The 72,089-nt window shown below is 48.3% G+C and overlaps 1 protein-coding gene across 1 annotated transcript; it reads right to left on the minus strand.

The window, feature by feature from the left end:
* Nucleotides 1-12,026: 12,026 nt before the first annotated feature.
* LOC149437405 (protein GOLM2-like) lies at nucleotides 12,027-53,092 on the minus strand (the record flags this gene model as incomplete). Its single annotated transcript, XM_089660951.1, has 9 exons — nucleotides 12,027-18,163; nucleotides 25,834-26,001; nucleotides 35,581-35,715; nucleotides 42,503-42,598; nucleotides 42,672-42,767; nucleotides 45,505-45,628; nucleotides 48,038-48,122; nucleotides 48,207-48,309; nucleotides 53,038-53,092. Coding segments are annotated over 9 exons (930 nt in total), but the record flags the coding sequence as incomplete, so codon positions are not given.
* Nucleotides 53,093-72,089: the final 18,997 nt, after the last annotated feature.

Consider the following 72,089-nt stretch of genomic DNA (forward strand, 5'->3'; position numbering starts at 1 on the left):
CTCTTTCCATTTCAGATGGTGAATTGAACAGTGCTGCATGAGATGGTCAAAGCTTGGGATAGTTTTTAATAACCTAACCCTACTTTAAACTTCTCCACAACTTTATCCCTGACCTGTCTGGTGTGTTCCTTGGCCTTCATGATGCGGTTTGTTCACGAATGTTCTCTAACAAACCTCTGAGGGTTTCACAAAACAGCTGTATTTATACTGAGATCACATGACACACAGGGGGACTCTACTAATTAGGTGACTTCTGAAGGCAATTGGTTCCACTCGATTTTAGTTAGGGGTATCAGAGTAAAGGGGGCTGAATACAAACACTGCCACACTTTTCACAGATTTATTTGTCACAAATGTTGAAAACCATTTATCATTTTCCTTCCACTTCACAATTATGTGCCACTTTGTGTTGGTCTATCACATAAAATCCCAATAAAATATATTGACGGTTTTGGTTGTAACGTGACAAAATTCAGAAACTTTCAAGGGGTATGAATACTTTTTCAAGGCACTGTACATTGACACATACCACCTACCTAAACATTGTTACTTACCAAGTACACCCCTTCATGGGAACTTATTTCCTGAAGACAGGGGCCTGTTTCAGCAGGATAATGGCCCCTGCCATATTGCAAAAATTATTCAGCAACGGGTTGAGGAAGAGAATGAGTTCAAGATGTTAACTTTGCCACCAAAGTATCTAGCTACTAGTTCAATCGAGATGTGCTGGAAAACCAGGTCCCATTCATGGAGGCCCCAACTCCCAGGACTTAAAAGGATCTGCTACTGCTGGCTTGTTGCCAGATACCACAGCGTACCTTCTGAAGTCCAGCGGAGTCCATACCATGATGAGTCAAGGCGCTTTTGGCGGCAAAAGAAGGACCTACTCAATATTAGGTGGATGGTCAACATTAATGCTGATCGGTGTATAGCAGCCCCCCATCCCATTAAGGCAAGCAGGCTACCAGTACTGGTGTCCATGTGATGTGCAGATGGCATCAGGTAGAGATGTAGTCAGAAAAACATATGGTCCAGGCAGCAAGCAGAGACAATCTCTGTGAACAGCCAAAGAACTGGTCCAGGCAGCAGGTAGAGACATGGTCAGCAAACACGCAAAACACTGGTCTAGGCAACAGGCAAAGACAGGGTCAGCAAACAGGCAAAGAATCAGCCCAGGAGACAGGCAGAGGTGAAGTCAGCAAATAGGCAAGGCATTGGTCCAGTTAGATAACAGAGCTGTGTTCTAACAGGCAAGGGATTGGGGTCCAATCGGCTGGCAAAGACATGGTCAGCAAACAGGCAAAGGAACCATCTAGGTGTCAGGCAGAGAGGTGGATAACAAAGAAAGGTAGCAGGCAGAGACATGGTCAGCAAACAGGCAAAGGATGGGTCCAGGCAGCGGGGAGAGACATGGTCAGGAGACGGGCAAAGGACTGGTCTAGGTATCAGGCAGAGAGGTGGTTAACAAAGAAAGGCAGCAGGCAGAGACATGGTGCAGAAACAGGCAAAGGATGGGTCCAGGCAGCAGGCAGAGACATGGTGCAGAAACAGGCAAAATGATTGGTCCAGGTGGCAAGCAGCGATGTTTTCAAACAGGCAAAGGATCGGTCCAGTTGTCAGCTGGCAAAGACATGGTCAAACAGGCAAAGGCCCATTCTAGGAGGCAGGCAGAGAGGTGGTCAGCAAAGAAAGGTGGCAGGAAGAGACATGGCCAGTAAACAAGCAAAGGATCAGTCCTGGCAGACATGGTCAGCAAACAGGCAAAGGAACCATCTAGGTGTCAGGCAGAGAGGTGGATAACAAAGAAAGGTAGCAGGCAGAGACATGGTCAGCAAACAGGCAAAGGATGGGTCCAGGCAGCGGGGAGAGACATGGTCAGGAGACGGGCAAAGGACTGGTCTAGGTATCAGGCAGAGAGGTGGTTAACAAAGAAAGGCAGCAGGCAGAGACATGGTCAGCAAACAGGCAAAGGATGGGTCCAGGCAGCGGGGAGAGACATGGTCAGGAGACAGGCAAAGGACTGGTCTAGGTATCAGGCAGAGAGGTGGTTAACAAAGAAAGGCAGCAGGCAGAGACATGGTCAGCAAACAGGCAAAGGATGGGTCCAGGCAGCAGGCAGAGACATGGTGCAGAAACAGGCAAAATGATTGGTCCAGGTGGCAAGCAGCGATGTTTTCAAACAGGCAAAGGATCGGTCCAGTTGTCAGGCAGAGACATGGTCTGTAAACCTGAAAAGGATCGTCCAGGTGGCAGGCAGAAACAGTCAGCAATAGGCAAGGGATTGGTCCAGTTGCCTGACAGAGACGTGGTCAAACAGGCAAGGGATTGCGGTCCAGTCAGCTGGCAAAGACATGGTCAAACAGGCAAAGGCCCATTCTAGGAGGCAGGCAGAGAGGTGGTCAGCAAAGAAAGGTGGCAGGAAGAGACATGGCCAGTAAACAAGCAAAGGATCAGTCCTGGCAGACATGGTCAGCAAACAGGCAAAGGAACCATCTAGGTGTCAGGCAGAGAGGTGGATAACAAAGAAAGGTAGCAGGCAGAGACATGGTCAGCAAACAGGCAAAGGATTGGTACAGTTGTCAGGCAGAGGTGGATAACAAAGAAAGGTAGCAGGCAGAGACATGGTCAGCAAACAGGCAAAGGATTGGTACAGGTGTCAGGCAGAGGTGGATAACAAAGAAAGGTGGCAGGCAGAGACATGGTCAGGAGACGGACAAAGGATGGGTCCAGGCAGCAGGCAGAGACATGGTCAGCAAACAGGCAAAGGATGGGTCCAGGCAGCAGGCAGAGCCATGGTCAGGAAACAGGCAAATGATTGGTCCAGGTGGCAAGCAGCGATGTTTTCAAACAGGCAAAGGATCGGTCCAGTTGTCAGGCAGAGACATGGTCTGTAAACCTGAAAAGAATCGTCCAGGTGGCAGGCAGAAACAGTCATCAATAGGCAAGGGATTGGTCCAGTTGCCTGACAGAGACGTGATCAAACAGGCAAGGGATTGGGGTCCAGTCAGCTGGCAAAGACATGGTCAAACAGGCAAAGGCCCATTCTAGGAGGCAGGCAGAGAGGTGGTCAACAAAGAAAGGTGGCAGGAAGAGACATGGCCAGTAAACAAGCAAAGGATCAGTCCTGGCAGACATGGTCAGCAAACCTGCAAAGGATCATCGAGGTGGCAGGCAGAAACCTGGGCAAACAGGCAAGGGATTAATCCAGATGGCGAGCAGAGACATAGGTAGGAAACTAGCCAAAGATCAGTCCAGGCAGCATGCAGAGATATGGACAAACCAGCAAGTGTCAGTTTTAGAGGCAAGCAGAAACATGGTCAGTATGCAAGCAAAGGGTCGGTCCAGGCAGCAGACAGAAACATGGTAAAAAAAAAAAAAAAAAAAAAGATATAAAAAGTTGGATACAGGAGATCAGATAAAAGGTAAGTGTCAAGTAGACACGTGAAACACCTTTACCACACTGTGCCATCTAATACCTTACGCTACCTGTAGAAAGGTGTGGGGACAGAAGCCATCCTTTATAGAAGACCAGGTCATGAGGGATAATATTTATTCCACTCTACGCCATGAAACCTTTCAGATGCAGGACCTTCCTGCAAACGAGGCCTGTGATGATGTTCTGCTATTATAAAAGGAGCCAGGTCCTCCTGCAGATTTCACTCCTCTGTCAGAAATCTTACGAGGAGCACCTGGTCGTGGCCAGTTGATGGTCAAATGATGTTCTTTTCACTTCCAGATTATGGCCCCAACAGTGCTCACTAAAGCATTCAGAAGTTTAGAAATCCTTCTGTAACCAATGCCATCAGTATGTTTTGCAGCAATAAGGTTGTGAAAGCCTTGAGAGAGCTCTTAGCTTTTACCCATCATGAGTGTGACACCTTGGTAATGACACCTTTTTATAGGCCATCAGTTGAGACTGAACCAGCCGATATTAATTTGCACTGACAGGGCGGCAGGATTGCTTTCTATATACCAAGATTGCAGCTAGTGTCTGGCTTTCCATGCCTTTTTGCTCCTCCCTTTCTTCATGGGTTCAATACTTTTTCCCCGTGTCATTCCATTTTTAGTACATATAACTTAAATTTCTGAACTTATTTGTTTTGGTTTCTATGTATGTATGGATTGCACGGGTTGTTAGCCATGTGTGGTGAAAATGTCATGTCAATAGTGCCTTCAGAAATATATTTACCGAGAAAAATGGTGACATGTTCAATACTTATGTTACGGAATGTATCTTGGCAGACGGCAGAAAGGACATACAGTGAAGGAAATGCGTATTTGCTCCCCGGCTGATGTTGAATGTTCGCCCCTCACACAGAAATGATCGGTCTAACAATGGAATGTTCGTCCCTCACACAGAAATGATCGGTCTAACAATGGAATATTCGATGTAACACTGAGAGACAGAATACAACAACAAATTCAGCAGAAATGCGTCTAACAAATGATGACGGATCTGCATGTTCATGAGGGAAAGAAGGATTTGATCCCCTATCATTCAGCAGGATTTCTGGCTCCCAGGTGTCTTTCATACAGGTAACAAGCTGAGATTAGAAGCAGTCTCTTAAAGGGAGTGCTGCTAATCCCATTGTGTTACCTGTATAACAGACACCTGTCCACAGGAGCCATCAAACCATCAGATTCCAAACTCTCCACCATGGCAAAGACCAAAGAGCTGTCCAAGGATGTCAGGGACAAGATGGTAGACCTACACAAGGCTGGACTGGGCTACCAAACTATGGCCAAGCAGCTTGGTGAGAAGGTGACAACAGTTGGTGCAATCATTCACAAATGGAAGAAACACAAAACAAGTGTCAGTCTCCCTAGGTCTGGTGCACCATGCAAGATCTCACCTCGTGGCGTGTCAATGATCATGAGAACAGTGAGGAATCATCCCAGAACTACACGTGAGGATCTTGTCAATGATCTCCAGGCAGCTGGGACCACAGTCACCAAGAAAACAATTGGTAACACACTACGCCGACAAGGACTGAAATCCTGCAGTGCCGCAAGGTCCCTCTGCTCAAGAAAGCACATGTCCAGGCCCGTCTGAAGTCTGCCACTGAACATCTGAATGATGCAGAGGAGGACTGGTGGAAAGTGTTGTGGTCAGATGAGACCAAAATCCAGCTGTTTGGCATCAAATCAACTCACCGTGTTTGGAGGAGGAGGAATGCTGCCTATGACCCCAAGAACACCATCCCAACTGTGAAACATGGTGGTGGAAACATTCTGCTTTGAGGGTGTTTTTCTGCTAAGGGGACAGGACAACTGCACCGCATCAAAGGGACGATGGACGGGGCAATGTACCATCAAATCTTGGGTGAGAACCTTCTTCCCTCAGCCAGGGCATTGAAAATGGGTGGTGGATGGGTGTTCCAGCATGACAATGACCCAAAACACAAGGCCAAGGCAACAAAGGAGCGGCTCAAGAAGAAGCACATTAAGGTCCTGGAGTGGCCTAGCCAGTCTCCAGACCTTCATCCGATTGAAAATCTGTGGAGGGAGCTGAAAGTTCGAGTTGCCAAACGTCAGCCACCAAACCTTCATGACTTGGAGAGGATCTGCCAAGAGGAGTGGGCCAAAATCCCTCCTGAGATGTGTGCGAACCTGGGGGCCAACTCCAGGAAACGTCTGACCTCTGTGATTGCCAACAAGGGATTGGCCACCAAGTACTAAGTCATGTTTTGTGAAGGGGATCAAATCCTTCTTTCCCTCATGAACATGCAGATCAGTCATCATTTGTTAGACGCATTTCTGCTGAATTTGTTGTTGTATTCTGTCTCTCAGTGTTACACCGAACATTCCATTGTTAGACCGATCATTTGTGTGAGGGGCGAACATTCCATTGTTAGACCGATCATTTCTGTGTGAGGGGCGAACATTCCATTGTTAGACCGATCATTTCTGTGTGAGGGGCGAACATTCACCATCAGCCGGGGAGCAAATACACATTTCCTGCACTGTAAACATCTTCCATTTAAAGTGGAACTTCTCTCTCTCTATCAAGGTTGGCTATTTGTACTCATTATGCATCTCTCATTAATGAATACACGTGTAGTATCAGTCCAGACATCAGGCGCTTCTCTCTCCCCATGTATGTTCAGCCTCAGACCTTTTAACCGCCTGATAGAAATACTACTACAGGGCAACACAAGTGTGTAAAATTATATTATATATATACACACGATTTTGTATTTCCGGGTTGGCCCTGCACGCCATTCGTGGCCGCGGCTGTCAATCACCGGATCCCGGCCGTTAATTACTCGCTCGCACCTGGTGATTTCTGAGGATCGGATTTGTTTACTAACAGTCCTCCTCCCTGTTGGCTCAGTACACTGCACAGCACAGCCATCCACAGCAGTGTGAGTACAGTGAAGCACACAGACCCTGCCCCCTAGTAAAGCACTCCCTGCACACAGTTAAAGCAGCGCTCCACCCAAAATGGTACTTTAAGGACTGCTCCTGAATTTGACAGGTACCCGCTCCCACTTATGGTCCAATCACCCAGGCGATCTGAAATGGAAGGTGTCTCTCCCTCCCTCCCTGTAGTCTTTTGGGACACGCGACAGGTCCCAGAAGACTACAGGACCATTCATGAAGCGCAGCGCTACTCGCACATGCTCAGTGGGTACCCGGCTGTGAAGCCGCAAGCTGTCACAGCCGGGTGCCCACACTGAAGATGCCGGCCTCCTGGAATACAGGACGGCCGGTGAAACGGGCTGCGGGGGACACACCACGGGACCGAGGGACAGGTAAGTGGCTGGTTCTTAAAAGTCAGCAGCTACAGTTTTTGTAGCTGCTGGCTTTTATTTTTTGACAGGTGAGTGGAAGTCCGCTTTAACTCTTTGATTCCCCCAGATGTTAACCCCTTCCTGCCCAGTGTCATTAGTAGTGTCCGTGCTGTTTTTTTTTTTTCTTTTAGCACCGATCACCGTCTTGGTGTCACATAGGACTTCATTGACACCAAATCAGTTCCCCCCCCCCCCCCAGTGTCAGAATGTCCGCCGCAGTCCAACTATAAGGCTGGCCATACAAAGGTCTGATTTTCGAACTAAAATTCGACCCAAGAATAATCGTCCGATTTTCGTTCTGTTAGTGGCGCAATGGCACTGGTCAATTTGCATGATTCCTCCCCATTTCGTTTATCAAGCATACTGGAAAATTTGTGAAAAAATTACTGATTTTCAAAATCATTGGTGGCACCATCGGATTACAGAACGAATGATGTTTAACCATTTCAATAGCGGGCAATTTTACACCTTTCTGCCCAGGACAGTTTTCAGGTCTCAGCGCTCTCACACTTTGAATGACAATTGCGCGGTCATACAACATTGTACCCAAAATAAAATTTTATAGTTTTCTTCACACAACTAGAGCTTTCTTTTGGTGGTATTTAATCACCGCCGGGGTTTTTATTTTTTGCTAAATTAACAAAAAAAGACCAAAACTTTTGAAAAAAAAACACATTTTTCTGTTTCTGTTATAAAAGTTTACAAATAAATAATTGTTGTTCATAAATTTAGGCCGAGATGTATTCTGCTACATGTCTTTGGGGAAAATAACCCAAATTAGGATGTATTATTTAGTTTGTAGGAAAGTTATAGAGTTCACAAACTATGGTATAGATCTGATTATTGATCAATCCTGAAGTACTGACGGCCAATCTAATTTCTTGAGGTCCAAGAATGTCAGAACAGTACAGATATCCCCCAAATGTCAGGACGGTACAGATATCCCCCAAATGTCAGCACGGTACAGATATCCCCCAAATGTCAGGACGGTACAGATATCCCCCAAATGTCAGGACGGTACAGATATCCCCCAAATGTCAGGAGGGCACAGATATCCCCCAAATGTCAGGAGGGCACAGATATCCCCCAAATGTCAGGACGGCACAGACATCCCCCCCAAATGTCAGGACGGCACAGACATCCCGCCCAAATGTCAGGACGGCACAGACATCCCCCCCAAATGTCAGGACGGCACAGACATCTCCCCCAAATGTCAGGACGGTACAGATATCCCCCAAATGTCAGGACGGTACAGATATCCCCCAAATGTCAGAACAGTACAGATATCCCCCAAATGTCAGGACAGTACAGATATCCCCCAAATGTCAGAACAGTACAGATATCCCCCAAAATGTCAGGACAGTACAGATATCCCCCAAAATGTCAGGACAGTACAGATATCCCCCAAATGACCCCTTTTTGCGGAGTAGACAGTCCAACGTACTTCATAAGAGGAATGGCGAGTTTTTTGAAGTTGTATTTTTTTTGTCATAATTTTTCGGAAAATTAAAAAATTATTTTCACAATTTTTTTTTTTACATACTGTCACCAGTGCAGTACAGCGTCATCATATAACTGGCATGGCAGTGAACAGGGACACTGGTGACAGTATGAAATGACAAGTAGATCGGCCGAATGAGATCATGAAACCCGAATTCTGCAGATTATATTGTATGTATCACTATTTATGTATAGAGGTCATGAAATAAACAATATTATACTCATCGCTGGTAATTGTTGTGTATCTGGCTCGTTCTGGCCGAAAGGGCGTGGCTACAAGGTCACATGCACACTGCATCACTTCCACTGGTGCGGAAGATGTCAACACTACGTATTGCGTGAACGATTTTTTTTTAGATTGGTTAAATTGGCCAATCAGGGTTCACATGAAGAGTAGTAAGCAAGATGTCACTTCTGACATCATTGCTTACTACGAGTGAAATCTGTGAATGATCACAGAGATCTCATGGTACAGGGCTATTCACAACAGCCTTGTACCATGTAACAAGCTGTGACCAATCACAGCTCACACAGTATTTCTCAATGGCTGCAAGAATGCAGCCAGAGAGAAGGAGAAATAATTGCTTTTACAGCCTTCAATGTAAAAAGCAATCAGTGTAAAAAAAAAAAAAATAATCACCCCCCCAAGTAGTACAGCGTCATGGCGAATGTACTGCTAGGGTGATAGTATGTAAAAAAAATATATATATATATATAAAAAAAATAATTTTAAAATAATTTTGGTTATAAACTAATTTGGGTTTTTTTTTGTTTTTTTTTTTAACTAAAAAGAACTGAATACATTTTGGCCAAGATTTATGAAGAAAGATTATTTATTTGCAAAATTTTATAAGAAAAACACTTTTCAAAATTTTTGGACTTTCATTTATATAGCAAAAAAATAAAAATCCCAGCGGTGAATAAATACCACCAAAATAAAAGTTTTACCGGTCTCAACAAAAAATGCTAAAAATTTGCATGGGTACAGTGTTGCATGACCGCGCAACTGTCAAAGTGTGATAGTGCTGAAAGCTGGAAATTGGCCTGGGCAGGAAGGGGGTGAAAGTGTCCAGACTGGAAGGGGGTGAAAGTGTCCGGACTGGAAGGGGGTGAAAGTGTCCGGACTGGAAGGGGGGGAAGTGTCCGGACTGGAAGGGGGTGAAAGTGTCCGGACTGGAAGGGGGTGAAAGTGTCCGGACTGGAAGGGGGGGAAAGTGTCCGGACTGGAAGGGGGGGAAAGTGTCCGGACAGGAAGGGGGTGAAAGTGTCCGGACTGGAAGGGGTTAATATTCAAAAGAAACCCCTCCTCCCATCGGTGTCTCCATGCTGTATTTTGCAGAACACCTCATTGCATTTCTGGCGGTGTCCAGCTTGACGAAAGGCAGATGATTCATGTAGCAGTTACTTCCTGGAATCCATCTGTCTTTAGCTCAGGCAGTGGCTGAGCTGGGAACCCCCTCCTGGGATGAAGGACATCATTTGCCTAGGCATGGAAACTAGGAAGTAAACTAAAGGAATAAGGAGATAAAACAAGTAAATGACAAACCTTCCCATCTAGTTACCAATGCCGGCAGCATAAGGATCACATACAGTCCATGGAGATGAGAGTGAATTCCGCTGTAAGCTGACAGAACATGTAACCAATAGTAGGTGTCATCCCAATTCAGTTGCAAAAGTAGAAATACATTTCAAAGTGTAACTGAACCCCCAACAGTACAATCAGTCTGTAGATGCAGTAAAGCATGCTGGTTATACTCACTGTGGAACCTAAGGGGTTAATCCTCTGCATTGTGTGTAAAAAAGCTGTTTGATCCTGTTTTTTCTGATCCTCCTCTTCTTCCAGTGTCCCCCTCTTATCTCCCGATAAGACATATGTGTGGATTCACACAGCACATGCTGTTTGGTGTGTATTGCTAGAGAGGTTTTTTTTTTTGTCCCCTCTTGGGAGAGTGCATGTGATCAGCACAGGGCCAATCAGCACTGTCCAGACAGAGGTCAGGGGTTCTGCATCCTCCTACAGCAGAAAGAAAACTCCAAGCTTTAATTTAGTGCTCTGCAGGACACTGATAGAAGTCACAAGACTGCTCTATACTGCTGATGGGAAAAGGGATTTAGCAGTCTATATTTATGAAAATAATTGCATTTCCATGTTGTGTGTACTACGGGAGAGCTTGAACGTGGGGTCCGGTGGAGAGCGGATACAGCGAACGCGGGGTCCGGGCAGAGCGGATACGGCGAACGCGGGGTCCGGGCAGAGCGGATACGGCGAACGCGGGGTCCGGGCAGAGCGGATACGGCGAACGCGGGGTCCGGGCAGAGCGGATACGGCGAACGCGGGGTCCGGGGAGAGCGGATACGGCGAACGCGGGGTCCGGGGAGAGCGGATACGGCGAACGCGGGGTCCGGGGAGAGCGGATACGGCGAACGCGGGGTCCGGGGAGAGCGGATACGGCGAACGCGGGGTCCGGGGAGAGCGGATACGGCGAACGCGGGTTCCGGGGAGAGCGGATACGGCGAACGCGGGTTCCGGGGAGAGCGGATACGGCGAACGCGGGTTCCGGGGAGAGCGGATACGGCGAACGCGGGGTCCGGGGAGAGCGGATACGGCGAACGCGGGGTCCGGGGAGAGCGGATACGGCGAACGCGGGGTCCGGGGAGAGCGGATACGGCGAACGCGGGGTCCGGGGAGAGCGGATACGGCGAACGCGGGGTCCGGGGAGAGCGGATACGGCGAACGCGGGGTCCGGGGAGAGCGGATACGGCGAACGCGGGTTCCGGGGAGAGCGGATACGGCGAACGCGGGTTCCGGGGAGAGCGGATACGGCGAACGCGGGGTCCGGGGAGAGCGGATACGGCGAACGCGGGGTCCGGGGAGAGCGGATACGGCGAACGCGGGGTCCGGGGAGAGCGGATACGGCGAACGCGGGGTCCGGGCAGAGCGGATACAGCGAACGCGGGGTCCGGGCAGAGCGGATACAGCGAACGCGGGGTCCGGGCAGAGCGGATACAGCGAACGCGGGGTCCGGGCAGAGCGGATACAGCGAACGCGGGGTCCGGGCAGAGCGGATACAGCGAACGCGGGGTCCGGGCAGAGCGGATACAGCGAACGCGGGGTCCGGGGAGAGCGGATACAGCGAACGCGGGGTCCGGGGAGAGCGGATACAGCGAACGCGGGGTCCGGGGAGAGCGGATACAGCGAACGCGGGGTCCGGGGAGAGCGGATACAGCGAACGCGGGGTCCGGGGAGAGCGGATACAGCGAACGCGGGGTCCGGGGAGAGCGGATATAGTGAACGCGGGGGCCGGGGTTTAGTAACACTTTTAGGACAGTACAAGTACATTCCAGAATAATCCACACACAGAATTTACCATTTTTTAGCTTTATTTATTATTAAGGATCATCAGTGTCCCCTCCCCCCCACCCCCTTTCCTCCCAACACTGCAGGACTAGCTCAGATTTGTGGGGTACGGCTGCGCAGTACCAATGTCGTCTCAGCCCCACAGGCACACACACTCACAAAAAAAAAAAAGTTAAAACCGTTAATCAGATTTCCAAAGTTAACAAAAAAACAAAAATATACAATTAAAACCGCTCTCAGGTTTAAATAATCCGAAGCAATAAAAACGTGACTTCCAAGAGCTGATTAGTTGTGATTATCAATGTTTTCCTAGACAGATATCGGCGAGGATTGTGACGTAACATTCGGGGATCCCAACCTGACTTGGAAAGGTATTTGGATCGATATTTTATTTTTCTTCAGTCACTTTTGTAAAGAAAGTTGCTTATAAAAAAAAAAAAGCAGGAAAAGCCATACACCAAAAACAGCAGATAAAGAGGTACCACTTACTAGTATAAAAGAAAATGGAATTGCTAAAAAACACCTGTGTGAAAAGCTAGACGGAAGCTGCCATTCTTTCCGACAACTGAGCTGCATACCAGCTCCAGGGCAGCAATGTAACTTGTAAGGAACAGATATTGAAGCCTGGCTCCATGTTTAATGTCCTTTTAAAAATAGTTTGTTTGGGCCAAGCTGGCCATTTACTGCCAAGCTGGCCATTTACTGCCAAGCTGGCCATTTACTGCCAAGCTGGCCATTTACTGCACTGACAGGTACGCTGTATCAAAAGTGTTACTAAAGACAAATTTTTTTTTATTAAATGTAATTGCAAAAATGTCATACGTACCTGTTCTATCCAGTGGTATTGCACAGAGTGGCCCCGATCCTCCTTCTCAGGTCTCCGGCCAGCAATCCTGGCTCCTCCTCCTCCTGTGTCCCCATAGCAAGCCGTTTGCTATGGGGACAAATGCTGCATGCGCTCTCCAGACGTGTGTACAGAGCCGCATTCCATAGACACACAGTGGGATGTAGCCGCCCCCCCCCCACTTGATTGACAGCAGCAAGAGCCAATGGCTCCTGTTGCTGGTCAGGTCTCTGTGAGAGGAAGAGAGAGGAGGAAGAGAGAGGAGGAAGAGAGAGGAGGAAGAGAGAGGAGGAAGAGAGAGGAGGAAGAGAGAGGAGGAAGAGAGAGGAGGAAGAGAGAGGAGGAAGAGAGAGGAGGAAGAGAGAGGAGGAAGAGAGAGGAGGAAGAGAGGCAGCCGTGCACAGCGCTGATCTCTTCCCCTTCATAAAAGGGATGAGGGGGGAGATGGAAGGACAGAGAACTTAAAGCGGAGTTCCGGTGAAAATTAAAAAAAATGACAACTTCCAATCGCCTAGGCAATTGCAGCGGAAGTGGGTACCTGTCCATCGGGTACCTGCCCCCCAAAAGGTGCCAATCCTTATTGGGGAGCGGGGGACCATTCCTTAAAGCGGAACTTCCCCTTTTAGGTGGAGCTCCGCTTTAAAAAAATGTTTTTACCTTAATGCAAGCAATGCAGTAAGGCAAAAAAAAAAAAAAACCCAAAAAACGAATTTTTAGGTTTAGTATCAGTGTATGCAGCCGGGATATCCAACCTTTTGTCCTTCCTGGGCCACATTGGAAGGTGAATAATGTATAAAATACACTAATAATGAGAGCCGATTAAAAAAAAAAAAAAAAAAAAAAAAGGAAGAAAAAAAAAAAGGAAAAGAAAAAAAAGTTGGCCGGATGAGAAGTTAACGATCTCTCTTACAGATAATGTACCTTTCTGAGGAACAATTTTCCTTGAAAAATCTTCTTTCATTCACAACTAATTTTTTTTGTGTGTTGGGTCTTCTTTTGCAATGTGGAAGCCATGCTGGAATGAAATCTATAGAGAAGAGGACTGAACTTCCATTATATGTGGCGGGATTGCCAACAGTCAGTAAATTCACAGACTGTTTGTAAAAACCGTATTCCATCTCTCCATACATGGCTGTTATGGACATCATGGATAAAAAAAAAAAAAAAGTCTGAGTTTCATGAGGGTTGGCAATCCTGGTGTGTGCTGTGTGGGGAGATAGGGGGAGGTTGCAGGCAGGAGGTAGTAACCCAGCACCTCACTAGAAACAGCAGTTGCTTGCTTGGAGCCGTCAGGAGTCCCTGTTTTGCTGCTGCCCGTTGCTTGCACAGCCTCCCCAGCGCCCCTCCATACATGCATGTGCCTAGCATGTCCCCATCTACCGCCGTGGCTTCTATGATTGCACGGCCTCCCAAGTGCCCCTCCATACATGCATGTTCTTAGCTTGTCGCCCCCCCCCCCCGTTTACTACCGTGGCTTCTATGCCTGTACAGCCTCCCCAGCGCCCCTCCATACATGCATGTGCCTAGCTTGTCCCCATCTACCGCCGTGTCTTCTAGGATTGCACGGCCTCCCCAGTGCCCCTCCATACATGCATGTGCCTAGCTTGTCCCCATCTACCGCTGTGTCTTCTAGGATTGCACGGCCTCCCCAGCGCCCCTCCATACATGCATGTGCCTAGCTTGTCCCCATCTACTGCCGTGTCTTCTAGGATTGCACGGCCTCCCCAGCGCCCCTCCATACATGCATGTGCCTAGCTTGTCCCCATCTACCGCCGTGGGTTCTATGATTGATCGGCCTCCCCAGTGCCCCTCCATACATGCATGTGCCTAGCTTGTCCCCATCTACCGCCGTGGGTTCTATGATTGATCGGCCTCCCCAGTGCCCCTCCATACATGCATGTGCCTAGCTTGTCCCCATCTACCGCCGTGTCTTCTAGGATTGCACGGCCTCCCCAGCGCCCCTCCATACATGCATGTGCCTAGCTTGTCCCCATCTACCGCCGTGGGTTCTATGATTGATCGGCCTCCCCAGTGCCCCTCCATACATGCATGTGCCTAGCTTGTCCCCATCTACCGCCGTGGGTTCTATGATTGATCGGCCTCCCCAGTGCCCCTCCATACATGCATGTGCCTAGCTTGTCCCCATCTACAGCCGTGTCTTCCATGAATACACGGCCTCCCCAGCGCCCCTCCATACATGCATGTGCCTAGCTTGTCCCCATCTACAGCCGTGTCTTCCATGATTACACGGTCTCCCCAGTGCCCCTCCATACATGCATGCGCCTAGCTTGTCCCCATCTACCGCCGTGTCTTCTAGGATTGCACGGCCTCCCCAGTGCCCCTCCATACATGCATGTGCCTAGCTTGTCCCCATCTACCGCTGTGTCTTCTAGGATTGCACGGCCTCCCCAGCGCCCCTCCATACATGCATGTGCCTAGCTTGTCCCCATCTACCGCCGTGGGTTCTATGATTGATCGGCCTCCCCAGTGCCCCTCCATACATGCATGTGCCTAGCTTGTCCCCATCTACCGCCGTGTCTTCTAGGATTGCACGGCCTCCCCAGCGCCCCTCCATACATGCATGTGCCTAGCTTGTCCCCATCTACCGCCGTGGGTTCTATGATTGATCGGCCTCCCCAGTGCCCCTCCATACATGCATGTGCCTAGCTTGTCCCCATCTACCGCCGTGTCTTCTAGGATTGCACGGCCTCCCCAGCGCCCCTCCATACATGCATGTGCCTAGCTTGTCCCCATCTACAGCCGTGTCTTCCATGATTACACGGTCTCCCCAGTGCCCCTCCATACATGCATGCGCCTAGCTTGTCCCCATCTACCGCTGTGTCTTCTAGAATTGCACGGCCTCCCCAGCGCCCCTCCATGCATGCATGTGCCTAGCTTGTCCCCATCTACCGCCGTGTCTTCTATGCCTGCACCTCCCTCCAGACACACCCGAGCCGTATGCCGCCTTTGTTCTGGCCGTGAGACAAGAACTTACCAGTCAACGACAGGAACAAAACCACGTCAGGCTGAGTGCTGCTCAGCCATTCACAGGGAGCTTTATACTCTATGAATACAAAGCTTCTGTTGATTGGCAGAGGTGGCGATCCTTACATCATCCGCCCGCCTCTCTGCTTCAGCCAATCAGAGGAAGATTTGTTTTCATCCATATAACACAAAGGTTCCATGAATGACTGAGCAGCACCCAACCTGATGCCATTTTGTTCCGGCAGTTGAATGGAAAGTTCTCATCCCGCTGCCGGGACAAAGTTTTATCATTTATATCAGGGGGTGTCCAACCTGCCCGACTATTGTGTTGCGGGAGTCGGGCGGAAAGTTCTCACCCGGGACCCAGCGCCGTACACTGTATGTTTCAGAGGTCAGTCTGCCCCTTGTTATGGCAGACAGGCAGGAAGGAAGGAAGAGTGTGACGGGAGTGACTTTGGGTGGGCATCCCATGGAAAACAGCCCCCTTTGGAGGGTTGGGGAGACCCCTGTCTCAGCTCCCCATATCCCTATTATGTGTAAGTCACCCTGTGCCTGTTAGGGGTACAGGGTGTAATGCCCTAATATTGTGTAGACCTCTATAGGTGGGGTGTGGGGGGGGGGGGGTGTTCATTGTGTACTGCCATGTGGTTGTCCCATTGTTCTTTGTGTCTTGCTTGGGAGCAAGCTATTATGGGATGTATGTGTTTGTGTATTGGCTTGGTGGGGGGTGTCTGCTGATGTCTCTTGTTGCTAGATTTGGTTTGCTCCGCCCTGTGTCCTTATGCAGGGAGGTGGGTTGTCCCCTTGAATGTTTATATCTTATGTCTGTTAAAATAAAGCGGTCTAGTTCCAGGTTTCCTCCAAGTCTGGTGGTCTCTAGTCTTGTATGGTCAGCGGTGATGTCCGTGGATCTGTGTTCAGACAGGGAAGCGGGAGTATAACGGAAATACCCTAGTGCAGTCGGGGTCCGGTTCCGTTACAAAGGGGGTCATAATTTTTTAACGGCAGCTAAATAGGTGGGCAGATACACAACCCTGGACAGCACGGCTCACCCCTCACACGTCTGCTCCAGCCGCCATCTTGGCCACGCCCCCTGTATAGCAGACACTATACACAGTTAGAACCGCGCACCCAGCAATCGCACCTGTAAGTGCAGTAAATAGTTTGGTCCAAAGTATTTAAAAGGGACATTAGAGAGTTAGTCTTATGGTTTCACCCCCCATAAAAGAAAGAGAAAAAAATCCAAAGTATTTAAAGGGACATTACAGAGAGTTGGTCTTCTGGTTTCACCCCCCACAAAAGGAAAAAAAAAAAAAAACCAAAATATTTAAAGGGACATTACACAGTCTTATGGTTTCACCCCACATAAAAGAAAAAAAAAAGCGCTAAAGTATTTAAAGGGACATTACAGAGAGTTGGTCTTCTGGTTTCACCCCCCATAAAAGAAAAAAAAAAAGGGGGGGCTTCAATTTCTAGAAATCAATGCATAATATAACAAAGTAAGCTGCGCATAGCTCCTGTGTGCTGGGATAAGAAACCTCTGAAAAAGCAGATTAGAATCACACAATCGACAATTTTCTCTCTTTTTAAATCGAACAATTAGTTGTCTAAGTCAATTGCTATTCATGCATTGGAGCGACTACCTATGGCTGTAACCAATCCCATCCTCCGAGAGAAGCATCACCAGACTCTTGTGGTAAAAACACCTAACGCCCCCCCCCATCTAGCAGAAAATATACATACAGTATGTACACGCATCTCACAAGGAGAGAGAAGCAAAATGCCACGGGAGTGCTTTAAAAAAACCGGATGCGGCACGAGCCTCGGATCCATCTGCAGTGGGATCTCAATGTCTCGGATATGTGTTCTTCATGGCTAACCTCTGCCGTGGAACGGACGCAATCTCTGCTTTACAAACAAATGGAGGTTACGGCGTCTATTTACACAAATTACATACAAAATAATATAAATATCCGCAGAGGAAATCGGTACTTGGCCATACTGCTTACACAAGGAAGAACGGACCCTGCTTGAGGGGAAAAAACAAAAACGTACTAGGACCCATCCCAAAGAATGGGTCACAAATCACATGGGTCGGTCGGGTCTACAGCAGGTGGTCTAGATCCAGTTGGCCACGTCTGCCACATATACTGCGCCCTCGCATCCCGAGCCTGCGTGGCATGGTTTCAAAAACAAGAAAAGTATTCACATTTCAGTTCAGAAAGTCCAGATGGTTTCGGGGGCGTCGTGATTATGGACGTTATAAAGAGAAGATCGAGAAGAAACTGAACCAAATTTCCAGCAAAAGGTTCATATTCACAGACCCAAGGGGGGGGGAAAAAAAAAAAGGAAGGATTTAGGAGTCCGTCAGTCAGGAAGCTCAACTTCTACAGCCACGTGTGGCCTGGAACCTGGTGCTTTCACACGGTTTTGGAGCACTGTTATTGGGCCTCTCCGTCAATCGTAAGGGGAAGCAAGCAGCCGATTGGTAGTTCTGAAGCTCCCCCTGCACCAGTGTATAGAAGACCCGTGATTGGTCTTTAGGCCCTTCGCTTACAGTACAAGAAAGCCCTGGCGCTTGGCACGTTTGATCCGTTTCCGTTCAGGTCACAAGTTACAGGGTCTCACCGAAATGGTCTTTTCTATATTCCACGGCGTCCCCTTGTCCGTCATTTTCATCATCTGGGGAAGGGAAAAAAAAAAATAGAATAAATAATACGTTACAGGTTAGCATTACAATGTTATAAATGTTTCACCTCGTGAGGCCCCTTTCACACGGGCATCAATTACAGATGGAAAAAAATGGAGACCCATGTATTTCTATGGACTACAGCAGCCTTTCCCAACCAGTGTGTCCAGGCACTCCGGGGTGCCTTGAGGTGTCTTCAGGGGTGCCTTGGCAAATCGGAAAATCAGAAAGTCTCCCTGGCTAAAGGAGATGACAGATTTGATAGACTCCATAAGGAATTTTTGTACCTGAAGACATTTAGAGCTTGGAGATCCTGAATGGGTTAAATGCTCCTTTTGGGCTTGAGAATGGTTCTCAGGGTTTTACTCCAACCTGTTCACCATTCTGGATCAGGAATCGGGGCAACAATTCCTTGATCCAGAAGCACCCAAAGGAGAACTGGATGGAGATCTACTAATCAGTGAGGAGACACAGGAAGGTTGCAGGTGAAAAGCCAAGCAGTGAGAAGGAGCAAAAAAAAAGGTCTTGTTTGTAGCCCTAGGAACTCACTTCACATACCAAAGCATATGAGTTGCAAGCGGTCTACATTTTTACAAAAAGGTTAAAGTGTCATTAAACCTAAAGTATTATAAGCCGTCAATACAAGCTATATTCCATGGTCTTCATAAATCACTTTTCCAATAGAGCAGAGATCTCCAAACTTTTCAAGGGGCCAGTTAACTGTCCTTCAGACTTTAGGTGTCCGTGGAAGGAATAGTGCCCCGTCATTGGTGTCATTGGTAGGAATAGTGCCCCGTCATTGGTGTCCGTGGGAGGAATAGTGCCCCGTCATTGGTGTCATTGGTAGGAATAGTGCCCCGTCATTGGTGTCCGTGGGAGGAATAGTGCCCCGTCATTGGTGTCCGTGGGAGGAATAGTGCCCCGTCATTGGTGTCCGTGGGAGGAATAGTGCCCCGTCATTGGTGTCCGTGGGAGGAATAGTGCCCCGTCATTGGTAGGAATAGTGCCCCGTCATTGGTGTCAGTGGGAGGAATAGTGCCCCGTCATTGGTGTCCGTGGGAGGAATAGCGCCCCGCCACTGGTGTCCGTGGGAGGAATAGCGCCCCGCCACTGGTGTCCGTGGGAGGAATAGCGCCCCGTCATTGGTGTCAGTGGGAGGAATAGCGCCCCATCATTGGTATCAGTGGGAGGAATAGTGCCCCATCACTGGTGTCAGTGGGAGGAATAGTGTCCGTGGGAGGAATAGTGCCCCGCCATTGGTGTCAGTGGGAGGAATAGTGCCCCATCCTTTGTGTCAGTGGGAGGAATAGTGCCCCGTCCTTGGTGTCAGTGGGAGGAATAGTGCCCCGTCCTTGGTGTCAGTGGGAGGAATAGTGCCCCGTCCTTGGTGTCAGTGGGAGGAATAGTGCCCCGTCCTTGGTGTCAGTGGGAGGAATAGTGCCCCGTCCTTGGTGTCAGTGGGAGGAATAGTGCCCCGTCATTGGTGTCAGTGGGAGGAATAGTGCCCCGTCATTGGTGTCAGTGGGAGGAATAGTGCCCCGTCATTGGTGTCAGTGGGAGGAATAGTGCCCCGTCATTGGTGTCAGTGGGAGGAATAGTGCCCCGTCATTGGTGTCAGTGGGAGGAATAGTGCCCCGTCATTGGTGTCAGTGGGAGGAATAGTGCCCCGTCATTGGTGTCAGTGGGAGGAATAGTGCCCCGTCATTGGTGTCAGTGGGAGGAATAGTGCCCCATCATTGGTGTCAGTGGGGGGAATAGTGCCCCAAGAGCCAGATAAAGACTAGCAAAGGGCCACATCTGGCCCTCCAGCCACAATTTGGAGACCTCTGCCTTATTCTCTTTAGCTTAAAGAAAGAAAAAAAAAAAAGGCTTCTCTGATTGGGCAGGAGGAGGGGGAGGGGTGGGCATAGCAGCTGCCCCGACTCTAATGTTGAATATGCTTAGACCTGAAGCAGTCTGGCTCTAGCGCGTCTTCTGGGAGTGCAATAATAAAACTGTCAGATGTATATAATAGAGATTAGCCCATGAGGGGTCATGCAGCTCCTTGGACTTGACCCGTAGTGTGCGATTACTTTTTACAAAGTGGCTGAATTCCTAGAATTCAGCTTTAAATGAAAGGCGCATGCTCTACCAGAATAGTAAGCACTGTGCTAAAGCGGACATTTCTGTACTAAATGGATACAAGGCTAATAAAGCGTATAGGGGGAGCAAACCGCTTGTCAGGATGTTTCCGATACCAACAGAGACAGTAGGAAAAGCCGGTGTAAAAAAGGGAAATTTTTTAGGCAACCCAAGACTTGGAAACAGCCCTAGCAGAAGCAACAGGCTGATCCTCTAGTGTCAGTGGGGGTGCACACTAAATCAACTATGAGCTGAAAATGGGGTCCATTATTTGGAAGTAATGGCATTAGACTGCGGTAACCTCATCAGTCAAGGACTGAGCCAATACCAAAAGTTCTGGACTTTCTCAGCAAAAAACTTTCAGCAGAAAGCCCTCTGGAAAGCACGCTATGGGTCACATCCAAGCTATCGCCGCACATCTGGAAAGCTGCAGAGACAAAGCTCCCACAGAGATGTAGAGGAGGAGTCTGGATTGAAGAGACAGAGTTGGTGTCCTCCCAAGACACTGGCAAAAAAAAAAAAAATGGAGCATGCCGATAATGGGGAGGTGTGATCCTGGGTTGGCCTATTTGTTTGCAACTCTCCTGTAGGTGACAGCATATTCCAAAGGTTTAAAACTTCTTGTGTCCCTCAACAGACAAGAAAGAAAAGGTTTCGCCATATATACAGTATCTCACAGAAGAGTCCACCCCTCACATTTTTGTAAATATTTCATTCACCATGCTTGACTGTAGGCAAGACACATTCATGGTTCCTTCAATGAACTGTAGCCCCCCCAGTGCCGGCAGCACTCATGCAGCCCCAGACCATGACACTCCCACCACCATGGGGCCCCAGACCATGACACTCCCACCACCATGCTTGACTGTAGGCAAGACACACTTGTCTTTGTACTCCTCACCTGGTTGCCGCCACACACGCCTGACACCATCTGAACCAAATCAGTTGATGTCGGTGTCATCAGACCACAGGAGACGGTTCCAGTAATCCATGTCCTTAATCTGCTTGTCTTCAGCAAACTGTTTGTGGCTTTCTTGGTCATCATCTTTAGAAGAGGCTTCCTTCTGGGACAACAGCCATGCAGACCAATTTGATGCAGTGTGCGGCGTATGGCCTGAGCTCTGACAGGCTGACCCCCCACCCCTTCACCCTCTGCAGCAATGCTGGCCCCACTGACAGGCTGACCCCTTCACCCTCTGCAGCAATGCTGGCAGCACTTGTACATCTATTTCCCAAAGGCAACCTCTGGATGTGACGCTGAGCACGTGCACTCAACTTCTGTGGTGGACCATGGCGAGGCCTGTTCTGAGTGGAACCTGTCCTGTTACACCGCTGTATGGTCTTGTCCACCGTGCTGCAGCTCAGTTTCAGGGTCTTGGCAATCTTCTCACAGCCTCGGCCATCTTTATGTAGAGCAGTGTTTCTCAACTCCAGTCCTCATGGACCCCCAACAGGTCATGTTTTCAGGATTTCCCTCAGATGAAACAGCTGTGCTAATTACTAAGGCAGTGAAACTGATCAAATCACCTGTGCAAAATAATGGAAATCCTGAAAACATGACCTGTTGGGGGTCCATGAGGACTGGAGTTGAGAAACACTGATGTAGAGCAACAATTCTTTTTTTTTTTTCAGATCCTCAGAGTTCTTTGCCATGAGGTGCCATGTTGAACTTCCAGTGACCAGAGAGAGTGATAACACCAAATGTAACACACCCGCTCCCCATTCACACCTGAGACCTTGTAATATGAACGAGGCACATGCCACCAGGGAGGGAAAATGGCTGATTGGTCCCAACACTGACTATGTCACATTGTAGCAAAGTGTAATTTCTTCAGTGTTGTCACATGGAAAGAGAGAATCATATTTACACAAAATGTGAGGGGGGGGGGGACTCACTTCTGGGAGATACTGTACACTTTGACCATTTAATATTTCACACTATTTATTGAATGGAAAGGATTGTGATGTCATTTTGTAATGCTTCTGGCTTGATGTAGTGACCCCGGTTGTTCCATAAGGCTACATAAGTACATAGGTGGTGCTGCCAATCAGCAGAAATCACAGTTTACATGCAAGGGGGAGGAACGGGTACAGCGCCCAGACCCTCTTCCAGCAGACAAAATATTGGACGAGCTGTAATGTGCAATGGTTAGATGCTGTACCAAACAGTACTCGGATTTAGGGCTGTAGGCCCAGAATGCAGAATCTCTGCGTTTGGTACCTATGTCCCTGAATGCATACAAACCTCAAAACAAAAAAACAAAAAAGTACAGCTCGCTGCAGCTTTTATCGCTGCAAACTGCTGGAAGTGGGGCTGAATGATGGACCTGGGCAAGGATTTGATGCCGATGGGCCAGAGCTCCCATGTGCAGGAGGCCTATGGCCTAGGATTACAATACAAAAAGAAAATAAAAGCACAAGATTTATTTAAAAAAAAAAAAAAAAAAAAAAAGCCACAACACAAAAAATAATTTAAACAAAATTGTAAAAATAACAGTATAAAAAAAAAAAAAAGATACTAAAAAAGGCACCATTAACCCACATTGCTCTTATGAAAGCAGCAAGTGAAACATTTTATACTGGAACATGCAGAAACGTTCTGTATCGCCAACAAGAAGCCTGAAATGTGTTGAATAATATAACATGCACAGGAATGACATACTAAGCAGAGTGGAATACTATCCATTCCACTTTTAAAAAAGGTACTGCAGAAGCATGCAAATGTATGGATAGAATACAGTCAGGTCCATAAATATTGGGACATCAACACAATTCTAACATTTTTGGCTCTATACACCACCACAATGGATTTGAAATGAAACGAACAAGATCTGCTTTAACTGCAGACTGTCAGCTTTAATTTGAGGGTATTTACATCCAAATCAGGTGAATGGTGTAGGAATTACAACAGTTTGCATATGTGCCTCCCACTTGTTAAGGGACCAAAAGTAATGGGACAATTGGCTTCTCAGCTGTTCCATGGCCAGGTGTGTGTTATTCCCTCATTATCCCAATTACAATGAGCAGATAAAAGGTCCAGAGTTCATTTCAAGTGTGCTATTTGCATTTGGAATCTGTTGCTGTCAACTCTCAAGATGAGATCCAAAGAGCTGTCACTATCAGTGAAGCCATCATTAGGCTGAAAAAACAAAACAAACCCATCAGAGAGATAGCAAAAACATTAGGCGTGGCCAAAACAACTGTTTGGAACATTCTTAAAAAGAAGGAACGCACCGGTGAGCTCAGCAACACCAAAAGACCCGGAAGACCACAGAAAACAACTGTGGTGGATGACCGAAGAATTCTTTCCCTGGTGAAGAAAACACCCTTCACAACAGTTGGCCAGATCAAGAACACTCTCCAGGAGGTAGGTGTATGTGTGTCAAAGTCACCAATCAAGAGAAGACTTCACCAGAGTGAATACAGAGGGTTCACCACAAGATGGAAACCATTGGTGAGCCTCAAAAACAGGAAGGCCAGATTAGAGTTTGCCAAACGACATGTAAAAAAGCCTTCACAGTTCTGGAACAACATCCTATGGACAGATGAGACCGACATCAACTTGTACCAGAGTGATGGGAAGAGAAGAGTATGGAGAAGGAACTGCTCATGGTCCTCAGCATACCACCTCATCAGTGATCATGGTGGTGGTAGTGTCATGGCGTGGGCATGTATGGCTGCCAATGGAACTGCTTCTCTTGTATGTATTGATGATGTGACGGCTGACAGAAGCAGCCGGATGAATTGTGAAGTGTTTCGGGAATATTATCGGCTCATATTCAGCCAAATGCTTCACAACTCATTGGACGCTTCACAGTGCAGATGGACAATGACCCAAAGCAGACTGCAAAAGCAACCAAAGAAGTGGAATGTTCTGCAATGGCCAAGTCCATCACCTGACCTGAATCCGATTGAGCATTTCACTTGCTGAAGACAAAACTGAAGGGAAAATGCCCCAAGAACAAGCAGGAACTGAAGACATTTGCAGTAGAGGCCTGGCAGAGCATCACCAGGGATGAAACCCAGCGTCTGGTGATGTCTATGCGTTCCACACTTCAGGCTGTAATGACTGCAAAGGATTTGCAACCAAGTATTAAAAAGTGATAGTTTGATTTATGATTATTATTCTGTCCCATTACTTTTGGTCCCTTAACAAGTGGGAGGCACATATGCAAACTGTTGTAATTCCTACACCGTTCACCTGATTTGGATGTAAATACCCTCAAATTAAAGCCGACAGTCTGCAGTTAAAGCACATCTTGTTCGTTTCATTTCAAATCCATTGTGGTGGTGTATAGAGCCAAAAATGTTAGAATTGTGTCCATGTCCCAATATTTATGGACCTGACTGTATACAGTACGCGATCGAGGGAGAAATGCAGCAGTAGCATTGATGAGCTTCTAGAAATGCTAGTTTCCCGGCTGCCGTGATAATAAATAGCTTCAGTCTGAGTCATTAAAGCCCAACGCCATGTTTAATGTACCTTCAACCCCTCACCTACTGGGCACATTCACCCCCTTCCTGTCCAGGCCAATTGTCAGCTTTTAGCGCTGTCACACTTTGAATGACAATTGCGCGGTCATGCAACACTGTACCCATATGAATTTAAAAAATTTTTTGAGGCAGAAAACTTTATTTTGGTGGCATTCACCACTGGGATTTTTATTTTTTTGCTATATAGATGAAAATCCAAAGATTTAGAAAAAAAGTGTTTTTCTTATAAAATTTTTGCAAATAATCATCTTTCTTCATAAATCTTGGCCAAAACTTATTCAGTTCTTTTTAGTTAAAAAAAAAAAAAAAAATATTAGTTTATAGTTAAAAATAATTTTTCTAATTTTTTTTTTTTTTTTTTTTACAGTTCAGTTCATCAGCCATTGAGAAATAATGTGAGAGCTGTGATTGGTCACAGCTTGTCACATGGTACAAGGCTGTTGTGAATAGCCCTGTACCATGTGATCTCGGTGATCATTCACAGATTTCACACGTAGTAAGCAATGTCGTCAGAAGTGACATTTTGCTTACTACTCTGCATGTGATCACCGATTGGCCAATCAGTGATCGCATTTATTTCAGGTACTTATATAGCGCCATCAATTTTTATGCAGAGAGATATATATATATATATATATAAAAAAATAACATTCCCATCAGTGCCTAACCCTCAAGGGGTGTACAATATAAGGTACCTCACACAGAGGTCCCGTACAGAGATCGGTGTTCGGACACAGCGGGCACCGGATCGTGGTGCTGTGCGTCCCAGGGAGCGTGCACAAGCAGGGGGCGGGGAGGCTGTTTATAAACGGCCACCTGACCCTGCACTGCCACCGTCCGGCCGTTTATATACATGGGCCGGACGGGAGGTGGTTAAAAAAAAAAAAAAAAAAAAAAAAAAAAAAAAGGGACATTAAACATGGAGTTAGACTGGAAAGCTAAAGACAAGCGAAAAACCAACATTTTAAAAGACTCCCAGTAATGGCCACTCTTGGGGGGGGGGGGGGGGGGGTAGCTTAGAGAACATTCGGATAGCGGCCGCGCTCACCTTGTACATCTTCTTCTCCCCCATCACCATCCTCTTCCTCATTGTAAGCCAGCTCTGCCTGCTTGTCTGCCTCGTACTCACCCACGTTCCCATCATCCCCGTTATAATCTGCCACTTTAGAACCATGTTGAGGATCTACAGGGGACTCATTCTCGTCAAAAAACCGACCTGGGAAGTCGGGAGCGAAAGGAACAGAAGAGGATAGAAAAAGAAAAAGCAGAAAAGGAAGCAAAAATTGGAGAAAATTTAGGAACATCAGAACAGACAGGACAGGACCTTCAAGCCAAACAAGACTGAGCCATCTGAAGACTGCGGCACTTAAAATCAGAGTCCATTTAAAACAGCAAAAAAACAAAACAAAACAAAAAACACCAGGCCAAGAACATGGTGCCCAGTGTATGTTGAAGTCCTTGCATGGGCAGGCATGGTGCCACAAGGCTGGGTCTACAAGAGGTTACACAAATGAAAGTGTAATGAACAATGCACATGGTTGGGCAACAAGACCACGGACATTTGTGGAAAAAGATAAAAATGAACACAACATACTGATGTGGTATACAATGGACCAGTCATTCTCAACAAAGGTTCCATGGAACCCCATAGTTCCTTCAGAGGTTTGCCGGGGGTTTCCTTGCATTGTAGCTCACTGACCCCCCTATTTGATGCCGCCATAGTTCCAAGACCATCCCCACTTGGCAGAGCCGGCAGCAGGACACCAACGATCTTTTCACAAGGTCTTCAGCAGGTATAAGAGCAGTACTCTCTCCCCCCCCCCCCCCCGCACGGGTGGACGTCATAAATGTCATCCAGGGGTTTGAGTGGAGATATCTGGATGGTGGCTGCAGCCATTGGTGTATTTAGGTTTTGTGCTTCTCCTAGGCAACACAAACATCGTCTGACCCCACAGACACTGACCAACACAACCCCCCCTTCCCCATCCCACAGGGAGAGCCTGACATTGACAACACCACCCCTGCCCCCCCCCCCCCCCCCGGAAGAGGCTTGGAACAAAAGTCAGGCTTTACATACACCATCAAGCAGTCTCTCACGGGTCCCACTTGGTTCACACAGTGCGCGTGTCTGTCTTTTCTTTCATCCCTTCTTCTGGGGGGAGGTGCTGCTCCCTTGAAAAATGCCGCCCTAGGCAAGTGCCTTGTGGTAAATACGCCCCTGGCTGCAGCTACATGCATCATCCAGATCATTTTTTTTTCAGCTTGCGATTGCCTACAATGTAAAAGCCATTCTAGCGGCGGCTCAGCCACTGGATTGCTTCTACAGGCATCAGTAAGGGACGTCGTGCCTCCTACCCGCCGCCTCTCCGTACAATCAGGGAGCTGGAGAGCCGATCCAGCGGTGGCGGTTTACCATGGAACTGGCTGTGAACCATATGGTCCCCGGCTGCCTCTATGATCCTGGGAGGTCGGAAGTGATATCATGACTTCACCTCCAACTCTGGCAGATGTAAAACATGGACTTTTTGTTTGGCTGGAAAGCCTAAGAATTTTTTTTTGATCTTATGCTTTCCAGCATAGAGGAGATGAGGGGTCTCGGGTAGCCCCCAGATCTCTCCACAAAAGGAAGAGATCTGTTATGCCTTTTGCCGATTACAAGGGATGTTTAAATGGTTTGTAATAAATTAAAAATATTTTTATTATATTTTTTTTTCCCAGAGACCCAAGAGAATAAAAATGACGGTTGTGGCAATTGTTTATGTGATATGGTATTTGCACAGCAATTTATCAAGCACAATTTAAAAAAAAAAAAAAAAAAAAAAACCCCTTTAATGAATTTTAATACAAAAAAAAAAAAAAAAAAAAAAAACACTATAGAACCCAATTTTTTGGTAACATATGTTATGCCAAGTAAATGGATCCCAAACACACGGTCATGTGTTCGGCATCCACCTTACTTGGGATAACATCTTTTACCAAAAAATTGGGTTCTATAGTGTTTTTTGTATTACAATTCATTAAAGTTTTCTCTTAATTGCGCTTCAAAAATTGCTGTGCAAATAGCATATGACAAAATTGCCACAACCATCATTTTATTCTCTTGGGTCTCTGCTTGGGGGGGGGGGGGAAATTATATTATAATTATATATATATATATATATATATATATATATATATATATAAATTTTTTTATTTTTTTGGGGGGGGGGTAATTTTCTAGCCAAAAAAAAAATTATTTTTACATGTAGGGAAGAATTGGCCTGGAAGTGGTTAAAGTATCATTCAGCTTGTTGATGTTGACCACAGATGCTAATGGTATTGATTGCCACTTTAACCCCTCGCCTGCCGGGCACTTATACCCCCTTCCTGCCCAGGCCAATTTCCAGCTTTCAGCACTGTCACACTTTGAATGACAATTGCGCGGTCAAACACTGTACCCGTATGAAATTATCATTTTTTTTTGACACAGAGCTTTATTTTGGTGGTATTTAATCACCTCGGGGTTTATTTTTTCTTAAACAAACCAAAAACCACTGAAAATTTTGAAAAAAAATGTTTTAGTTTTTGTTATAAAATTTTGTAAATAAGTGATTTTTCTCCTTCATTGATTTGCACTAATGAGGCTGCAGTGATAGGTGGCACTGATGAACATTGACAGGCATCACTGAGGGGCACTGAAAGGCAGCTTAGATGGGCACTGATGTGGCATTGATGTGCACTGGTAGGCACTGATATGTGGCACTGCTGGGGCTACACTGATGATCAGGTCACATGTCCCCTCCGCGGAATGCCGATTACCGGCTCTCCTCTGTCAGCGTGACAGCTCGAGAGGAGAGAAATGCTGATAACCGGCATTTCCCTGTTTACATGTGATCAGCTGTGATTGGACACAGCTAATCACATGACCGAGCCGACATCTTCGGCTGTTTCCGTGATCGGTGATCCTCTGTGTCCGAGGGAAACAGCGCACCGCCGATCGCCGCGCTCTCCCTGAGCCGCGCATGCGCAGTGAGAATGGGAGGATGTCATATGACATCCTCCCAGAACGAGAGAACCACCTTGCACCCGTCATATTACTATATGGTGGGAGGTGGTTAAACAAGCTGCTAGCAGGCTTCAACACTTCTTGAAAGCCTGCTATCAGCTTGCTTAAAGTGGCAATCAGCACTACCATTAGCATCTGTGGTCAAAAACTGGAGCTGAATGGTACTACAAAGCTCACGGTTCACACTGCTCTTGTACAAGCCGAAGCCCATGTGAAACAGACCTTTGTTTTCTCTAAGGGTGGCGTTCTGACCCACTACTGCAAACGGCATTTTCCGTTTGACCCCGGATGATTATTAAAGGGTTCCCGACATCTTTTTTTGGGGGGTTCCTCTGGGGGAAAAATTGTTGAGAAAGGCTGCAACTGATGAGTGGCAAGAGTGGGACATGGACAAACCAAAAAAAAGTCAGCACATGCATGTAAAGGCATGGTTAATAAGGGGGGGGGGGGCTCATGCATTGGGGGACAAACTGCCAAAAAGATGCTTTTATAAAAATAAACCAATGCAGGCCATCTGGGGTATGCTGTAGGTAAAAAAAAACTGCCACAAGAGAAAATTCTGTTACAAAAAATACATGCAAAAAACAAAAAGAAAAGTAGAAAACAAAAAGGGGAAAAAAAATAAAAAAATAAAAATGGGCAGAAGACGCAAAACAATGTTCAAGCAGAGAATTTAGAAGGAATGCAGATGGTGACATGCAGGAGAGAAGCAGAGCGGCTCAGGGGGATGAACATTGTAGGAGAAAGGTGAGTGAAAGAAGAAGATGGTGGGAATGGGGAGCCATATGAAGGAAATGACACGACACACAGAAGAGTCAGGATACCCAACTTGTTACATTCTATATAAGAGCGGGGAACTGTTCATCCCAGAATTCAGCACTGAAGAGGTTCTTGTCCTCGGATAATATATTCGTATACATATGACAAGTCTGCTGTCCGAATTCCCAAAATATTTACACAACAGGCGGTCTCTGGAAGGTCCTACATGCGTTCTTTGAATTTCACATATTTAATGTACAAAATCAATCACTTTGTAAGATGTGCAGGCACACTATGAGTCAAGTCCAACGAGGTGCATGCCACCCCCTGGACTTCTCTTTATTTACACCTGACAGTTTTATGGTGCTCTGGGAGGATAGCTATAGCTAAACTTTGGGGCTCCGAGAGGAGAGACATTGGGTTCATTTACTATAACTGGAGAGTGCAAAATCTGGTGCAGCAGTGCATGGTAGCAAATCAGCTTGCAGCTTGTTCAATAAAAGTTTGACCAAAAAAAAAAAAAAAAAAACCCACACACCTGTAGTCGATTGGCTACCTTACACAGCTGCAACAAATTGTGCACTCCCCAGTTTTTGTGAATCAACCCCTTTGTACACACCCCCCCTTTGTACACACACACACACACACACACCCCCTTTGTTCACACCCCCACACCTCTGCCCATTCACAGAAGCCTTTGTATTTTGTGGATCAGTTCACATATTACACAAGGCTTTGCAATAGGGCAGGAAAAGGGAGGGTGTGGGCACAGCAGCTGCATGCAACTCTGAAACTGAGACCAAAGGGTTCAGGGTCAAGAGTGCTGAAGTATAGCAATAACTATTCTCCCACAGCTCCATAAAACTATCAAATGTAAATTAAAGAGAAGTCCATGAGGGGACATGTACCTTGTTGGATTTACCTCCTAGTATGGTTGCAAGTGGCTGAATTCCTAGAGATCAGCTTTAATAACAATGTAATGATCACCAATAAGACTTCCATTTACAAATTTTACATGTTACATAACAAATGTGCAGGCACACTATGAGTTGAGTCCAACGAGGTGCATGCCACCTCCTGGACTTCTCTTATTTACACCTGACAGTTTTATGGTGCTCTGGGAGGAAAGATATTTCTACACTTTGGGGCTCTGAGAGGAGAGAAAAACTGTATATATTTATATATATATATATATACACACACACACACACACACACACACACACACACAGGCCACCTTTCCCCTTTGCTGCCCATTCACAGAAGCCTTTGTATTTTGTGGATGAGTTCACATATTACAAAAAGCGCTGTAATAATGGAGGAGGGAGGGGCGGGTACAGCAGCTGCAAGTAACTCTGCAGCCGAAGTAGGGGAGACCAAGAGGGTTTAACGTCGGAGCACTTAAGTATAGCAATAACTATCCTACCACAGCTCCTAGACAAGTCCATGAGGTGACATGCACCTTGCTGGATTTAACTTCTAGTATGCCTGCAAGGGGCTGAATTCCAGGAATTTAGTTTTAAAACAATGTCATGACCAGGGGCGGACTGACCATTTGGAAACTCGGGCACTGACCGAGGGCCCAGGGTCAGAAGGGGGCCCCATGAGATGCCCCTGGTACCTTTTTCATAGGCTTTTTTGAGTTTGGGCAAGGACACAGGGGCCCCATGATCCCCTATTGCCCGGGGGCCCCACGAGTTGTCAGTCCGCCCCTGATCATGAGCACCAATAGGATATCCATTTACAATACACACAAGTCGCATAACAAATGTACTGCAGTACAGCCAGTGACTCTCAGACCTCCAAAATGGCTTCCAGCAGCTACTCTATGGGTCCAGTTTCTCTAAATCTGATCACCTGCCGCAATATACACAACATGTACGCAAGAATATGATCGAGTGTTTCACGCCAGTGCAACTTGTCATGTGATTTGAGTTTCAAATCACATGACAAGTCGCACCTTATGGTTGGCAATGGAACCGTTCAAAAATCGGTGAGACTCGGACTTTTTGCAATTTCAGGGGCAACTTGCATGGACATCTGTTCATGAAGTCGCACAGATGTCAGCCAAGCGGAGCCGACATGCAGCTTTGAAATCGTGCGACAGTTAATCTAAAATTTGTACAATTTTGTTGACGTCCGCATTTTGTCGAGGGGGAAAAAAATTAAAAAAAATAAAATTAAAAAATACATTATACATAAAAGAAACATAAAATATAAAAAGAGAAAGTATATATAAATTAAATATAAAAAAAGAAAAATTATACACAAATTAAATACAAAGAGAAAACTTGCATATAAAAAAAGAAAAATATATAAAATGAGAAAAATTATACATAAATTAAACAAAAGAAAAAGTATATATTTATTATAAATAATTTTTTTTTTTAAATAAAAAAACAAGTAGGATTACCCCCCTAGGCTTGGTTTACATCTACGTGGTTTACCTGCGGCTGCGTTTCCTCGGGCACAGCAGCCCATTGCTGCACCCACTGAAGGAAGCAAGGAAAGTCCCTGCACCGTTCCAGTAAACATGGTCGCAGGTAAGCCGCATAGTGCCATGCAGTTCAAGCGCATGCGGGGTGCCATCAGGATTCATGGTACCCCCACACGTAGGAGCAGCGTTGCGATTTTATTGCGGCTGCGGGAAGGCATGCGATTAAACGCTATACCACATCCCGCATTACTGTGAACCTAGATTTACAATGGGTGACGAGGAACAAAAAAGGTCTAAATTTCATTTTACAACAAAAAGGAAATACAAATACAATTTTGGTTGGACCAACTTTTTAAAAAAGGGGAATAAACTCAAAAGTTATTACATTGCAATTTGCTAATGTGGTGGCTGCATTGGTTTTTGTTTTTTTTAACTAGGCTTTCATTTGTTAGAGGGTTTTTTTTTTTTTTTTTTTTGGTAGGTGATCGGCACAGCAAATCAGCAATGTTTGGACAGAGTGTCAGAGGTCATGTAGCCTCATAGGACAGTGAGAATGAAAAATTCCTCCAATATTAACCAGTGCTGTGCTGGACACTGAGTCACAAGACTGCTATATACTGCTGGTGAGAAAAGGGATTTAGCAGTTTAGATTTACTAAAATATTTGCAATTGCATTTTCTGTGTAATGTGGGGGGGGCCCGGGGACAGCGGAGACAGTGAACGCGGGGGGCCCGGGGACAGCGGAGACAGTGAATGCGGGGTCCGGGGACAGTGAATGCGGGGTCCGGGGAGAGCGGAGACAGTGAATGCGGGGTCCGGGGAGAGCGGAGACAGTGAATGCGGGGTCCGGGGAGAGCGGAGACAGTGAATGCGGGGTCCGGGGAGAGCGGATACAGTGAATGCGGGGTCCGGGGAGAGCGGATACAGTGAATGCGGGGTCCGGGGAGAGCGGATACAGTGAATGCGGGGTCCGGGGAGAGCGGATACAGTGAATGCGGGGTCCGGGGAGAGCGGATACAGTGAATGCAGAGCCTACTTTAAAAAAGTAAAAGGTATAAGCCAAAAGAAAAAAAAAAAAAAAAGAAAAAAAAAAAAAAGGAAAATGGAGCCACCACATTAAATTTTTGTTTTTTTCGGGTTTAAAACCATCCTGAAACATTAATATTGGTTACAGCTATATCTGTGAGGCAAGCTAGAAATTTCGGTGGAAAAAGAATTAAAATTTTTTATAATCACTTGTAACTACCAAATCCAGCCAGCAGGTGGTAATGTAGAGCTATCAGGATCCTTCTTTGTCTACCTCTTGGGTTTTCCCCTTTCTCTCGCCCCGGCGAGGCTGCGCCCTTTTTGTACACAGCGTACATCGGAAAACGTACAATATTATTCATCGCACTATAACCTGGCCTAATATGCTAACAAAGGTAACAGCGGCTGTAACATTCAGACACCTTGTGGTGCCAACATGCCTCTGTGTTGGTCTTCAAAATGAACCCTGTGACCCCCTGAACGCGGATCCTAGGCCCCATTTTGTACAGGAAGTCTCAATATCTCGTGAATACAAGATTAAAAAGGCACATTCCATCTTTTTTTTTTTTTAACAAAAAGGTGGAATATAAAAATCAAAAGAGGCCTATGAGACGAAGCACCCCACAATTCAGATGTAGGGAGGGAAGGGGAGGACTGGGGATAAGGGGCTGCAGAATGATACCATTTTTTTTCCCCCAACCTATAAAATGGCAGAAATTGTCAGAAAGGTGGAACCGGCCTTTAACCCCTTCAATACCGGGCACTTACACCCCCCTTCCTGCCCAGGCCAATTTTCAGCTTTAACCCCCGGGGGTCACACCTATGTGGCCGTGCGGGCCGCGTTTTGCTCGGGCACGAGAGCCCATTCATTTGAATGGACTCCCGCGCCCCGGGACACTCAGGGAAGAAGTCCCGGCACTTCTTTGGAAAACGCAGCCGAGGTTCCCGGTACGGTTGCGTTTCCCAGTGCGGGCGGTGAGCCATTAGAACTAATACACCCGCCTGCGGGTCCGCATTTTTGTGCGGGTCCGCAGCGGCACCACCCGCACAGATGTGAACCTAGGGTCAGTGTTGTCACACTGTGAATGACAACTGCGCGGTTATGCAACACTGTACCCAGATAAAATTTTTATATTTTTTTTCACACAAAATAGAGCTTTCTTTAGGTGGTGTATACTTGCCGCTGGGCGTTTTATTTTTTGCTAAACAAAAAAAAACACCTGAAACTTTTGAGAAAAAAAAAAAAAAAAAACCCACACACAACACTGCACTTTGCTTCATTTGTTATAAAATGTTGCAAATAAATAACATTTCTTCATAAATTTAGATCAAAAATGTATTCTTATACATTTCTTTGGTGATAATTTTTTTTTTTTCAAACGTTTCCATAATTTTTTTTATTCAATTTTCTCTTTTTTTACCGTTTTGTTTTTCAGCACACTGACTAAAGCAATACAACGTTGCCATAGTAACTTTGAACTACTCTGGGCAAGTGATCAGGATTTTTTTTTTTTTTTTTTTTTTTAACACATGACAATTGCCAATACCGATGTATTTCATTGATATTTGCAATCATTGTTACTGAATGAAACGGATTCATTCAATCTTTCGTTGTGATGAGCTGTGATTGGGCGAAGCTGATCACATGATACAGATGGGCTGTGATTGGCCCCGTCTGTATCATGTCACTGCCTTTGACCAGTCACAGCTAACATAATTGTATAGAATGGATGGTGTGACGGTAAGCCATCCATTGTATACAATCGACATCTAATCTGCTGTGATTGGTCACAGCGGTCACATGACACCGGCAATGGGCCGGTGTAGTGATAGGTCATCGGCTGTGTCCCGTGGACTCAGCCAATGACGCTTCGCGGCTCGTTTTGACAGGACGTCATAATGCCCAGTCACAACGGCGAGTGTCCTGCCCGGCCGTCAGTCTGCTATATGCCGGGTGGGAAGGTGGTAACCGCTTCCCCGCCGCCCTATAGCACAAATACTGCTACAGGGCGGCAGGGCTGCGCAAAATCAAATCCCTTTCGGCTCTTGCAAAAGGCCAGACCATAATGACAAACGTGCTTCTTCCACGAGTTAATGATCGCAAAGCCTGCCTATGTTACACTACATCCACACATTGATGAATAGTCTCACAACCCTCTGATGGAGGGAACTGGAGGGCCATTCACTGGGGGAGAAAATGTTTCACCTATTATTTGCAATAGTCTACAAACACATCCAATAGAGAAAGTTGTATTTTCACCAACACCGGTTGGTTGGTTCCACAAGTCTGTTCCTAATTAGTTCAAAAACTAAGGCTGGCCATACACTAAACAATTTTCTTGAGATTTTTGCTTTCGGATTTACCAAAAATCATAATAAGTCAAAAGTAAAAAACACTTTCAATTGTATCCAATCAGGCGGGCCCTTGGACTACATAGCTGAAGGTAAATCTAAAAGAAATTGGGCAGAAAATTGTATAGTGTGTTGCCAGCCTCAACAATTATTCATAATGAGACAAGTTAGCCTTACTTTGCTTTAAGTTTGGAAAGATCATAGACTTGGGCTCCTTGGGGATCGATTTCCCAGGTATCTGACCCAAGTGCAGGGCGTTGTCTTCTAATGGAGCATCCGGCTCCCTATTGGCACCAGGAGGAAGGTATTTCACTAGAGAAAAGGAGAAAGAACATTGTAAGAGCTCACGAGCCGGGCCCACCTAATCCTCCTGTATGGAATTCTTTGAGAACGGTCTCCTTTTACGTGATAAAGCACTGGGAAACCTGTCGGCACAATACAATATCAAGGAAAAAAAAAAACCAAAAAAAAAAAAAAAAACCAAAAAATTTACTCCAATTTTGCCACAAAAAAATGTATTCTGCTCCGTGTCTTTGCTAAAAAAAAAAAAGAAAAAAAATCCCAGTATCTATATGCCTTTTGTAAACGCTATAAATTTCATGTAAGCCAATTAATTTACACATGAAATTTATAGCGTTTACAAAAGGCATATAGATACTGGGATATTTTATTTTTACTAGTAAAAGGCGGCACCAATACAGTGATCAGTGATAATGAAAAGGACTGACACTACTAATGGCACTGGGCAAGAAGGGGTTAACATGAGGGGCGATCAAAGGGTTAACTGTGCGGTTTTACTATGGAGCGGTGTCTGTGCTTCACTAAGCACACTGCTTTGCATGGCTGTGCTATGCTCAGCCATGCAAAGCAGTGTGCCAGAGCTGACAGGGAGGAGAACTGTATTGTTTACCAACAGTTCTCCCCCCTCCCCGGCAGAGATCCTCGGCAATCACCGGGCGCCGGCGAGGTTTTCTTTTTTTTATTCAGATAGAGCAGGGAAGAATAAGAATCGGTCAGGTTTTAAATTTCTGCCTTTGAACCCCCCCCCCCCCCCCATTATGGATATTTTCCCTCACTTCCTGTCCCTGTGACACCCATATAAGAAAATCACAGGGACAGGTTATAGCATTTACAAATGGCAGTACATAGAGTATATACACTGGGTTGTTTTTTTTTTGTTTTTTAGATTTTTACTAGTAATAGCAGTGATCTGCGACTTATAGCGGGACTGCAGCAGGTATTGTGACACTGGGGGGGGGGGGGGGGGGGGGGGGGGAACTGACATCCCCAGTGACACCAATACACTGATCAGTACAAAAAAAAAAAAAAAAAAGAGCCCTGACAACCCCTTCCTGCCCAGTGCCATTAGTATTTACATAAGGGGCAATCAAAGGGTTAACTGTGTGCTGGGAGTGTATTACTAGGGGGCGGGGTCTGTGTGCTTCACTGTAATCACACTGTTCTGGATGGCTGTGCTGTTCAGTGTGCCTGAGCTGACAGGGAGGAGGACTGTTAGTAAACAAAACAGTCGTCCTCCTCCCCGTCGGTGATCCTTGGAAATCACTTGGCGCCGAAAACTAATTACCATTCGGGGACCCGGTGATTGACAGCCACGGCTGGTGGCGTGGGAAGGGCACACGCCCCCGCCACCCTCCAGGAAACGCACAATCACGTATATATGTATACACCCACACAAGATTATGCGCACCAGGGCCACCCTGGAGCGGCTAACTAATATATATATCTATATCTATCTATATCTATCTATATCTATCTATATCTATCTATATCTATCTCTATCTATCTCTATCTCTATCTATCTATCTCTATCTATCTCTATCTATCTCTATCTATCTCTATCTATCTCTATCTATCTCTATCTATCTCTATCTATCTCTATCTATCTCTATCTATCTCTATCTATCTCTATCTATCTATATCTCAGTTATGGATATTTTATACATAAAGTTTTGAATTCTAAATGCAAACAAAGCATTCTCTGACTGGACCAGGTGGAGAGCGTGACATCACTGCCCCACATTTCCAACTCCTCCAATCAGACAATGCTTTGCATTCACTGAAACATAGCTAAACAGTCTCTGGATGGTGCCCATGCCAAGCAGCTGACCACCTATGTTCACAATGCAACAGGGAAGCTGCTTGACAACGGGACCCAGAAGCAAGTGGGGATCACTGGAGTAGCTGTGTAGTGGGGTCTTCCTTTTCCATCAGCCAGGTATGGGATGTGTATTGTTACGATGGTCCAAACGTGACCGATATACCTATGCATACAATATTCATACCTAGAATTCATCATTAAATGTGTAAATGGAAGCTCAGATTGGGGGAGGAAGGGCAGGACTTGGGGCCAATCAGGTATCCTGCATTCACATGTGGTGAGAAGGAACATATGGACAGGAAGGGAGAGCAAAGGGATGGCCTTATGAGTATGTTGCTGCTCCTTCATGGTTCAGCCACAGGCTGGGATAGGGAGGTGCAATCTGTATGGCTGAAAGAGGAGCTGCAGTCACACCCCCCCCCCCCCCCCCAAAAAAAATAAATAAATAAAAAATAAACACACACACACTGGGGCTGCTGACTTTTAATAAAAGGATCCGGCAGTGTCCTCACCTGAGCCGATTCTCCTGACGCTGGGTAGTAAAATGGTTACATTTCAGGAAAGTAAACTGTATACCTATAATTCCTAGGACACCATCAATAAACTGAGGAGTGGGAGGGTTTTATATCAGGCTGGTCACTGTCTGCCAGTGTCCAAATCTTCCTGTAGGAGGCAGTATAAACCAAACTGCCTAAATCTTCAATGAACAAGAAAACCCATCCGTGACAACCGTACATCCCCATTTCTTATATGGGTGTCAAAGGGACAGGAAGTGAGGGAAAATATCCATAATGGGGCGGGGGGGTTCAAAGGCAGAAAGAAATGAAAACCTGATTCTTTTTCTTCCCTGCTCTATCCAAACAAGAAAAAAAAAAAAACTTCGCCGGCGCCCAGTGATTGCCGAGTATCTCCAATGGGGGGAGGGTTGGGGAGCACAGATACTAACAAAAAAACCAGTTCCTCAATGTCGGCTCCTGCGCTCTGCTTTGCATGGCTCTACACAGCACAGCCATGCAAAGCAGTGTGCTTGCAGTAAAAAACACAGATCATGTAAAACAGCACAGTTAACCCTTTGATTGCCCCAGATGTTAACCCTTTCCTGCCCAGTGCCATTAGTACAGTGCCAGTGCTTTTTATTAGCACTGATCACTGTATCGGTGTCACTGGGAATGTCAGTGACACCAAGTCAGTTCCCCCCCCAGTGTCAGAATGCCCGCTGCAGTCCTGCTATAAGTCGCTAATCGCCACCATTACTAGTAAAAATAAAAAAAAATCTCAGCACACACACACACCTGAGCAGATGTCTTGAAAGACGCACCTCAAGCCGGAATCAGACTTTAAAATCGTGCGACTTCACTGGCAGTCGCATGATTTCAAAGTAAAAAAAAACAAAAAAAAAAAAACGTACAATTTGTGTGCAAATTCTGAAGACTTTATTGCACCTTGTAAAGATTTTCAACAGTTCTTAGCGATTTCCATTATATTCTATGTATTTGAAAATCGCAATTAAAAAAACAGCAGAAAGAGTAATGCAAGAACTCTTAGAAACCGCGCTGCGGCAAATCGCAAATGTTAAGAGACCGACATTTACAAGATGCGATTTCAATTTGCAAATCACACCGATATGACCGGTCATCTCCAGAGCAGAGCTAAAAAATTTTCATGTCCTCTGATATGATGGTAGATTGGTGTCACTACAGTTCTCAAATTAACCATTTTATTTTGAATTAAAAAAAAAAAACAAAAAAAAAAAAAAAAAAAACACAAAAAAAAAAAAAAGGGGAGGATACTATACAGCAGACATGTACAGAATGAAAAATGAGTTTCATTTCAATTCATAATTTTGTTTAAAATTTGTTTTTGGAATTAAATTTTGTTTATTAGTTTCTTAATTCTATTCAATTTTCCACATTTGGTTGAATTAAAATAAATTCGAGCAAATCGAAAAGTATCTTATTCGAATTTGTTCCAATCAAAAATGTGAATTTCAGAAGACAGTTATGTTCCATTTTATTTTCTATTCGAATATATTTGATTCGAAATTCAGATTTTAGAAGATCTATATTCCATTTTATTCTATTGTTTTTTTTCAATTCTAAAGTCAAAATTTCAGAAGACAAGTCTAGTCTATTTTTTTTCTATTCTAACCCATCTTAAATTTGTTTTCTAATCTATTCTATGTCTCTATTTTTTCCTTTTCTATTCTTATTCTAGTGACTTTTCTTTTCGAAATTAAAATTTTGGAAGACCGCTATATATTCCATTTTATTCTATTCTAATCTTTTCTATGCCATTCTGTTCCATTTTAGTTGAAGTTCAAATTTCAGAAGACGATTATATTCTATTCTTTTTCTATGGCTTTCTATTCTGTTACTCCATTTTTTTTCTATTCTAGTATTCTTCGGAAGGCAACTATATTCTTTTTTTTTTTTTTTTTTGTTCTACAAAGTTTATTGAGAAAAATTCAAAACATATAAATTGTACAAAGTAATACAATGTGCCAAAGAGAAACGCGGTGAAACACCAATCGCATATGCCAAACAATAAGAAATACTCAGGTGAACAAAATGATAAAGCCATCTTGTGTCACCTGTAACAATGAAGTTGAACTAGGAAAAAAAACACGAGAACACAGCAAAAAAAAAAAAAAAAAGAAAAGGCAAACACTAATCATAACCACCACACAGCGTACAAAATATCACCAAATGGGCAGGATCATTTGTTTGCTCCCCCATATATCTTTTATCGTAGAGTAGCAGAGTAGGGGGGAAGGGGATAGAGCTAAAGGTGCTGGGCTTCTGGTGCAAGGAAGAAGTTGCGAAAATATAGAAAGCTCGGTGCTATCCATGAGGTGCAACAAAGGTACCACTCAAAGGTAGCCAACGCATAGGAAAATAACTACCGTATTTTTCGCTCCATAAGACGCACCTGACCATAAGACGCACCCCTAGGTTTTAGAGGCAGAAAACAGGAAAAAAAAATTCTGAATTAATGGACTGCAGACACAGTACAGGAGATGACCAGAGACTGCAGACATAGTAGAGGAGATGACCAGAGACTGCGGACACAGTACAGGAGATGACCAGAGACTGCGGACACAGTACAGGAGATGACCAGAGACTGCGGACACAGTACAGGAGATGACCAGAGACTGCGGACACAGTACAGGAGATGACCAGAGACTGCGGACACAGTACAGGAGATGACCAGAGACTGCGGACACAGTACAGGAGATGACCAGAGACTGCGGACACAGTACAGGAGATGACCAGAGACTGCGGACACAGTACAGGAGATGACCAGAGACTGCGGACACAGTACAGGAGATGACCAGAGACTGCGGACACAGTACAGGAGATGACCAGAGACTGCAGACACAGTACAGGAGATGACCAGAGACTGCAGACACAGTACAGGGATGACCAGAGACTGCGGACACAGTACAGGAGATGACCAGAGACTGCGGACACAGTACAGGAGATGACCAGAGACTGCGGACACAGTACAGGAGATGACCAGAGACTGCGGACACAGTACAGGAGATGACCAGAGACTGCGGACATAGCACAGGAGATGACCAGAGACTGCGGACAGTACAGGAGATGACCAGAGACTGCGGACAGTACAGGAGATGACCAGAGACTGCGGACACAGTACAGGAGATGACCAGAGACTGTGGACACAGTACAGGGGATGACCAGAGACTGTGGACACAGTACAGGGGATGACCAGAGACTGCGGACACAGCACAGGGGATGACCAGAGACTGCAGACAGTGCAGGGATGACCAGAGACTGCGGACAGTGCAGGGATGACCAGAGACTGCGGACAGTGCAGGGGATGACTGCTGACCTTTGGGGAGGGTGGGGAGCGGGTACCTGAATTTGACAGGTACCCGCTCCCACTTCCGCAGAGTTTTTTTTTTAATCTTACCTGTTCCTCTATCCAGCCACGCGCTGTCTTTCCACCTTCTGTAGTGTGGGCACTCGGACAGCCGGATTCCCAGTGCGCATGCGCGAGAAGCGCTGCGCTTTGTGATTGGTCCGGCGGCTTCTGGGATCTGTCATGTGTCCCAGGTACCGCCTTACCATTCACAAAGAGCACTGCTTCTTGCGCATGCGCACTTGGGACCCGGCTGTCACGCACACTACAGAAGCCGGGAAGACAGCGCGCCGCTGGATAGAGGAACAGGTAAGGTCCCACTGCAGAGCTGAGCGGCCGGCCCGGTATTCTGACACGGCGGCGGTGGAACTACCGGACCGGCCGCTCTATATTCGCTCCATAAGACGCACTGACATTTTCCCTCCTTTTTTGGGGGACAAGAAGTGCGTCTTATGGAGCGAAAAATACGGTATATTCTATGCTTTTATTTTTTATTCGAATTGAAATTTTGGAAGACCGTTATATTCTATTGCCTTATTGTATTTTCTATTCAATCTTATTCAATTTTTTAAAAAATTTTAATAGAAAAAAACGTTTGATTTTTCTTTCTATGCGCTTCATTTTCAATTCCTTTATTCTATTCTTGTTTTCGAATTTTGTGTTATTTCGGATTAAAATTCATTACCACTGTAATAATTCGGAAACATCCGAGTCTCCCGAACAAAAAAAAAAAATTTGAATTTTGATTCAGAATGAAACTAACTGCACAAATCTACTATACAGCCCCCCTTTACTTCCTTTTAGCTGTGTCCTATATTTGGGCGGTATCATTACAGCTCACCCACATGAATTGAGCTCAGGCGCCTGAGATGTCATTGCAGACAGTCAATCATAAGCGGTGAGGCATTCCCTGCCTTACAGACGCACATATACACACCCCATGTAGCTGCAGGACTGGTAATGCCGCCGCCGCGTATGATTGGCTGCCCGCAGTGACAGCTTCCCGACACGATAGGCCAGGCGGGTTTGAATTCGTGTCCCCAACATACCTGAGCACATTCCTGCTCCCTCGCTGAACATGGAACGGGCGCAGCGTACCTTGTGCATTCGTGATGGAATCCGGCTGCGAGGAAGGCTGCTTCTCAGACTCCCCGGCGTCATGTGGAAGAACGCCAATGTCCATCTTCTTCACAGCTATACAAGGAGAGATATGAGGCGTTAATGACAGCGAGAGCTCAGAGGTGGCAGATATTTCCCGTACACTCACCGGTTGGGACAAGGTTTGGTTTGGCCGGCTCACTGTCCTCTATTTCTGGCATTCCTGCATCACCGCCGCCTCCAACACCACCAACCTTTGCAGCCTCTACAGAAGAAGTTCGGAAATGTTAGTGGATTTAATTTATGCAAATTACTGTCTGTGCACCAAGTGTTACAGATATTACATCTATGCAGGAAAACAACAACACTGCCTCCTTTTTTAGCTGGCTCCTAGATTCAAAGCATACAGTGAAGGAAATGCGTATTTGCGTTTGAGTTAGGGACCTTAGATTGTACCCTCCTCAGGGGCGGGGACTGATGGGAATGTACAATACAGTGAAGGAAATGCGTATTTGCTCCCCTGCTGATGGTGAATGTTCGCCCCTCACACAGAAACGATCGGTCTAACAATGGAATGTTCGCCCCTCACACAGAAACGATCGGTCTAACAATGGAATGTTCGCCCCTCACACAGAAACGATCGGTCTAACAATGGAATGTTCGCCCCTCACACAGAAACGATCGGTCTAACAATGGAATGTTCGCCCCTCACACAGAAACGATCGGTCTAACAATGGAATGTTCGCCCCTCACACAGAAACGATCGGTCTAACAATGGAATGTTCGCCCCTCACACAGAAACGATCGGTCTAACAATGGAATGTTCGCCCCTCACACAGAAACGATCGGTCTAACAATGGAATGTTCGCCCCTCACACAGAAACGATCGGCCTAACAATGGAATGTTCGCCCCTCACACAGAAACGATCGGTCTAACAATGGAATGTTCGCCCCTCACACAGAAACGATCGGTCTAACAATGGAATGTTCGCCCCTCACACAGAAACGATCGGTCTAACAATGGAATGTTCGCCCCTCACACAGAAACGATCGGTCTAACAATGGAATGTTCGCCCCTCACACAGAAACGATCGGTCTAACAATGGAATGTTCGCCCCTCACACAGAAACGATCGGTCTAACAATGGAATGTTCGCCCCTCACACAGAAATGATCGGTCTAACAATGGAATGTTCGGTGTAACACTGAGAGACAGAATACAACAACAAATTCAGCAGAAATGCGTCTAACAAATGATGACGGATCTGCATGTTCATGAGGGAAAGAAGGATTTGATCCCCTATCATTCAGCAGGATTTCTGGCTACCAGGTGTCTTTCATACAGGTAACAAGCTGAGATTAGAAGCAGTCTCTTAAAGGGAGTGCTGCTAATCTCATTGTGTTACCTGTATAAAAGACACCTGTCCACAGGAGCCATCAAACCATCAGATTCCAAACTCTCCACCATGGCAAAGACCAAAGAGCTGTCCAAGGATGTCAGGGACAAGATGGTAGACCTACACAAGGCTGGACTGGGCTACCAAACTATGGCCAAGCAGCTTGGTGAGAAGGTGACAACAGTTGGTGCAATCATTCACAAATGGAAGAAACACAAAACAAGTGTCAGTCTCCCTAGGTCTGGTGCACCATGCAAGATCTCACCTCGTGGGGTGTCAATGATCATGAGAACAGTGAGGAATCATCCCAGAACTACACGTGAGGATCTTGTCAATGATCTCCAGGCAGCTGGGACCACAGTCACCAAGAAAACAATTGGTAACACACTACGCCGACAAGGACTGAAATCCTGCAGTGCCCGCACGGTCCCTCTGCTCAGGAAAGCACATGTCCAGGCCCGTCTGAAGTCTGCCACTGAACATCTGAATGATGCAGAGGAGGACTGGTGGGAAGTGTTGTGGTCAGATGAGACCAAAATCCAGCTCTTTGGCATCAACTCAACTCGCCGTGTTTGGAGGAGGAGGAATGCTGCCTATGACCCCAAGAACACCATCCCAACTGTGAAACATGGTGGTGGAAACATTCTGCTTTGGGGGTGTTTTTCTGCTAAGGGGACAGGACAACTGCACCGCATCAAAAGGACGATGGACGGGGCAATGTACCATCAAATCTTGGGTGAGAACCTTCTTCCCTCAGCCAGGGCATTGAAAATGGGTGGTGGATGGGTGTTCCAGCATGACAATGACCCAAAACACACGGCCAAGGCAACAAAGGAGCGGATCAAGAAGAAGCACATTAAGGTCCTGGAGTGGCCTAGCCAGTCTCCAGACCTTAAATCAGATTGAAAATCTGTGGAAGGAGCTGAAAGTTCGAGTTGCCAAACGTCAGCCACCAAACCTTAATGACTTGGAGAGGATCTGCCAAGAGGAGTGGGCCAAAATCCCTCCTGAGAAGTGTGCGAACCTGGGGGCCAACTCCAGGAAACGTCTGACCTCTGATTGCCAACAAGGGATTTGCCACCAAGTACTAAGTCATGTTTTGTGAAGGGGATCAAATCCTTCTTTCCCTCATGAACATGCAGATCAGTCATCATTTGTTAGACGCATTTCTGCTGAATTTGTTGTTGTATTCTGTCTCTCAGTGTTACACCGAACATTCCATTGTTAGACCGATCATTTCTGTGTGAGGGGCGAACATTCCATTGTTAGACCGATCATTTCTGTGTGAGGGGCGAACATTCCATTGTTAGACCGATCATTTCTGTGTGAGGGGCGACCATTCCATTGTTAGACCGATCATTTCTGTGTGAGGGGTGAACATTCAGCATCAGCCGGGGAGCAAATACGCATTTCCTTCACTGTATTCGTCACGCCCCGTGTTTGCACTTAACAGGAACAAGCAATTCCAGTAGAATAAACCTCATTATCGGTCATACAATATACTAGAACTGTAAATTAGTAATTCATATTTCCCAAACACATGCTTGCTGTAAGAAGCGCTCAGGAGAACGGCGACCAGCCATCACCCAGCGACCAAGAAGCTTACCTTTATCATAATGCACGCGGTTACTGGGGTCTTCTACACGTATGTCTTTCACTTCCGTGTCTGCGGGGTTCACCTTATCAGACCCACCTTCCGCTTCCCCAAGTTCAGTTTTGGGTGGCACCTCCTATACAAACAAGTAAAGCATTAATAAAAGCAGGAATAACGTCCCCCACTGTAGAATATGTGGTTTAGTGGTCAGCACTCCTGCCTTGCAGCACTGGGGTCCCCAATTCAAATCAGACCAAGCTGTCCAGAAAAAAGCGTCATTAAACAAATATGGAAATTTTTGTGGTTTTTTTGCGTATTATTAGTTTCTCTATCACTGTTCTACGTGTGCCGATGCTTAACCAGGATGACTGCATGTAGGAGGGGTCATTACCTCATTTATATGTGGGCCTGGTTTCTTTGGATAATATTTCATAGTTGTTATATTTATGTTCACTTTGTGAATTTAATAACTGGTCCCGTCTCACACACTGAGGGGGTCCCACCACTATTGCCAACAGTGCTTAGCATAGGCAGTGCTGCATATGGTTTAGTCACATGCTTGATTTTTTTTTTTTTTTAAAGCATTTTTTTTTTTTTTTTTAAATCGAATGCTTTACATTGTAGTGGAGAGATGTGGGATCTTATTGATCCAAAGATCTCTCCATAAAGAGGACCTGTCACTGCTTATTTCTATGACAAGGGATGTTTACATTCCTTGAGATGGGAATAAAAGGTGATCTATAAAAAAAAAAATAAAAAATTAGTGCCCCAAAAAGGCATACGTAGGTCCCACCTACATATGTAAAACGGAGTTCAAACCACACATGAGATATCGCAACTAACGTCAATTAGAGAACAATTCAAAAACAGAGGAGCCGGACACAGCGAACGCGGGGTGCGGGGAGAGCCGGACACAGCGAACGCGGGGTGCGGGGAGAGCCGGACACAGCGAACGCGGGGTGCGGGGAGAGCCGGACACAGCGAACGCGGGGTGCGGGGAGAGCCGGACACAGCGAACGCGGGGTGCGGGGAGAGCCGGACACAGCGAACGCGGGGTGCGGGGAGAGCCGGACACAGCGAACGCGGGGTGCGGGGAGAGCCGGACACAGCGAACGCGGGGTGCGGGGAGAGCCGGACACAGCGAACGCGGGGTGCGGGGAGAGCCGGACACAGCGAACGCGGGGTGCGGGGAGAGCCGGACACAGCGAACGCGGGGTGCGGGGAGAGCCGGACACAGCGAACGCGGGGTGCGGGGAGAGCCGGACACAGCGAACGCGGGGTGCGGGGAGAGCCGGACACAGCGAACGCGGGGTGCGGGGAGAGCCGGACACAGCGAACGCGGGGTGCGGGGAGAGCCGGACACAGCGAACGCGGGGTGCGGGGAGAGCCGGACACAGCGAACGCGGGGTGCGGGGAGAGCGGACACAGCGAACGCGGGGTGCGGGGAGAGCGGACACAGCGAACGCGGGGTGCGGGGAGAGCGGACACAGCGAACGCGGGGTGCGGGGAGAGCCGGACACAGCGAACGCGGGGTGCAGGGAGAGCCGGACACAGCGAACGCGGGGTGCGGGGAGAGCCGGACACAGCGAACGCGGGGTGCGGGGAGAGCGGACACAGCGAACGCGGGGTGCGGGGAGAGCGGACACAGCGAACGCGGGGTGCGGGGAGAGCGGACACAGCGAACGCGGGGTGCGGGGAGAGCGGACACAGCGAACGCGGGGTGCGGGGAGAGCGGACACAGCGAACGCGGGGTGCGGGGAGAGCGGACACAGCGAATGCGGGGTCCGGGGAGAGCGGATATAGTGAACGCGGGGTCCGGGGAGAGCAGATATAGAGAACGCGGGGTCCGGGGAGAGCGGATATAGAGAACGCGGGGTCCGGGGAGAGCGGATATAGAGAACGCGGGGTCCGGGGAGAGCGGATATAGAGAACGCGGGGTCCGGGGAGAGCAGATATAGAGAACGCGGGGTCCGGGGAGAGCAGATATAGAGAACGCGGGGTCCGGGGAGAGCAGATATAGAGAACGCGGGGTCCGGGGAGAGCAGATATAGTGAATGCGGGGTCCGGGGAGAGCGGATATAGTGAATGCGGGGTCCGGGGAGAGCGGATATAGTGAATGCGGGGTCCGGGGAGAGCGGATATAGTGAATGCGGGGTCCGGGGAGAGCAGATATAGTGAATGCGGGGTCCGGGGAGAGCAGATATAGTGAATGCGGGGTCCGGGGAGAGCGGATATAGTGAATGCGGGGTCCGGGGAGAGCGGATATAGTGAATGCGGGGTCCGGGGAGAGCGGATATAGTGAATGCGGGGTCCGGGGAGAGCGGATATAGTGAATGCGGGGTCCGGGGAGAGCAGATATAGTGAATGCGGGGTCCGGGGAGAGCAGATATAGTGAATGCGGGGTCCCGGGTTTCGTAACCCTTTTAGCTTTAGAACCACTTTACTTTTCCTGGCTTGATGTACACAATAAGAGGGAATCCCTCATTACTGGCGGGGGAAGCCCAGCACTGCAATACATGAACACATCGGGACATTTCAGGCTCACCTTATCTGTGCTCGGCGGCTGCAGCTTCTTCATGCTCTCTTCATATTCACGCTTCTGATCGGCCAGCTGTCTGGTACACTGTTGACTAAAGTGAACATCAGATTAGTGGATGCCGTGCAGCACATAGTGACCGCGCCGCATGCAAACAGCTCAAAGATTCAGTGCCCACCTCTCTTCCTTCTGCGATTTCTGGAGCAAGGTGTAATTGTTCTTGTACTCGTGCAGCTGATCCTCCTGTCGCAGGAATTCCTGACGTAGTTCGTTTAATTGCTCTGCAAAGAACAAATACAGACGACTTCAATGGTGGAGGCGAACACAGCTGAAAGTCGCAGTGGACGGTCACTCCGTGGTGCGCTTTAGGGATTCACCGACACCAAGGATATTTGTAGGCTCACTATAACTTGTGAAAAATGTGAAAACGATACTTTGCGGTGTGATATGTGTCAATCCAAAATGCAAGGAATAGCATGCGATTTGAATGGGAATGCTACTCCTGCCCAAATCGCATGCAGATTCCCCACTGCTGTGCACACCCAGGCTTCTCAGAGTTCACACCAGAAACCTCCCTGCACCCATCACATGCTGAGCAGACACAAGGGCGTATGGGGATGTATACAGTGCCTTGAAAAAAAGTATTCATACCCCTTAAAACTTTCCAGAACCGTCAATGTATCTATTGGGATTGGATGTGATGGACCGACACAAAGTGGATCATAATTGTGAAGTGGAAGGAAAACGAGAAATGGTTTCCAACATTTGTGACCAATAAATCTGTGAAATATGTGGCGGCATTTGTATTCGGCCCCCCGAGGTCCATACTTTGTAGGACCCCCTTTGGCTGCAATTCCAGCTGCAAGTCTTTTTGGGGATGTCTCTTTGCACATCTAGAGAGGGACATTTCTGTCCATTCTTCTTTGCAGAATCCCTCAAGCTGTCAGATTGGATGGAGAGCGTCTGGGAACAGCAATTTTCAGGTCTGGCCACAGATTCTCCATTGGATTTGGGTCTGGACTGTGACTGGGCCATTCTAACACATGAAGATGCTTTGATCTGAACCATTCCATTGTAGGTCTGGCTGGATGTTTCGGGTCGTTGTCCTGCTGGAAGGGGAACCTCCGCCCCGGTCTCAAGTCTTTTGCAGACTCCAACAGGTTTTCTTCTAAGATTGCCCTGTATTTGGCTCCATCCATCTTCCCATCAAGTCTGACCAGCTTCCCTGTCCCTGCTGAAGAAAAGCATCCCCACCACATGATGCTGCCACCACCATGTTTCACAGTGGGGATGGTGTGTTCAGGGGGATGGGCAGTGTTAGTTTTCCTCCACACATAGCGTTTTGCTTTTAGGCCAAAAAGTTCAATTTTGGTCTCTGTCCAGAGCCCCTTCTTCCACATGTTTGCTGTGTCCCCCACATGGCTTCTCACAAACTGCAAACAAGACTTCTTAAGGCTTTCCTCCAACAATGGCTTTCTTCTTGTCACTCTTCCATAAAGGCCAGACTTGGAGTGCAGGACTAATAGTTGTCCTGAGGACAGATTCTCCCACCTGAGCTGTGGATCTCTGCAGATCCTCCAGAGTTCCCATGGGCCTCTTGGCTGCGTCTCTGATGAATGCTCTCCTTGCCCGGCCTGTCAGTTGAGGTGGACGGCCATGTCTTGGTAGGTTGGCAGTTGTGCCGTACTATTCCATTTTCGGATGATGGATTGAACAGTGCTCCATGAGATGGTCAAAGCTTGGGAGATTTTTTTTTTTTTTTTTAATAACCCAACCCTGCATTAAACTTCTCCACAACTTTATCCCTGACCGGTCTGGTGTGTTCCTTGGCCTTCATGATGCTGTTTGTTCACGAATATTCTCTAACAAACCTCTGAGGGCTTCACAGAACAGCTGGATTTATACTGAGATCACATGACACACAGGGGGACTCTATTTACTAATTAGGAGGACTTCTGAAGGCAATTGGTTCCACTAGATCTTAGGAGTAAAAGGGGGCTGAACATGAATACACGCCATACTTTTCAGATATTTGTAAAAAAAAAAATTGTGAAAACCATTTATGATTTTCCTTCCACTTCACAATTATGTGCCACTATGTGTTGGTCTATCACATCAAATCCCAATAAAATACATTTACGTTTTTGGTTGTAACGTGACAACATGGGGAAAATTTCAAGGGGTTTGAATACTTTAAGGCACTGTATCTTGGTAGCAGATGGAGGCAGATGCTCCCGATTCTTAGCTGTAGGAGATGAGAGAATGCCACAGAGTTCAAATCCCCGCAGCTCTCTCCTCTCCTTGTAGGAATGAGTGTTCGGGCTAGAGGGCTTTTGATTGGTCAGCACAGTCACATGGATGGTGCTGACCAATCAGAGACCCTCTAGCCTGTACAGTCATCCCTGCAAGGAGGAAAGATAGCTGTGGGGATTGCAAATCCCCAGAGCTGTGAAGCGGCTCTCTCTCCTCTCCTTGCTTCAGGACGGGATCTCAGCACTTTTCTCATCATAAAGAGTAAAAAAAGGCAGAAAGTCTTACCGATCCAACAGATAACCAGTTTAAAGTGAAACTAAACTCTCTCAATCAACACAAACTTTCCAAGCCTTATGCTGCTAGCATTAGTACATAGATAAAACAAGCAAATATAATCTGTTTTTGGCTTTTTTTTTATAATTTCTTCATTCGCTTCCTGGTTTCTGGCCTAGTTCAAAACGATACATCCCAGAAGTCTTCATGGGGCCTTCTCAGCTAACCACACCCTCTGCCTGCATGCGTGAGCTAAAGGCAGATGGATTCCAGGAAGTAAACGCTATATGAATCTGCCCTTACTCAAGATGGCCACAGTTAGACATGCTAAGGCGGGGGGGGGGGTTGGAATAGAACATAAAAAATGTATTTAATGTACTTTTCAGGTTGTTTTGCTCAGATAAGAGTTTAGTTCCACTTCAGCTGATCTTCCCCATGATGATCACGTGACCAAACACTAAAGGCAAGCAACATTTATTTTTTTGAGGGAAAAAAAAAAAAAAAGGGTGAACATTTTAGCCTATTACTGTCTATTGATGCATACCAGCGAGACGGCTAACACAGCTTTTACCGAATAACCAGGTGACAGATTCTGCCTGAAACTGCATTCATTGGAAGATTAATGAGTGTATTATAACCGGAAATTACAGACTAGAAGACCTTTCTTAAAAAAAATTAAAATAAAATTATGTACCAAAAGCAGATCGGTTCCTGTTGCCATAAAAATCAGACTGTCACACTATACCTCCCATCATAGCAACAATTGACTAAAAGATGAATGCAACTGGTTGCTAACGGAAACAAGAGCATTTGGTTTCTATTTATCAACGCAAAACAGGATGCCGGCAATACCCTGTGGATTCCATCACTGGGAGGCTGACAATGACTGATCTGTCCGTTCCCATTCATATCACCAGGACCTCTGATTTATCTCAGACTTTGCGATCATCAATTGTGGTATCTTATCAGACTCATCCACCTTACCAACATTTCAGTGTCCTCCACCCCTCCCTGCCAATCCCTCCACCCCTCTCTGCCAATCCCTCCCCGCCAATCCCTCCAGTGTCCTCCACCCCTCTCTGCCAATCCCTCTACTGACCTCCACCCCTCCCTGCCAATCCCTCCACGCCAATCCCTCCATTGGCCTCCACTCAGTGTCCTCCACCCCTCCCCCCCAATCCCTCTACTGACCTCCACCCCTCCCCGCCAATCCCTCTACTGTCCTCCACCCCTCTCCGCCAATCCCTCTACTGTCCTCCACCCCTCTCCGCCAATCCCTCTACTGTCCTCCACCCCTCTCCGCCAATCCCTCTACTGTCCTCCACCCCTCTCCGCCAATCCCTCTACTGTCCTCCACCCCTCTCCGCCAATCCCTCTACTGTCCTCCACCCCTCTCCGCCAATCCCTCTACTGTCCTCCACCCCTCTCCGCCAATCCCTCTACTGTCCTCCACCCCTCTCCGCCAATCCCTCTACTGTCCTCCACCCCTCTCCGCCAATCCCTCTACTGTCCTCCACCCCTCTCCGCCAATCCCTCTACTGTCCTCCACCCCTCTCCGCCAATCCCTCTACTGTCCTCCACCCCTCTCCGCCAATCCCTCTACTGTCCTCCACCCCTCTCCGCCAATCCCTCTACTGTCCTCCACCCCTCTCTGCCAATCCCTCTACTGTCCTCCACCCCTCTCTGCCAATCCCTCTACTGTCCTCCACCCCTCTCTGCCAATCCCTCTACTGTCCTCCACCCCTCTCTGCCAATCCCTCTACTGTCCTCCACCCCTCTCTGCCAATCCCTCTACTGTCCTCCACCCCTCTCTGCCAATCCCTCTACTGTCCTCCACCCCTCTCTGCCAATCCCTCTACTGTCCTCCACCCCTCTCTGCCAATCCCTCTACTGTCCTCCACCCCTCTCTGCCAATCCCTTCACTGGCCTCCTCTCAGCGTCCTCCAGGCTGGCTGCTGACTCCTGTGCACCCGATCCCGCTCCAGGAACACTCCCAGTCTCTGTGGCTGACGGCTGTGTACCGATTCTATTCCCTGTATGGCCCCTATGGGACAGCAGCGCTCCGCAGGTCTCCTCTTCATCACGGTCATCAAGGCTTGATGAAGAGGAAACCCTCGAAACATGTTGCTGCCCCCTAGCAGCCAGACAGAGAACAGACTCCATACACAGCCCTCCTTGCATCGATTTGCACTGTACCTGCACTGTCGCCCTCATTTTGTAAAGCTCTGCGCAAACCGCCGGCACTACAGAAATCCCCAACTACTGTGATGCACATGCGGTCAATCGTCACCTCCCTTCTCCATGTAAAAGGTACAACTGCTCAATGATGAACAGAAATTCCAAACATGTCGGAAAACGTGCCCAGCACAGCGATCTGCACCAACGCCGCCGTATTGGAAGACGGGTGCAGCTGGAAACAAGTGGCGTCTACGCGACGGATCCATCTGTACGCCGGTGCTGGATGGAGCGCGTGTTTGTCTTACCCTTTAAACGACTGATGTCTGCCATCTGTTGGGACACGTTGGCCAGCAGCTTCTCCTGAAAACAAAGCAGAAAAACACGAAGACAATTAGGATCCGGCTGACGCTCTGCGCAGGCGCTGCTGTTATCAATACTCTGTACTCTTCACACTTAATTCACTTAACCCCTTGCCTACCGGGCACTACTACCCCCTTCCTTACCAGGCCAATTTTCAGCTTTCAGCGCTGCCGCACTTTGATTGACAATTGCGCCGTCATGCAACATTGTACCCATATGAAATTTTGATCATTTTTTTCTCACAAATAGAGCTTTCTTTTGGTGGTATTTAATCGCCACTGGGCGCTTTACTTTTTGCGCTATAAATTAAAAAAAGTGCAAAAAATTTGAAAAAAAAAAAAAAGTTTATTTGTTTCTTTTATAAAATTTTTCAAACAGGTATTTTTTCTTCTTCACTGATTTGCGTTGAGGCGGCACTGATGGGCACTGATAGGCAGCACTAAAGGGCACTGATAGGCAGTACTAATGAGGTGGCACGGATAGGCGGCACTGATATGCAGCACTGATAGGCGGCACTGATAGGTGACACTGATTATGGGTACTGATAGACGGCACTGACTGGCATCACTTCTGGGCACTGACTGGCGGCACTGACTGGCACAACCCCTGGGCACTGACTGGTGGCACTGACTGGCAGCACTGCTGGGCTGCACTGGTGGGCGGCACAGGTGGGTGGGCACAGGTGGGTGGCACTGGTGGGCACAGGTGGGTGGCACTGGTGGGCACAGGTGGGTGGCACTGGTGGGCACAGGTGGGTGGCACTGGTGGGCACAGGTGGGTGGCACTGGTGGGCACAGGTGGGGGCACTGCAGAGTGGCACAGGTGGGGGCACTGCTGGGCACAGGTGGGGGCACTGCTGGGCACAGGTGGGGGCACTGCTGGGCACAGGTGGGCGGGGCTAGTGGGCGCACTGCTGGGAGGAACTTGCGGGGGTCACTGCTGGGCACCGATCATCAGGGCACTGATCATCAGTGGCCCTGATGATCGGTGCCGATCCCCGCTCTGACAACTGCCGGTTCTCGGCAGTACTTTCCTCACGATCTGACAGCGTGAGGAAAGTGCAGCCGAGAACCGGCACTTGCATTTTCCTGTGATCAGCGTGTCATTGGACACCGCTGATCACGTGGTAAAAGGCCGGTGGGATCGGCCTTTCACCACATCTCGTGATCAGCTGTGTCCGTAGGACACAGCGATCACGGAGATCGCCGGGTGCGCGCGGAGAGCGCGTTCTGGGAGGACGTCATATGACGTCCACCCAGAACTAGCCGGCCGCGGTGCAGCCATCATTCGGCTATGCGCGGTCGGCAAGTGGTTAAAGTTGAGCTCCACCCAAAAGAGGAAGTTCCGCTTTAATGCTCCTCATTAAGGATTGGCACCTTTGGGAAGTGGGTACCCAAATTGGACAGGTACCCACTCCGATCGCCTAGGAGGTTGTCATCGCCCCCGTAGTTTTCTGGGACACCTGACAGGTCCCAGAAGATTACGGGGCCATTCACAAAGCGCAGCGCTTCTCGCACATGCTCAGTGGGTACTCGGCTGTGAAGCTGCAACAGCCAGGTGCCCACACTGAAGATGCCGAGGAGAGAATAACGGCCGGTGAAACCAGCAGCGGTGAGGACAGCGCAGGACCGAGGGACAGGTAAGTGGCTGTATTTTAAGAGTCAGCAGTTACAGTTTTTGTAGCTGCTGACTGACTTTTTTACAGCTGGAACTCCGCTAAAAAAAAAAAAATAAATAAAAATTAAATAAAATAGGAGCATCAAACAATCGCACTAAAGCTTACTACACCAAACCGTGCGCATCTAGCTGCTTACAGTCTGCAAATCCGTAATGAGAAAAAAAGGTTTTAGGAGGAGCCCTATGAACTGGATCTGAATTAAAAAAAAAAAAAAAAAAATATATATAAAAACCTAACTAAAAAAAATTATATAAATATAGACAAAAAAAAATAAAAATAAAATAAACCTAAGAACTCCAGGTAGAAAAAAAAACAAAAAAACACAAATACACAGTTAAAATACAAATAGATAGAATATTTTACCTGCCAAAAAGGTTCTGCAACTATAAAACAAAGGAGTACAATGGACTTTTTAATCAAAATGGTGAGGTCGATGTAACAAACAATACAAGAACCCCAAAATAAATATCAGGCATCACAAGAAAAAGTCCCAAATATCAGACAGCCAACCAGATTCCAGCAAACTGAACCACCTCCAAGGATAAATCGCAAACATACGCAGCAATGTATCTGAACGCAGTCCCTCCAAAAGCAATGGACGTGTGCGTCCTATATCTGCATACACGCTTTTATTATTTTTGGTACATTGATTCAGTGGTCATGTGATCGCAGACGCACGGTATTTGTACCCATTGGCTGGATATGAGTGGCGGCATGTGCCAGCTCCTTAACCACTTCCCGTCCGGCCATTGTATATAAACTGCCAGACGGTGGCAGCGCAGGGGCGGGTTACCATTTATAAACATCCTCCCCGCCCCCTGGGAGCGTGCAGCACCGCGATCTGCTGCTCGCGGTGTCCTGCGGACACAGTGGAACACTGATCGTAGGACGGGACCTCTATGTGACTGGCCAATCAGTGATCACATGCAGAGTAGTAAGCAAGATGTCACTTCTGACATCATTGCTTACTACGTGTGAAATCTGTGAATGATCACAGAGATCACATGGTACAGGGCTATTCACAACAGCTTTGTACCATGTGACAAGCTGTGACCAATCACAGCTCACACAGTATTTCTCAATGGCTGCAGGAATGCAGCCAGAGAGGAGAAATGATTGCTTTTACAGCCTTTATGGGTGTAAAAGTAATCAGTGTAAACAAAAAAAATAAAAAAAATAAAATAAAAATCTTCACCTCCCACAAGTAGTACAGTGTCACCATGGTGACACTGTACTGCCAGGGTGATAGTATGTTAAAAAAAAAAAAAAAAAAAAAAAAAAAAAAAAAAAAAAAAAAAAAGGGTAAAAAAAGTTAACAAAATTATACATTTTTGGTTACAAACTAAATTTTGGGGGTTTTTTTTTTACTAAAAAGATAATGGAATACATTTTGGCCAAGATTTATGATGAAATATTTGCAAAATTTTATAAGAGAAAATTTTCTAAATTTTTGGACCTTTTCATTTACATAGCAAAAAAAAAAAAAAAAAAAAAAAAAAATCCCAGTGGTGAATAAATACCACCAAAATAAAGCTTTATCGGTCTAAAAAAAAAATGCTCAAAAATATGGGTACAGTGTTGCATGACCGCGCAATTGTCATTCAGTGAGATAGCGCTGAAAGCTGAAAATTGGCCTGGACTGGAAGGGGGTAAAAAGGAAGGTGCATTTTTGGGATGCTTCTGAGTGCACCCAAGATGCAGCACTTTCTAGACTGCAGCGCAGCAATGTGAAGTCACATCAGATTGTGACTTCACACTGGCCTGCAGACAAGAGGCATGCACTGAAAGGGTTCCTGAACCCCCAACAGTACAATCAGTCTGTAGATGCAGGAAATCATGCTGGTTATACTCACTGAGACCTAAGGGGTTAAACCTCTGCATTGTGTAAAAAAAAAAAAAAAAAAAAAAAGCTGTTTGATACGGTCTTCTCTGATACTGTCTTCTCTGATCCTCCCCTTCTTCCAATGCCCCCCTCAACACCTGGTAAGACATGGTGTGGAGTCACACTGCACATGCTCAGTTTGGTGTTTATTAGGGGTGCACAGAAATTTCGGTGGCAGAAACCTCTCGGCCGAAAACACCCCTCTCCGCCGTTGGCCGATACAGGTGCTGAAAATAACCCCGCCCCTTGCCTGCCGCTGCTCGGTTGTTATCAGATGAACGATCCCAGTGATGGGCATAGAGATGAGTGAAGGAAAGATGGCCCCCACTCATCTCTATGCCCTTGGAGGACTGGAGCGAAGTCACTTCCGATCCCAGCGCCTTGTAAACGAGGATTTTTTTTTTTTAAATTCAAAACACTAAAACCTTTTTTTTGATCCAATGCGTTACATTGCAGAGGAGAGATGTGGAGTCTTGTTGACCCGACATCTCTCCATAAAGAGGACCTGTCACTAATTATTCCTAACACGGGATGCATGCATTTCTTGTGGTAGGAATAAAAGGGATTGGTGTAAAACAAAAAAAAAAAAAAATCTTTAAATAACCCCCCCACCCCCACCTAGATCAATGCTTTTTTTGATCCAATGCTTTACATTGCAGAGGACCTGTCACCAATCTCTCCATAAAGAGGACCTGTCACCAATTATGTCTCATTGACCCCCCCATATCTCTCCATAAAGGGGACCTGTCACTAATTAGGTCTCATTGTCCCCCCATATCTCTCCATAAAGAGGACCTGTCACTAATTATGTCTCATTGTCCCCCCATCTCTCTCCATAAAGGGGACCCGTCACTAATTATGTCTCATTGACCCCATCTCTCTCATTAAAGAGATAATAAAAGTGATTAACACTTTTATTGTTAAAAAAGGGACCATGCAAAAAAAAAAACAAACCAAAACATTAAATCGGCGGGGGCCGGGGAGAGCGGACACAGCGAAGGCGGCGGGGGCCGGGGAGAGCGGACACAGCGAAGGCGGCGGGGGCCGGGGAGAGCGGACACAGCGAAGGCGGCGGGGGCCGGGGAGAGCGGACACAGCGAAGGCGGCGGGGGCCGGGGAGAGCGGACACAGCGAAGGCGGCGGGGGCCGGGGAGAGCGGACACAGCGAAGGCGGCGGGGGCCGGGGAGAGCGGACACAGCGAAGGCGGCGGGGGCCGGGGAGAGCGGACACAGCGAAGGCGGCGGGGGCCGGGGAGAGCGGACACAGCGAAGGCGGCGGGGGCCGGGGAGAGCGGACACAGCGAAGGCGGCGGGGGCCGGGGAGAGCGGACACAGCGAAGGCGGCGGGGGCCGGGGAGAGCGGACACAGCGAAGGCGGCGGGGGCCGGGGAGAGCGGACACAGCGAAGGCGGCGGGGGCCGGGGAGAGCGGACACAGCGAAGGCGGGGTCCGGGGAGAGCGGACATAGCAAATGCGGGGTCCGGGGAGAGCGGACATAGCGAATGCGGGGTCTGGGGTTTAGGAACACAAAGATCTTTCGGCAAGCACAATCCTGCATATAAACATCAGAAATTAAACATCCGTGTTTAAGAGGCCTGAGGTGCAAGGTGACCGCGCCGACACGGATCTGCTTCAGGTCATCAGTTTGGAAAAGTAAAGAAAAAAAGAAAAAAAAAAAAAAAAAAGAAAGAAAAAAAAAAAAAAGGACCGGCCGAATCACCAGGTTTCTGTATCTAAAGTAACAAAAGAAACACAAGAGGCTTCTGTGATACAAACATAACTTAAAGCAGCAATAAACGTTCTCAATCCTAATGCACTCTAATCTCCTTATGCTGCTAGTATTCGTACATAGAGAGGAAGGGAGATTACACCGCGTTCCAAATTATTATGCAAATTCTATTTAAGTGTCACAACGATGAAATATTTTGTTTTTCAGTGTAACTCATGGATGGCATTGTGTGTCAGGGCTCTTTTGATCACTGAAAACAATCTCGGACTCCTGTGATAATTAGATTGGCCGCTGAGCCCAATTTCAGGAAAAAGTCCTAAAAGACGGCGTTCCACATTATTAAGCAGAGCGCCATTTTCAAGCAATATGGGGAAGAAAAAGGATCTCTCTGCTGCCGAAAAGAGTGAAGTAGTTCGATGCCTTGGACGAGGGATGAAAACATTCGATATTTCACGAAAACTTAAGCGTGATCATCGCACTATGAAGAGATTTGTGGCGGATTCAGAGCACAGACGGGTTGGTGCAGATAAAGGCACATTGAGGGAGATTTCTGCCAGATCCAGGCATCGGATCAAGAGAGCAGCTGCTAAAATCCCATTACATAGCAGCAAACAGATATTTGCAGCTGCTGGTGCCTCTGGAGTCCCACGAACATCAAGGTGTAGAGTCCTGACCTCAATCCTATTGAGAACCTTTGGAGCATCCTCAAGCAAAAGATCTATGAGGGTGGGAGGCAGTTTACATCCAAACAGCAGCTCTGGGAGGCTATTCTGACATCTTGCCAACAAATTCAAGCAGAAACTGTCCAAAAACCGCCAAGTTCAATGGATGCCAGACTTGTGATCTGCTATCAGATAAGGGCTCCTATGTTACAATGTAACGTGACCGCTTCAAATGTTTACAAAGTTACAATGTTGTTAAAAGTTTGATTGCAGCAGATTTACTGAAATCAAAAGCTATTTCAAACACAACAAATGACAATTTTCAGTTCTTTACAACCTATAAAGTGTTTTGAAACTTCCTGTGCGGAATAATCCGGAACAAAAATCCTGTTATCATTAGGAGGTTTGTTCAATAAAATGTGAATTGTCCTCTTCTAGTTGTCACCTGAGAATTCTGCCGACTTATTTACATCAATTATGGAGGGAAATGAGAAAAATAACATTTGCAGAATCATTTGGAACACGGTGTATATTTACTTGTTATCCTGTCCGCAGTCTCTGGTCATCCCCTGTACTGTGTCCGCAGTCTCTGGTCATCCCCTGTACTGTGTCCGCAGTCTCTGGTCATCCCCTGTACTGTGTCCGCAGTCTCTGGTCATCCCCTGTACTGTGTCCGCAGTCTCTGGTCATCCCCTGTACTGTGTCCGCAGTCTCTGGTCATCCCCTGTACTGTGTCCGCAGTCTCTGGTCATCCCCTGTACTGTGTCCGCAGTCTCTGGTCATCCCCTGTACTGTGTCCGCAGTCTCTGGTCATCCCCTGTACTGTGTCCGCAGTCTCTGGTCATCCCCTGTACTGTGTCCGCAGTCTCTGGTCATCCCCTGTACTGTGTCCGCAGTCTCTGGTCATCCCCTGTACTGTGTCCGCAGTCTCTGGTCATCCCCTGTACTGTGTCCGCAGTCTCTGGTCATCCCCTGTACTGTGTCCGCAGTCTCTGGTCATCCCCTGTACTGTGTCCGCAGTCTCTGGTCATCCCCTGTACTGTGTCCGCAGTCTCTGGTCATCCCCTGTACTGTGTCCGCAGTCTCTGGTCATCCCCTGTACTGTGTCCGCAGTCTCTGGTCATCCCCTGTACTGTGTCCGCAGTCTCTGGTCATCCCCTGTACTGTGTCCGCAGTCTCTGGTCATCCCCTGTACTGTGTCCGCAGTCTCTGGTCATCCCCTGTACTGTGTCCGCAGTCTCTGGTCATCCCCTGTACTGTGTCCGCAGTCTCTGGTCATCCCCTGTACTGTGTCCGCAGTCTCTGGTCATCCCCTGTACTGTGTCCGCAGTCTCTGGTCATCCCCTGTACTGTGTCCGCAGTCTCTGGTCATCCCCTGTACTGTGTCCGCAGTCTCTGGTCATCCCCTGTACTGTGTCCGCAGTCTCTGGTCATCCCCTGTACTGTGTCCGCAGTCTCTGGTCATCCCCTGTACTGTGTCCGCAGTCTCTGGTCATCCCCTGTACTGTGTCCGCAGTCTCTGGTCATCCCCTGTACTGTGTCCGCAGTCTCTGGTCATCCCCTGTACTGTGTCCGCAGTCTCTGGTCATCCCCTGTACTGTGTCCGCAGTCTCTGGTCATCCCCTGTACTGTGTCCGCAGTCTCTGGTCATCCCCTGTACTGTGTCCGCAGTCTCTGGTCATCCCCTGTACTGTGTCCGCAGTCTCTGGTCATCCCCTGTACTGTGTCCGCAGTCTCTGGTCATCCCCTGTACTGTGTCCGCAGTCTCTGGTCATCCCCTGTACTGTGTCCGCAGTCTCTGGTCATCCCCTGTACTGTGTCCGCAGTCTCTGGTCATCCCCTGTACTGTGTCCGCAGTCTCTGGTCATCCCCTGTACTGTGTCCGCAGTCTCTGGTCATCCCCTGTACTGTGTCCGCAGTCTCTGGTCATCCCCTGTACTGTGTCCGCAGTCTCTGGTCATCCCCTGTACTGTGTCCGCAGTCTCTGGTCATCCCCTGTACTGTGTCCGCAGTCTCTGGTCATCCCCTGTACTGTGTCCGCAGTCTCTGGTCATCCCCTGTACTGTGTCCGCAGTCTCTGGTCATCCCCTGTACTGTGTCCGCAGTCTCTGGTCATCCCCTGTACTGTGTCCGCAGTCTCTGGTCATCCCCTGTACTGTGTCCGCAGTCTCTGGTCATCCCCTGTACTGTGTCCGCAGTCTCTGGTCATCCCTGTACTGTGTCCGCAGTCTCTGGTCATCCCTGTACTGTGTCCGCAGTCTCTGGTCATCCCTGTACTGTGTCCGCAGTCTCTGGTCATCCCTGTACTGTGTCCGCAGTCTCTGGTCATCCCTGTACGCTGTCCGCAGTCACTGGTCATCCCTGTGCTGTCCGCAGTCACTGGTCATCCCTGTGCTGTCCGCAGTCACTGGTCATCCCTGTGCTGTCCGCAGTCTCTGGTCATCTCCTGTACGGTGTCCGCAGTCTCTGGTCATCTCCTGTACGGTGTCCGCAGTCTCTGGTCATCTCCTGTACGGTGTCCGCAGTCTCTGGTCATCTCCTGTACGTTGTCCGCAGTCTCTGGTCATCTCCTGTACGGTGTCCGCAGTCTCTGGTCATCTCCTGTACGGTGTCCGCAGTCTCTGGTCATCTCCTGTACGGTGTCCGCAGTCTCTGGTCATCTCCTGTACTGTGTCCGCAGTCTCTGGTCATCTCCTGTACTGTGTCCGCAGTCTCTGGTCATCCCCTGTACTGTGTCCGCAGTCTCTGGTCATCCCCTGTACTGTGTCCGCAGTCTCTGGTCATCCCCTGTACTGTGTCCGCAGTCTCTGGTCATCCCCTGTACTGTGTCCGCAGTCTCTGGTCATCCCCTGTACTGTGTCCGCAGTCTCTGGTCATCCCCTGTACTGTGTCCGCAGTCTCTGGTCATCCCCTGTACTGTGTCCGCAGTCTCTGGTCATCCCCTGTACTGTGTCCGCAGTCTCTGGTCATCCCCTGTACTGTGTCCGCAGTCTCTGGTCATCCCCTGTACTGTGTCCGCAGTCTCTGGTCATCCCCTGTACTGTGTCCGCAGTCTCTGGTCATCCCCTGTACTGTGTCCGCAGTCTCTGGTCATCCCCTGTACTGTGTCCGCAGTCTCTGGTCATCCCCTGTACTGTGTCCGCAGTCTCTGGTCATCCCCTGTACTGTGTCCGCAGTCTCTGGTCATCCCCTGTACTGTGTCCGCAGTCTCTGGTCATCCCCTGTACTGTGTCCGCAGTCTCTGGTCATCCCCTGTACTGTGTCCGCAGTCTCTGGTCATCCCCTGTACTGTGTCCGCAGTCTCTGGTCATCCCCTGTACTGTGTCCGCAGTCTCTGGTCATCCCCTGTACTGTGTCCGCAGTCTCTGGTCATCCCCTGTACTGTGTCCGCAGTCTCTGGTCATCCCTGTACTGTGTCCGCAGTCTCTGGTCATCCCTGTACTGTGTCCGCAGTCTCTGGTCATCCCTGTACTGTGTCCGCAGTCTCTGGTCATCCCTGTACTGTGTCCGCAGTCTCTGGTCATCCCTGTACTGTGTCCGCAGTCTCTGGTCATCCCTGTACTGTGTCCGCAGTCTCTGGTCATCCCTGTACTGTGTCCGCAGTCTCTGGTCATCCCTGTACTGTGTCTGCAGTCTCTGGTCATCCCTGTACGCTGTCCGCAGTCACTGGTCATCCCTGTGCTGTCCGCAGTCACTGGTCATCCCTGTGCTGTCCGCAGTCACTGGTCATCCCTGTGCTGTCCGCAGTCTCTGGTCATCTCCTGTACGGTGTCCGCAGTCTCTGGTCATCTCCTGTACGGTGTCCGCAGTCTCTGGTCATCTCCTGTACGGTGTCCGCAGTCTCTGGTCATCTCCTGTACGGTGTCCGCAGTCTCTGGTCATCTCCTGTACGGTGTCCGCAGTCTCTGGTCATCTCCTGTACGGTGTCCGCAGTCTCTGGTCATCTCCTGTACTGTGTCCGCAGTCTCTGGTCATCTCCTGTACTATGTCCGCAGTCTCTGGTCATCTCCTGTACTATGTCTGCAGTCCATTGGTTCAGAATATTTTTTTCTTATTTATCTCCTCTAAAACCTAGGTGCGTCTTATGGAGCGAAAAATACGGTAATTGGTTTTCAATGCATTTAGGAATTTTTTTTTAATCACGTCCCTGTACAGTATTTATGCCTTTAAAGTGCACTTTATAAAGAGTTTTGAACCGATAAAAAAGACTTTTCTGACCTCCGGAATGGATTAATTGGTTTTCAATGCATTCCTATGGGAAACCGCGTTTTGGTTTGTGAATTTTTTGCAAAACAAAAAGTCCTGCAGAATGCATTAAATTGGTAAACCGAGGTACACCTGTATTGGGATTTTTTTTAACAAAGAAATTGAGCAGAATACATTTTGGTCTAAATTTATGACGAAATTTGATTTACATTATCTTACTGGACATGTTTAATAGCAAAAAGTCAAATATATTGTTTTGTTCTCAAAATTGTTTTCTTTTTTTGCGCTATTACAAAAAAAAATAAAAAAAATAACAAAAAACGCAAAGGTGATCAAATACCACCGAAGTGCCCAATGCCACATTATAAAGAAAGTGTAAGCGAGCCCTAAGCCCGGGTTCACACTGATGTGGAGTGGAATTCTCAGTGTTTTCTGTGTAAATTCCGCAGCAGAATCACCCCGTTCATGCGAACCGCTGCGGGTGTGTATGTTAAGTTAACAACACCCTGAAAGCTGTCTGCAAAACGTGGTGCATAAACTGATCGCATAGGTGTGACTACCCGTGCGATCTGATTCTAGTGCGGACCCAAAGGAAAAAAAAAAAAAAAAGTCCTGCGTGTTCTTGGTGTGGGGCGATTAGAGCCATACATAGTGTACAACTCCGATCGCACCGCACACAAATCACGTGACATGCAGAGGAATGGGTGCGGTATATACACACACACACACATATACATACATACATATACATACATACATATACATACATACATATACATACATACACACATACATACATATACATACATATATACACACACACACATACATACACACACACACACTGGGGCAAAAAAGTATTTAGTCCTCCACCAATTGTACAAGTTCTCCCACTTACAAAGATGAGAGAGGCCTGTAATTGGCATCATAGGGAGACCTCAACTATGAGAGACAAAATGAGAAAACAAATCCAGACAATCACATTGGCTGATCTGGAAAGAATTTATTTACAAATTATGGTGGAAAATAAGTATTTGGTCACCTAAAACAAGCAAGATTTCTGGCTCTCACAGACCTGGACCTTCTTCTTTAAGAGGCTCCTCTGTCCTGCACTCATTACCTGTATCAATGGCACCTGTTTGAACTTGTTATCAGTATAAAAGACACCTGTCCACAACCTCAAACAGTCACACTCCAAACTCCACTATGGTGAAGACCAAAGAGCTGTCGAAGGACACCAGAAACAAAATTGTAGACCTGCACCAGGCTGGGAAGACTGAATCTGCAATAGGCAAGCAGCTTGGTGTGAACAAATCAACTGTGGGAGCAATAATTAGAAAATGGAAGACATACAAGACCACTGATAATCTCCCTCCATCTGGGGCTCCACACAAGATCTCACCCCGTGGGGTCAAAATGATCACAAGAACGGTGAGCAAAAATCCCAGGACCACACGGGGGGACTTAGTGATTGACCTGCAGAGAGCTGGGACCAACGTAACAAAGGCTACCATCAGTAACACACTACGCCGCCAGGGACTCAGATCCTGCAGTGCCAGACGTGTCCCCCTGCTTAAGCCAGTACATGTCCGGGGCCCGTCTGAAGTTTGTAGAGAGCATTTGGATGATCCAGAAGAGGATTGGGAGAATGTCATATGGTCAGATGAAACCAAAATAGAACTGTTTGGTAGAAACACAACTCGTCCTGTTTGGAGGAGAGAGAATGCTGAGTTGCATCCAAAGAACACCATACCTACTGTGAAGCATGGGGGTGGCAACATCATGCTTTGGGGCTGTTTCTCCGCAAAGGGACCAGGACGACTGATCCATGTACAGGACAGAATGAATGGGGCCATGTATCGTGAGATTTTGAGTGCAAACCTCCTTCCATCAGCAAGGGCATTGAAGATGAAACGTGGCTGGGTCTTCCAACATGACAATGATCCCAAACATACCGCCCGGGCAACGAAGGAGTGGCTTCGTAAGAAGCATTTCAAGGTCCTGGAGTGGCCTAGCCAGTCTCCAGATCTCAACCCCATAGAAAACCTTTGGAGGGAGTTGAAAGTCCGTGTTGCCCAGCGACAGCCCCAAAACATCACTGCTCTAGAGGAGATCTGCATGGAGGATGGGCCAACATACCAGCAACAGTGTGTGCCAACCTTGTGAGGACTTCCAGGAAACGTCTGACCTCTGTCATTGCCAACAAAGGATATATAACAAAGTATTGAGATGAACTTTTCATATTCACCAAATACTTATTTTCCACCATAATTTGCAAATAAATTCTTTCCAGATCAGCCAATGGGATTGTCTGGATTTGTTTTCTCATTTTGTCTCTCATAGTTGAGGTCTCCCTATGATGCCAATTACAGGCCTCTCTCATCTTTGTAAGTGGGAGAACTTGTACCATTGGTGGGGACTAAATACTTTTTTGCCCCACTGTATATGTGTGTACATACATACATACATACATACGTGAACCTGGGCTTAAAAGGGAAGTTCCACTTTTCCACTGTATGTCCTCCTTCCATCCCCTTCTAACACTCTTGGACATTTTTTTTTGGTGGGGGAGCGGGTACATAGTTTTGGAAGACAGCCGCTCCCACTTCCAATTGGATCACCTTTGAGATTCCACCTAAGTTCATGCGCCCCCCACCCCCGCTATCCCTCAGAACACAGCAGGACCATGCAAAGGGAGTAGCGTGACTTGTGCATGCGCAGTGTGAAGCCCCATGCAATCCCTCAGGGCACATCACAGTTCCCAGGACACTCTGGGACCAAGCGCAGGGAATAACACGACTTGTGCATGCGCAGTGTGAAGTCGCAGAGAGTTGCAGCCAACTTCTCACACCAGCAAAGAACCGGCCAGAGCGAGGACAGTGCTGGATTGTTTCCCCTGCAGGAGCAAATTGGATCGTGCTTGGCTGGTTTTTTTTTTTGCCTTCCTCTGGATCAACTGAGTGAAGGATAACTTCTTTTTTATTTTTTTTAAAGGTTGAACTGGATGGGATTTTTTGTCTTTTTTTCAGCCAGACTAACTATGGATCCCTGGGCAGGTAAGGGTCCTTTTATTAACTAGTTGCCGACCGCAGATAGCTGAATGACGGATGCACTGCAGGCGGCCAGTTCTGGGTGGACATCATATGACGTCCTCCCAGAATGCGCTCTCCTGCGCACCCCCCGGCGATCTCCGTGATACCACATGACGTGGTAAAAGGCCAATCACAGCGGCCTTTTACCACGTGATCAGCCGTGTCCAATGACACGCTGATCACCGGGAAAATGCAAATGCCGGTTCTCGGCTGCACTTTCCTCATGCGGTCAGATCGTGAGGAAAGTACTGCCGAAAACCTGCAGTTGTCAGAGCGGGGATCGGCACCGATCATCAGGGCACTGATCACCAGTGCCCTGATGATCGGTGCCCAGCAGTGCCACCCGCAAGTTCCGCCCACCTGTGCCCAGCAGTGTCACCACCTGTGCCCAGCAATGCACCCACCTGTGCCCAGCAGTGTCACCACCTGTGCCCAGCAATGCACCCACCTGTGCCCAGCAGTGTCACCACCTGTGCCCAGCAATGCACCCACCTGTGCCCAGCGGTTGTGCCAGTCAGTGCCCAGCGGTTGTGCCAGTCAGTGCTACCTATCAGTGCTGCCTCAACGCACATCAGTGAAGGAGAAAAATTACCTGTTTGAAAAATTTTATAATCGAAACAAAAAAATTTTTTTTTCTCTTCTTCAAAATTTTTTGCACTTTTGCTTATAGCACAAAAAGTAAAGCGCCCAGCGGGGAGTAAATACCACCAAAAGAAAGCTCTATTTGTGAGAAAAAAATGATAAAAATTTCATATTGGTACAATCTTGCATGACCGCGCAATTGTCAAAGTGCGACAGTGCTGAAAGCTGAAAATTGGCCTGGTAAATAAGGGGGTAGAAGTGCCCGGGGGGGGCAGGAAGGGGGCAGAAGTGCCCGGTAGGCAGGAAGGGGGTAGAAGTGTCCAGGGGGCAGGAAGGGGGTAGAAGTGCCCAGGGGGCAGGAAGGGGGTAGAAGTGCCCTGTAGGCAGGAAGGGGGTAGAAGTGCCCTGTAGGCAGGAAGGGGGTAGAAGTGCCCTGTAGGCAGGAAGGGGGTAGAAGTGTCCAGGGGGCAGGAAGGGGGTAGAAGTGTCCAGGGGGCAGGAAGGGGGTAGAAGTGTCCAGGGGGCAGGAAGGGGGTAGAAGTGTCCAGGGGGCAGGAAGGGGGTAGAAGTGCCCAGGGGGCAGGAAGGGGGTAGAAGTGCCCAGGGGGCAGGAAGGGGGTAGAAGTGCCCAGTAGGCAGGAAGGGGGTAGAAGTGCCCTGTAGGCAGGAAGGGGGTAGAAGTGCCCTGTAGGCAGGAAGGGGGTAGAAGTGCCCTGTAGGCAGGAAGGGGGTAGAAGTGCCCTGTAGGCAGGAAGGGGGTAGAAGTGCCCAGTAGGCAGGAAGGGGGTAGAAGTGTCCAGGGGGCAGGAAGGGGGTAGAAGTGTCCAGGGGGCAGGAAGGGGGTAGAAGTGTCCAGGGGGCAGGAAGGGGGTAGAAGTGCCCTGTAGGCAGGAAGGGGGTAGAAGTGCCCTGTAGGCAGGAAGGGGGTAGAAGTGCCCTGTAGGCAGGAAGGGGGTAGAAGTGCCCTGTAGGCAGGAAGGGGGTAGAAGTGCCCGGTAGGCAGGAAGGGGGTAGAAGTGCCCGGTAGGCAGGAAGGGGGTAGAAGTGCCCGGTAGGCAGGAAGGGGGTAGAAGTGCCCGGTAGGCAGGAAGGGGGTAGAAGTGCCCGGTAGGCAGGAAGGGGGTAGAAGTGCCCGGTAGGCAGGAAGGGGGTAGAAGTGCCCGGTAGGCAGGAAGGGGGTAGAAGTGCCCGGTAGGCAGGAAGGGGGTAGAAGTGCCCGGTGGGCAGGAAGGGGGTAGAAGTGCCCGGTGGGCAGGAAGGGGGTAGAAGTGTCCAGGGGGCAGGAAGGGGGTAGAAGTGTCCAGGGGGCAGGAAGGGGGTAGAAGTGTCCAGGGGGCAGGAAGGGGGTAGAAGTGTCCAGGGGGCAGGAAGGGGGTAGAAGTGTCCTGTAGGCAGGAAGGGGGTAGAAGTGTCCAGGGGGCAGGAAGGGGGTAGAAGTGCCCGGTGGGCAGGAAGGGGGTAGAAGTGTCCTGTAGGCAGGAAGGGGGTAGAAGTGCCCTGTAGGCAGGAAGGGGGTAGAAGTGTCCAGGGGGCAGGAAGGGGGTAGAAGTGTCCAGGGGGCAGGAAGGGGGTAGAAGTGTCCAGGGGGCAGGAAGGGGGTAGAAGTGTCCAGGGGGCAGGAAGGGGGTAGAAGTGTCCAGGGGGCAGGAAGGGGGTAGAAGTGTCCAGGGGGCAGGAAGGGGGTAGAAGTGTCCAGGGGGCAGGAAGGGGGTAGAAGTGTCCAGGGGGCAGGAAGGGGGTAGAAGTGTCCAGGGGGCAGGAAGGGGGTAGAAGTGTCCAGGGGGCAGGAAGGGGGTAGAAGTGCCCTGTAGGCAGGAAGGGGGTAGAAGTGCCCTGTAGGCAGGAAGGGGGTAGAAGTGCCCTGTAGGCAGGAAGGGGGTAGAAGTGCCCGGTGGGCAGGAAGGGGGTAGAAGTGTCCTGTAGGCAGGAAGGGGGTAGAAGTGCCCTGTAGGCAGGAAGGGGGTAGAAGTGCCCTGTAGGCAGGAAGGGGGTAGAAGTGCCCTGTAGGCAGGAAGGGGGTAGAAGTGTCCAGGGGGCAGGAAGGGGGTAGAAGTGTCCAGGGGGCAGGAAGGGGGTAGAAGTGTCCAGGGGGCAGGAAGGGGGTAGAAGTGTCCAGGGGGCAGGAAGGGGGTAGAAGTGTCCAGGGGGCAGGAAGGGGGTAGAAGTGTCCAGGGGGCAGGAAGGGGGTAGAAGTGTCCAGGGGGCAGGAAGGGGGTAGAAGTGTCCAGGGGGCAGGAAGGGGGTAGAAGTGCCCTGTAGGCAGGAAGGGGGTAGAAGTGCCCTGTAGGCAGGAAGGGGGTAGAAGTGCCCTGTAGGCAGGAAGGGGGTAGAAGTGCCCTGTAGGCAGGAAGGGGGTAGAAGTGCCCTGTAGGCAGGAAGGGGGTAGAAGTGTCCAGTAGGCAGGAAGGGGGTAGAAGTGTCCAGGGGGCAGGAAGGGGGTAGAAGTGTCCAGGGGGCAGGAAGGGGGTAGAAGTGTCCTGTAGGCAGGAAGGGGGTAGAAGTGCCCTGTAGGCAGGAAGGGGGTAGAAGTGCCCTGTAGGCAGGAAGGGGGTAGAAGTGCCCGGTAGGCAGGAAGGGGGTAGAAGTGCCCGGTAGGCAGGAAGGGGGTAGAAGTGCCCGGTAGGCAGGAAGGGGGTAGAAGTGCCCGGTAGGCAGGAAGGGGGTAGAAGTGCCCGGTAGGCAGGAAGGGGGTAGAAGTGCCCGGTAGGCAGGAAGGGGGTAGAAGTGCCCGGTAGGCAGGAAGGGGGTAGAAGTGTCCAGGGGGCAGGAAGGGGGTAGAAGTGTCCAGGGGGCAGGAAGGGGGTAGAAGTGTCCAGGGGGCAGGAAGGGGGTAGAAGTGTCCTGTAGGCAGGAAGGGGGTAGAAGTGTCCAGGGGGCAGGAAGGGGGTAGAAGTGCCCGGTGGGCAGGAAGGGGGTAGAAGTGTCCTGTAGGCAGGAAGGGGGTAGAAGTGTCCTGTAGGCAGGAAGGGGGTAGAAGTGCCCGGTAGGCAAGTGGTTAAAAGTCGGCTTTTCATTTTTTTTCAAACAGGCGGAAGATCTTTTAATAGAAACACATTATCAATCATTTCAGGGATAACAGGCGCCTCAGATCCTGAAAGTCCAGTCCGGGATGATTTAGGATGTCACTTATGTCCGGATTTAGATTCAGGTCAGTTACACGGCGATAATTCGGCCCTTTGAAGTGGATTTGTCACTCACCGCCGTCACGTCCCGCTTAACACCAAAATGACTGTAAAGTACAACCCAACACCCTGCTGTGACATACACCGCCAGCACACGCCCGCTCATTAAGATACATTTTACAAACATCATGTGTGTCCTTCCACAATTGCCATCTACAGAGTCAGTCTTTAAAAAATGTTTTTTTTTTTCTGTAATGACTTTTTGGAAATACAAAAAAAAACAAAAAAAAACACAAACTTAAAAAACTCGCCATACCTCTTATGAAATACATCAGACTGTCCACTTTGCAAAAAGGGGTCATTTATCCCGTCCTGACATGGGGGGGGGGGGGGGGGGGGAAGATATCTGTCCCGTCCCGACATTTGGGGGGGGGGGGGGATATCTGTCCCGTCCTGACATTCGAAGGGGGGGGGGGGGGGGGATATCTGTCCCGTCCTGACATTTGAAGGGGGGGGGGGATATCTGTCCCGTCCTGACATTTGAAGGGGGGGGGGGGGGGATATCTGTCCCGTCCTGACATTTGGAGGGGGGGGGGGATATCTGTCCCGTCCTGACATTTGGAGGGGGGGGGGGGGATATCTGTCCCGTCCTGACATTTGGAGGGGGGGGGGGGATATCTGTCCCGTCCTGACATTTGGAGGGGGGGGGGGGGATATCTGTCCCGTCCTGACATTTGGAGGGGGGGGGATATCTGTCCCGTCCTGACATTTGGAGGGGGGGGGATATCTGTCCCGTCCTGACATTTGGAGGGGGGGGGATATCTGTCCCGTCCTGACATTTGGAGGGGGGGGGGGATATCTGTCCCGTCCTGACATTTGGAGGGGGGGGGGGATATCTGTCCCGTCCTGACATTTGGAGGGGGGGGGGGATATCTGTCCCGTCCTGACATTTGGAGGGGGGGGGGGATATCTGTCCCGTCCTGACATTTGGAGGGGGGGGGGGATATCTGTCCCGTCCTGACATTTGGAGGGGGGGGGGGGATATCTGTCCCGTCCTGACATTTGGAGGGGGGGGGGGATATCTGTCCCGTCCTGACATTTGGAGGGGGGGGGGGGATATCTGTCCCGTCCTGACATTTGGAGGGGGGGGGGGGATATCTGTCCCGTCCTGACATTTGGAGGGGGGGGGGGGGGAGATATCTGTCCCGTCCTGACATTTGGAGGGGGGGGGGGGGGGGAGATATCTGTCCCGTCCTGACATTTGGAGGGGGGGGGGGGGGAGATATCTGTCCCGTCCTGACATTTGGAGGGGGGGGGGGGAATATCTGTCCCGTCCTGACATTTGGAGGGGGGGGGGGGGATATCTGTCCCGTCCTGACATTTGGAGGGGGGGGGGGGGATATCTGTCCCGTCCTGACATTTGGAGGGGGGGGGGGGGATATCTGTCCCGTCCTGACATTTGGAGGGGGGGGGGGGATATCTGTCCCGTCCTGACATTTGGAGGGGGGGGGATATCTGTCCCGTCCTGACATTTGGAGGGGGGGGGGATATCTGTCCCGTCCTGACATTTGGAGGGGGGGGGGGGATATCTGTCCCGTCCTGACATTTGGAGGGGGGGGGGGATATCTGTCCCGTCCTGACATTTGGAGGGGGGGGGGGGATATCTGTCCCGTCCTGACATTTGGAGGGGGGGGGGGGGATATCTGTCCCGTCCTGACATTTGGAGGGGGGGGGGGGGGGATATCTGTCCCGTCCTGACATTTGGAGGGGGGGGGGGGATATCTGTCCCGTCCTGACATTTGGAGGGGGGGGGGGGGGATATCTGTCCCGTCCTGACATTTGGAGGGGGGGGGGGGGGATATCTGTCCCGTCCTGACATTTGGAGGGGGGGGGGGGGATATCTGTCCCGTCCTGACATTTGGAGGGGGGGGGGGGATATCTGTCCCGTCCTGACATTTGGAGGGGGGGGGGGATATCTGTCCCGTCCTGACATTTGGAGGGGGGGGGATATCTGTCCCGTCCTGACATTTGGAGGGGGGGGGAT

The sequence above is a fragment of the Staurois parvus genome, unplaced genomic scaffold (genome assembly GCF_062004578.1).
Source record: "Staurois parvus isolate SC_StPar_1 unplaced genomic scaffold, SC_StPar_1.0 ptg001295l, whole genome shotgun sequence".
Lineage (NCBI taxonomy): Eukaryota > Metazoa > Chordata > Amphibia > Anura > Ranidae > Staurois > Staurois parvus.